Source organism: Trichosurus vulpecula, chromosome 7 (genome assembly GCF_011100635.1).
Source record: "Trichosurus vulpecula isolate mTriVul1 chromosome 7, mTriVul1.pri, whole genome shotgun sequence".
Taxonomy (NCBI): Eukaryota; Metazoa; Chordata; class Mammalia; order Diprotodontia; family Phalangeridae; genus Trichosurus; species Trichosurus vulpecula.
In genome coordinates, this window is record NC_050579.1 from 53257675 (window position 1) to 53318622 (window position 60948).

The 60948-nt window shown below is 41.2% G+C and overlaps 1 protein-coding gene across 1 annotated transcript; it reads right to left on the reverse strand.

The window, feature by feature from the left end:
• Positions 1–5135: 5135 nt before the first annotated feature.
• On the reverse strand, positions 5136–47838 carry MAB21L3 (mab-21 like 3). The gene is made up of 8 exons (XM_036769418.1): positions 47716–47838; positions 43902–44078; positions 41251–41635; positions 30477–30617; positions 21495–21786; positions 9517–9698; positions 8463–8657; positions 5136–5973 (listed from the first exon to the last, which is right to left on the reverse strand). The coding sequence occupies exons 3-8, from the start codon at positions 41296–41298 to the stop codon at positions 5740–5742; spliced, it is 1092 nt and encodes a 363-aa protein (XP_036625313.1). The 5' UTR covers positions 41299–41635; positions 43902–44078; positions 47716–47838; the 3' UTR covers positions 5136–5739.
• Positions 47839–60948: the final 13110 nt, after the last annotated feature.

A 60948-nucleotide genomic window follows, 5' to 3' on the forward strand; every position in this document is an offset into this window, starting at 1 on the left:
TCTGTCAAATCTAATCACTTCATTTTACCTATGAGGAAACTGAAGATGAGGCAGGGTAGAAGTGACTTGCCCAGGTTCATATAGCTAGGAAATGGCCAAGGCAGGATTCGAATTCATGTTGTCCTGATTCCAAGCCCACTGTGCCACCTACCTGATAAGGCAGATGTACTAGATGTAGTCCAGCCCATACCTGAGCCAGACACTGCCCTTTGCTTGAAGGCATCCAGTGAGGGGGGCGGGGCCTGGATTTTCTTCTTTGCAATATCTATCCATCATGGCTTGTTTTGCCCTCCAGTGCCAAGCAGAGCACCTCTCTCCAACTAAGGCCAGCTACAGAGTGAGCTCCTGAAGGGCAAAGAGCTCAGTGACCTGACTCATAAAGCTGAAGACTGTGCCTTCCGTGCACAGGGTAACTGTAATCGATGGTGATATCTGACCATGAAGTGCTACCAGTATCTTAATAGTAAGAAGATATTACATGAACGTAGCTCTTTATACTTACAAGCCTTAGAGCTGAAAGAGATCTTGCAAATCAGACAAAGAGAGCTGCATTTGTATGGCACTTTACAAAGCACTTTAAAGATATTATCTCATTATATCTCCACAATAGTTCTAGGAAGTAGGTGCTATTACTGTTTCCATTTTACAGAGGAGAAACCTGAGGCTAAAACGGATTAAGTGACTTGGCCAGAGTCACATAGCATTCTATCCACTGTGCTGTCTAACCACCTAACTTATCCCTAGCTCCTCCAGTTAATCATTAGGATGTCATGGTTTCCAGTCTTCTCTCCATCTTGGTTGTCTTTTTTGAACGTTCCTCCTCCTTGCCAATATCTTTTCTCACACCAACTCTTGTCTGTCCATGGCTATTCCATTTGTCCAGACCTGGCACCTTTTGTTCATTTAGCCTGGAGTGTGCCTTCAATAATTCCTTCTGAAGCCTGGAAAGGGGAAATGGTGCAGGGAGACGGTGTAGTGGATAGAGTGTCGGCCCTGGAGTTAGGAGGACCTGAGTTCAGATCTGACCTCAGACACTTACTGTGTGACCCTCAGCAAGTCGCCTAACTCTGATTGCCTATAAAAAAGGGGGCTGGGGGAGAAAAGGGAAATGACTAGCTTAAGGTTATACAAATCTATCAGCATCATGGCAAGAACCTGTGTACCTCAACCCCTCTTCCTTATGGCAGCTCTGTGGTCATCTCTCCATTCCTAAGTGACTCATCCCACTTTATCCAGACTTCTTTCATATGCTGAACCCAGAGATTCATAGAATTTAGAGATGAAAGCGATCTTTGAGATCTGGTACAATTCCTTCATTTTTTAGATGAGGAAACAGATCCACAAAAGGGAACTAACTTGAACAAGGTTTGCACAGGTGAGAAAGGATTTCAGCTGAGATCCTCTGACCCCAAACACAGGATTTTCCCCAGTACATCTCAAGTTCATCTCAAGTACAGTCACAGTTGACTAGGGTAAACTTTCCCCTCAATTTTTATCTTGTGAAGATGAAAACTGGACCTGTGATTTCATTGATATAGGAACTCCCAGTGAGGATCTTTTTTCTTCCTTCCTTCCTTCCCTCCTCCCTTTCTCCCTCCCTCCCTTCTTTCCCCCCTTCCTCCCTCCCTCCCTCCCTGCCTTCCTTCCTTCTTTCCCTCCTTCCTTCCTTCCTTCCTTCCTTCCTTCCTTCCTTCCTTCCATGGGGCTTTCTTGGCAAAGATACTGGAGTGGTTTTTTTATTTTCTTCTTCAGTTGTGCTCAGGGTCACACAGTCAGTAAGTATCTAAGGTCAGATTTGCACTCTAGTCTTTCTGGTCTTTCTGACTCCAGGCCCAGTGCTCTATCCACTGTACTACCTGGTTGCCCCTCTCTACAACTTAGAGCCTTGGAAATTTTCCTAGCACACTAAGATTATCTGAGAAGAGATAGCCAGTGTGTGTTGAAGACAGGATTTGAACCCAGGCCTTCATGATTTCAAGACCAGCTGTCTACTATGCTGAGATAAATAGTCAAATCCACTTTCTATTTTCTCTGCTCAGGTGCCTAAGTATGCTTTCCTATTGGCTCACAATTCCTGCTAATCTACAGTTGTGGGATCTTAGTGTGACTGTATTAGCTCCTTGCTCTGTACTTATTTGGGTTTTTCTCTGACCCACGTCTTTGTGATATAAGCACAGGTATAACCACAGCTGTCCAGGGAGACACCCTAGTAGTACAATGTAAGGGGCCCTTGTGGAAAGAACACTGCTTCTATGATCCAAACAAGTCACTTCCTTCCTCTGGGTTTTAGTTTTCTTATTTATATAATGATTTATATAATATATAATTTATGTAATGTATAATACAATATATAATTTACCTAATGAGATGATCTCTAAGGTCCCTTGCTGATCCTATGATCCTATGTTGAAGTCATTGTATGTCTTAGTGACCACTATTGACAAAAAAGACTTCTTTTCCCTTTCATCTACTTTTCCCTCCCCCATGCTAAGGTGACCCATTTATTCTTAGGATTTATTCCTCTTTAATGTAGCCCTTGATATTAAATTTTGACAATATTTCACTAGCAAAAAAAAAGTTTTTCAGTGGGAGGAGGTGATCATTGTATGATTAATTCTGGGACCTGTTCCCCTCCCAGAGATGGCCCTTAGCTCTGAACTACTCTAAAGGCCACCATAGGCCAATGAATGCCCCCCTATTGCATAGGTAGGGCAGCAGAAATAGGTGCTTTACCCTATTCAAATGCCCCTGACAGAGGCTGCTGTCCAAAATAGTGAGTGCTGATTTAATTTGTAGGTGCTTTGTTCCCTCCTGCCAGGTTCTTACTATCAAGGCTCAACATTATAACCTTTTAAGTGCTGATAATGCCACAATAGAAACACCATTATGACATTGGACTAACTAGCACCTACTACCCCCTTACATGAATTCTCTCGCCTAGCCACTGCTCCCCTGAGTGCCTCCAAGGACATTCAATGCCTACAGGACAAAGCCCAAGTTCTTTGGCTTGTTTACAGTTTGCTCCCAACTTATACCTTCAGTTTTGTCATCTATTACTCTCTTAGATGAACCCTCTACTCTTGACAAACTACTTTACACACTAAGCCCTAAATATAGCTTTCATTTTCCCATCTCCAAGTCTTTGCTCATGCTTTCCTCCCTTTTCAGAATGCCCTCCCTTTCTTCTATGACCTCTCCTTCCAAACTCAGCCAAATTCCTCCTCTTCTAAGAAGGTTTCCCTGACTTCTACAGCTATAAGTGATATCGTCGTCCTCTGATCCCTATTCATTGGCATTTGATGTATGGTGCCTTAACTTTTCAGTTATATTTTCATGTGTACATATCTTATTTTCAGAACTGGATTATACATTCCTTGCTATCAAAGTCCATTTTATATTTCTGTGTATCTCCTTGAATGTTTATCATCATATCATGTACAAAATAGGTACTCGAATATTGTGTTGCTTGTGGCAATGAGGGAAACACAGGTTTAGCCTAGAATAGAGAAGCCTAGGGGCAGGGTATGATGACATTTTTCAAATATTTAAGATTTATATATTTTTATATATTTTAAATATATTAAGATTTTCATGTGGAAAAAGGATTAGGCTTATTGTAACGGGTTAAAGATGAAATAACTAAGGAAGCAATCATTTAAGCTTCTGAGCATTATCTATTTATTAAGCAATGCATGCCAATTACACAGCTTGGACCTTGAATATAGGGGGAGACAGATTTTTATGCACTAAAAGAAAACAATTAATAGGATATAAACTAGGATACAAAAATAAGTCATCTGATTTCTAATTGGAAGAAAGATTAGGGACTTTCCAAGTTGGAAGGAGGAGAGTGAATAGGTACAATTCTCTGAAATCAGAAAAAGAGATGTCCCACTCCCCCAATGGTCTATATTAAATCAAGGGAACATGGAAACAATAACTGATTGACCAGTATGGAGCCAGTGTTCAAATAAGACATACGGGTTGTTTGAAATGTATAATTGTGGGATGAATAAAACCTCCTTGCATCAAACTTTGGATCTGATTGGGTTTCTGGTCAGCACAATCCAGGTTCTTGGTTAAGGGTCTCTCAGCAACAGGTAGAGATGGTCCAGGCTCCCAACCAGTCAGGGCTAGGTTAAAATGCACTGAAGTTTTCTCACAATTCCCATAATTGAATAAAGTTTTCTCACAAGACAGAGATTGGACTAGACTCATAATTGAATAGAAAGGGAACTGAGCTGGAACCAGAATTGAGTCTCAAGATAGAGTCAGTGTGGTCCACTCAGTTCCCAACAACTATCTCATTATTTACTTGCTCCCAGTGGGCAGAACTAGAAGCATTGAGTGACTATTTCAAGGAGATAGATTTCAACTTAATGTAGGGGAAAAGCTTCCTCACAGTTAGTTATGCTCAAAATTGGAATGGGTTGTCTTAGAAGTAGTAAATTCCTTTGAATCTAGAGGAAGTTGAATGACTCACTAGGGATATTGGAGATGGGATTCATGATTGGGGAAGAGGTTGGATGTCATTGCTTTTGGTTGAAAATTTGGGAATTTCTGCTCAATCATTGTAGTTTTAGGATGCTTGGTTTTCTGTTGATTCTAATGACATTTAAAATCAGAACTGCTTTTTGGCCTTCAGCCAAGTTTCCAATCTATCAACAAACATTTACAACTAAATGACAAGAAGGGATTGAGAGGCATCTACTCCAAACTCCCCGGTTTACGGATATAGACCCTGAAGTCGATGGAGGTTAAATTAGTTTCCCAAAGTTGCACATGTGATAAGTGACTTTCCCAAGGTCCCGCATGTGATCAAACCCAAAATTTTTGAATCTAGTTAATGCTCTTTGCTTTATACCAAGCCCTCTAAGTCAGCTCTGAGCAGTGGTGGTCTCTACAGCAGTAGAAGGTGTCTGTGTGTACAGTTCGTGAATAAGAAGTTAGATCGTCCGTGAATCACATCAGAGGCAATGGCCTTAAGTAGTAGTAACCAGTGCCCACACCCAGCCATCCCATTGATCTTCTATTGACCTACCCTCAGGCCATCAACTAGCCAAACCAACCAGCCAAACCAATCAACCAGCCAAATGTGAAACACAGTAATTAGGAGAATAATGAGAACAGCCAGTGAAATATTAATACAGTTAGCTATTAAACCTATTCTTTTAATCAATGATATAGGGAAGCTCTCTATCCTAGATGCATGAGTCACTCCTAATAATACTTTGTGTTGATCAAGTGCCTTTCATCAGAAAGGGTATCGCAGTAGTCTCATAATGTCTTGGTGAAGCAGGCATTAATACTCCCATTTTACAAATGGAAAAAAAAATGGTATTCTCTGGTCAGTGATGTGGGAGTACACCAGGTCATCATAATCATTTCCAGTACTAGGAGCTCCAGTCTCCTCTCTCCTCTCCAATAGACAGTAAGGAGTCTGATCAGAGGAAAATAAACATGAAACTATCAACAATTCACAATCTGTGGCTTGGACAGGCTCAGCTCCCAAGTGAGGTAGTTTAGAAGTGAAATAATTCACCCAAACCACATAGGATATGGGTGAGGCATTTGGAGGATATAGTTTGAAATGCTCTTGGTTCATGTCTCCTTTGTCTTGTCAGAACCATGGCAGGTGGTCAGAGTCCCAACTTCCACTAGCGTGGTGGTCATCAAAGGAGAAGTCAGGCAAGGCCAAGGGGGATTGCCCCTGGAAGCCTTGGAGACCATTTCCAGCTCTCAGTCTTCTTGGAGCACAGGTTTCTTTAGGAAATAGGTCAGCTTTTGGGCCACTATATCCAACTCACTTCTGCTGGCATACTGAAGCATGTTGGTGTCCTTGATGAAAAAGTGTTTCAGGTAGTGCTGGTTCACACACTTGTGTAGTTTACGGACCAGGCGCAAGAAGGCTTTTTTGAAGATACGCCAGTCTTTGGAACGTGGGTACTTTTCACAAGTCCAAAACAGTATAGTCTGTAGAAAGGAGAAGGGATCAAACACACTTATTAATTGTAGAATTGAAGATGCATATTTGAAAGTTCTGAAGACACAAGGTCCAGAGGCCATAGTTGGCACATTCATGAATTCATTCAGCAAGTATTTTAAAGCATCTACTATGAGCAAGGCACTAGAGATACAGAGATGAAATGAAACTGCTCCTGTTTCAAAGAGACTACATTCTAATGGAGATTCACCATGTTCACAAGTAAATACAAAGTATGTACACCATAGTAAGAGAAGGTAATTTCAAGAGAGACATGATGCTAATTACAGGGGAAGATCCCCAGTGGCCTTCGGTAAGTTAGGAGGTAGTACCTGAACTGGGTTTTGAAGGAAGCTCGAAGTAAGGCATTCTAAATACAGGGAATGCTCCTTGTAATTGAAGATGGAATGTTATGTGTGGGCAACAGTTGACTGGAACACAGAATGGGGAGCAATATGAAATGAAACTGAAAAGGAGGGTGGGAATCTGATTGTTTAAGATGACCTTAAATGACACGGTGGATTTTTTTCAATTTAAAATTCTTAGGGACTCAAGATTGAAAAAGCTTGATTAATAGAAAGGCAACAGAGAGTGAGAGAGTAAAGGCCTAACCTGAACCCATAAAACCATTTCAGGTTATCTTTTGAAGGACCTGGTCTGTGGGCTAGGAAAGTAAGTTGAGTAATCGTGGGGGACCTTGTTATGATAGTTATCATTAGAATAGAGAAGGGGCCTAAAATGTACAAAGGTGATTCTTGATCAAGGAAAGGAGGAAAACATGATGGAGGAAAGGAAGTCTGCTGGAAGGATGCTGTGGTTATAAACACAATATATGCCCTAAAAGCTTCTGGAACATTTACATTATGGACCAAGAACTTTTGTAGACATGAAACCACCAAACAGAGATGGAATCTAGGTTCAATAGACTCTAAGTTCCTTAATTCTCAGCCCCCAGGACAACACAGCAAATTAACAAGTGCTCGTAAATTGATTGATTTGTTTTCTGTCTATGGGTCTATAAATAAATGCCACCTTTCTCCTAAACCACTGGACCTTCTGTGGTCAAGAATAAAAACCAAAACGAATGAAGAGACAATTGACTCCCCTGGGATGGTAGAGTCCACTAGGACTTTGAGGTCTGTTAAACTTATGGGGATTCACTAAATGTTGGACCAGAAATTGGACAGAGGGATATGAAAAAGATACAGTCAAATGAGATTTTGAGCTGGGGTAGGTGGTGAGGTAGGTGGCACAGCCAGTAAAAAACCATATAAATGAATTGGAATCAGAATGTGCTGATGGAATTATATGGGTGTGGGCAATATTTCAGATGATAACATCAGCACCTTCTAGGGTCCCCTATGCCCCCAGTTGTCTATGTGATGCATATATGCAATAATTCAGAAATTTCTGACCACTATACATAGGAAAGGGTGGAGTGTGGGAATATGGTAAAGCTGTAGGGATCATTCCAAGTGAAATCCTAGCAAGGCTGCTGTGCTTCCTTGGTAGGGGGCTGAGGTGAATCTCAGAATCTCAACATTGGAAAAGATGCCAGGGGCCATCTCGTTCAATTCATTTCTGATTGACAATCATTCTACAGTAATGACAACAAGTGGTTATCCAGATTCACTTGAAGACCTCCAATGAGGGGAAACTCACTACTCATTATGCTCTTGGACAATTGTAATTTTCAAGAAAATTTTCCTTGGAGTTAACTAATATTTGCCTCTGCAATTTCCTCCACACATTGTTTCTAGTTCTACCTTCTGCGACCAAGCAGAACAAGATTAATTCATCTAATTTTCTTTTTCGGGGGCGGGAAGGAAATGAATTAATTCAATTCATATCTCAGAGTCATCTGCCTGAGGAAACAAAAGGGTAAAGTAACTTGTTCTTGCTCATTCAGCCAGTATGTGTCCCAGGTGGGATTTGAACCTGAGTCTTCCTGGCTCTCTCTCCATTTCACAGCATTGCTTCTTTCTCATTGTAACCCTGTAAATATTTGAAGAGAGCTAACATGTCTTCTTAATTCTTTCCTTTTCTAGGCCCCAAATCCCTACTTCAGTTGTCCTGTGGAGGCCATGATGTCCCCTTTTTCGAATTCATTACCATAGGTTTTCTGTGTAATTTTTACAGTATCATAGATTTAAAGCTGATCTGAAAGAGCTCTGAAAGGCCTCCTAGTCCTACCACCTTCATTTTACTGATGAAAACATTGAGGCTTAGAAGTTCCTACAGCTAGGAAGTATCTGAGATAGTCTTTGAACCTCTATCTTCCTGACTCCAAGTACAGCATTTCATCTACTATACCAAGCTATTCATTCTTGAGTGGTGATGGGTCTTCATAGGGAACAAATTAGAAAATTTCTGAGAAGAGGGATCATTGAATTTTAGTTAAACAATCACAACTAATAGATAAAAGAGTGTCGCCCCCACTCCCTCTGACTTCTGCCAAATCCCTGTCTGGCACATATACCTGAAGATGCTGGGATGTGATGACGGGTCTGTTTCCAGGACACCAAACGTCCTCTTTCATCTGTCTCAGGACCCGGTAACATATCTTTCGGCAGCCGCCATCGTCATCTATCCCCTCCATCAGCATATTCTCAGCTCGGTCGAAGCTCACTTGCCAGTGGTAACTAGAGCGAGCCATCAGGTTAAACCCGAATGACTGCAGGGTGACAGAAATGGTAAAAAGGCAGTTAGCTGAATGAGAAATCCATCTCTAGGATGGTAAGGAAGTCTCAGGATGGGAAAGGAGAACTAAGAGGGATTTTCCCAGCTTGTCTAAGACATCAAAGTGCAAGGAATGTGAACGTCAGGGCATGTTACTGTACATTGAAGGGCTAGGAATAGGGATTGTGATTTCATTGACATAGGAAACTCAGATAAGGGAACTCCCTTTACCAATGCATGTAGAGGCACCTTCTCTATAATTTGTTATCTGACACTGAGACTCAAAGTGATTTGCCCAACAGCACACAGCAAATCTGTATCAGGGGATAGACCTGTACCTGCATCCTGGCTCCAAGGCCAATTTTCTAATCATTATGTTATTCTGACTCTCCTGTATTAAAGGAACCTTCAGAATTGTCCCTTCCTGGAAGGGAAGCTACCAGGAGAAAACTGAGGTTCACAGGATACTGATCATTTTCCTCTCAGTTGTGTGCATTCAGTCCTATGGTACTCCTTCACATGGCAAATCAGAACTCAGTCCTTCAGGTGATCAGGTGGTCTTTTAATAGTAACCCATTGTCTATTGAGCTCTATAGAGGCCCTTCCCACCCTAGCCCTTGGTACTTTTAAATTTTGGTAGTTATTTTATTTATTTATTTATTTGCATTCAGTTCCAAATTCTCTTCCTGCCTTTATTAGCTTCTTCATCCATTGAGAAAGCAAGAACTATGATACCCACTATTCATATGAAGTCATGCAAAATATTTTCTCACATTAACTATGCTGTGGGGGAAAAAGCAAGAAAAGTAAAGTAAAAAAAAATGCTTCAATCTGCACTCATAAGTCCCTGGTACCTTAACACACTGTACTTTCTCCCGAGAAGGCCATCGGGAGAAACATCGAGGCCAGTGAGCTTTCTCGCACCAACGGTTGAGGATCTCCACCACCGGAATCAGCTCTACCTCCACCTGAAATTCTGATGTCTCCACCGTCAATCGAACAACAGGGCCAAAACTGTCTAATATGCTGACTTCATCTGTTGAGAAATCCCCGAGCAATTTGTTAAAAAAGGAAAACCTTGCTCAAGGCCAGTTACCGGAGAGAGATGGAACTGGCATCGATATTCCTGACATTAGGTGGAGTAGTTTTCATAGTATTAGCAACAGGGAAGGGCATTTAGAGGTTAGACACAAATGACAAGAGAAATGCCAGGTAAATATTGCCCTAAGCATTACCCAAAGAGCTTTGCTTTTTGCAAGCCCGTAGAACAGTGATTCTTAACTTGGGGGCCAAGGACTTGCTTTGTTATTTTTTAAAATATGTTTTGATAACTGTATTTCAATAAAATTGATCCCTTTGCAATTTCTATGTATTCTATTTTATGCATTTAAAAACATTATTCTGTGCACAGCAGAGTATGAAAGAAAACCAACAAGGAAGCCAAGAAAAGCTGGGCAGTTTTGAAAATAATATGTACTATTTATTATATAATAGACATTGAATGGAAATTTATTGTTTCATATTGAATCCTCTCTTATGTTCTACTACATGCATGGCAATTTTTTTCTTTATTCATTTTGTATTTAAGTTTCAAATAAAAAAATTTACAAAAATACCCCCATTATTTTGAGAACGAGTGTTTATAGGTTTCACCAGACTGCCAAAGGGCTCCATGACATAAAAAAAGGGTTATGAATCTTTGCTTGAGTGGTACTTTGTAGTAATTGCAAGAAAGTGGAGTCAAAAGATCTGGCTCTGATGTTTAATTTTGTTATTTGTGGCAAATTACTTCATCTTCTCAGAGCCTCAGTTTCCATGATACATTAACATTTGTGCTACCTGTATGCCAGGGTTGTTGTGAGGGAAGTGCTTTGTAAAACTTAAACCTTCATAAACCTATAGCAACATAAGCTATCATCAACAGTACTAATTTGTGGGTAATTCCACATGCCCCCGTCCTTTCTACACTATGTTTATTAGTTATGCTATCTGCTTTCTGATGTTCAAAGTCCTCCATAACCTTTTCCCCATCCCCTAGCTTTTCTGTCTCCTTACACCTTGCTCCCCACCACATACTCTTTGATCCAGTGACACTAGCCTCCTGACTAGTCTATGAACAAGACCCTCCATCTTTTGGATCTGAGCATTTTCCCTGACTGTCCCCCATGCCTGGAACACTCTCACTCCTCATCTCTGTCTCCTGTTACGTTGAAATGTTTATTTTTTTAAAAAAAGGAAAAAAAATAAAAAGAGAGAGCTGGAAGTAACCCAGAAAGCTTAACCTGTATCTTAACAGAAATTTCACTTACAGCATCTCTGTCTCCTATTCTTTGTTTTATGTTGAAATGTTTTTTTAAAAAAAAAGGGAAAAAAGAGCTTTTAGCTTAATAAGGAGCCAAGATGGCAACATGAAAGCAGGGACTTGTTTGAGCTCTCCCCCAAATCCTTCCAAACACCTGTAAAAAATGACTCTAAACAAATTCTAGAGCCACAGAACCCACGAAGTGACAGAGTGAAACAAGTCTCCAGCCCAAAATGGCCTGGATGGTTGCTGGGAAGGGTCTATTGGTCTATTGCACCATGCTGGGAGCAGAGTGTAGCTCAGCTTGGGCCATGCCAGGACATACCAGGATGGAGCAGACTGGGTAGAGCAGGCCTCAAGGCCCCAAATCACTGAGCTGTGGCGGTTTCTAGACTTTTCAACCCACAAACACCAAAGACAATTTAGCAGATCAGTGGGAAAACTGTTGGACCTGGGTGAGAGAAGGGCATGGTCTGGCCCCAGCCCCGGGGTGGCAGTGGTGGCAGTGGAGGAGGCAACAGTGGTGGCGGCTGCTTCCAGAGCTCCAGGCCCACAGACAGTGGGAGGAATCAATTAGCTGCTCTGAGTGGGAGTGCAGAGATCTCTTTGCTGGTGCTGAGGCAGGATTCTCTTGCTTTGCCCTGCTTGGATCTGGGTTGTAGTCCTGGTTGGTAGTCCTGGGGTGAGGAGGAGTGCTGGTGTGGCAGAGACTGTGGTGGCTAAAGAGAGGGATTCCTCCTGGCAGTTGCAAGGCAGAAAAAAGTGCTTGAGATCACTCACAGACCAGAGCACAGGCCAAGAGAGGAGTAAACACCTCTCATTGGATCATACCACCTCAGAAGAACTGAAAATTTACCGGTGCCTAGAAGAAGCTCTGAAAACAGCAGTGCAAAACTCCTGAAGTTTGAGACAGAGCTCTCTCTACTCTGGAAGGAGTCATACCTTGACAAAGAGCTCAAAAGTCAAGTAATTGTCTGGGAACATGAGCAGACAGCATAAAAAGACTCAGACTACAGAATCTTACTTTGGTGACAAAGAAGATCAAAACATACAGCCAGAAGAAGTCAACAAAGTCAAAGATCCTACATCAAAGGCCTCCAAGAAAAATATGAATTGGTCTCAGGCCATGGAAGAGCTCAAAAAGAATTTGGAAAATCAAATAAGAGAAGTAGAGGAAAAATTGGGAAATGAAAATGATGCAAGAAAATCATGAAAAATGAGTCAACAGCTTGCTAAAGGAGACCCCAAAAACACTGAAGAAAATAACACCTTAAAAATAGACTAACTCAAATGGCAAAAGAGGATCAAAAAACCAATGGGGAGAAGAATGCCTTAAAAAGCAGAATTAGCCAAATGGAAAAGGAGCTCCAAAACATCAGTGAAGAAAATAATGCCCTAAAAATTAGAATGAAGCAAATGGAAGCTAGTGACTTTATGAGAAATCAAAAAAGAAAAAAAAAACAAAAAGAGAGAGCTGGGAATAACCTAGAAAGCTCAACCTGTATCTTAACAGAAATTTCCCCTACAACATACCCTACCATGGTCATCCTGCATTTGCCTAAAGATATCAAGTAAGAGGAAACTCTTTGCCTCACTCCTCACCCCCAGACAGCCCATTCCACTTTTGGATGGCTCTCATTATTAGGAATTTTCCCTTACGTTGTACTTGAAATCTGTCTCCCTATAAATTCTACTCATCATTCCTTGCTCTTCCCTCTTTTTTTTATAGTGGAAAACTTTTTATTGTAGGTGGAGTGGGATAACTGGACACAGTTTAGATGATTCCCATTTTGTTGGCAACATCTAAAGCATCCTAGTCTGGAGCAAGTCAGACATAGGCCTTCTTCTCTCCATCAGGCTGGATCAGTGTGTTGACCTTGGCCACATGGATGTCATGCAGTTTCTTTACCACCTGCTTGATTTGATGCTTGTTGGCCTTGACGTCCACAATGAAGACTAGGGTGGTGTTGTCCTCAATTTTCTTCACAGCAGACTCAGTGGTCAAGGGGAACTTAATGATGGCATACTGATCAAGCTTATTTCTCCAAGGGGCACTTTTCCAAGGGTATTTGGGCTGCCTTCAAAGTCTTAATGTCTTGGATTGCCGGAAGGTGGGGGATGTTCAGATCTTCTTCTTTTTGTGGTTATGGATACCTTTCAACACCACCTTCTTGGCCTTCAGTGCCTTGGACTTTGCTTCTCTCTTGGGGGGAGCGGGGGGGGGACAACAATGGCTTCCTTCTTTGCCTTTGGCGCCATCTTGGGGGAAAGGCTGCTCTGAGGCCAAGCATCTTCTAGATGGTGCAGTGTATAGAGTACTGGACTTGGAGTTAGGAAGACTCAAGTTTGAATCTTACCTCAGACATTTAGGGGTGGTTTGACCCTGGACAAATCATTTAATTCCTCTGTGCCTCAGTTTCCTCATCTGTAAAATGGGTGTAATAGCATTTCTACCTCCAAGGGTTGTAGTGAGGATTAAATGAAATCACTTATATAAAATATTTTGCAAACTTTAAAGCACTAAAAAACACGCTAGCTAGCTAGTAAGTGACAACTTGAGAGTCTACCATGGCCAGCCTCATTGATGTCATACTTCCTCATGGCCACCCTTAGGACCCTAAAGCTAGTGGAGATAGCAGTAACAAGATGAGATAGAACAGTGCTTTCTTGCCTTAGCAATGTAAATTTCTCCTTCTTTGGAGAAAGGGGTGGCCCAGAAGGGAGGATGGAGGACTGATGGCGAATACTTCATCCTTCCCTTCCTCCCCAGAGAGGCCATAGGGCATTGGGAGGACCAAACGCCATTCCGAGTGGAGCCAATTCTCTAGTGCTTTCACCCTCCTGACTGCTGGGATTTAGTCTTCTATCTTAGAATTTTATAAAATAATTATTACAACATCTAGTGCCTATGTAGCATCTCTGTCACATTTACAGCCATTACCTTATTTATCCGGATTATAGCAATGTGAAATACGCATGGGCCATGGTGGAAGGAAAGGAATGATGACTAGAGAAGTTATTGCCTCATTTTCCGGGTAAGCAAAAAGGCAGAGCAATCATAATTCAATTGAGACCTAGAAGTGACTCAAAGGCCATCTAGTTAAATCCCTTAGTTTTATATAAGAGCAAACTAAGGATGTGAGGGAGCTTGTCCATAGCTTGCCACATAGCTATCAAATGAATGCGCTGAGATTCGAATAAAGCTCATCTGACTCCAAATCTTTTCAGCCCTTCTAACTCTCCATCTGCCATCTCTGCACAGGCTATTTCTGGAATCTTCCTTCCTTATGCCCTTTAGAATCTGTGGTTTCCTTCAATGCTCAACTCAAGCATCACCTCACACATGCAGCCTTTCTTTCTTTTTTTAGTAAAAGATATTGATTTACTAGAAAAGAAAGCTTTTGAGAATATAAATCAAAGAAGTTTATACAATCAGCTCATTTCTTCTTAAATCAGAGCACTGTTAGAAAGCAATTAAAAAAAATGATATTTATAATTATCTATTTTTTAAAGACAGCATATTAAAATTCTTTTCCTTCAGGTATCACTTCTTCCATGATAATAATAAAAACATTTATATATTTCACTATATAACATTAAATAGGTGTTAGGCAATGTGCTAATTACTTGACAATTATTATTTCATTTGATCCTCACAATAACCCTGCAAGGTAAATGCTATTATTATCCCCTTTTTACAGATGAGGGAACTGAGGCAAACAGAGGTTAAGCGACTTGCCTAGGATTGCATAGTTAGTAGGTGTCTGAGGCCTGATTTTAACTCAGGTGTTTCTGACTCCAGCCCCTAGCTGCCATGAGGTCTTCCCTAATCATCTTAGCTGCAAAGAATAATATGCAGGCTTTCTTGATCATCCCTACCTACTAGTGCCTCCCTCCTCCAAATTGCCTTGTATATTATTTCATATATACTTCATTATGTGCATGTTGTCTCTCCTGATAGAATATAAACCCCTTCAGGATTAGGGATGCTGTTTTTGTGTTTATATCCCCAGCAACCAGCATGGTGGCTAACATGTCAAGTCAACTATACTATGCTTTGGTGATACAAAGAAATGCAAAACAAAACAAAAAGCAAACAAAGAAAAAACCCCATCAAAAACAAAATAAAACAAAGGAAAAAAACCAATGCCTGCTTTGAAAGAATTCACAAGCTAATGGGGGACACAGCATGCTGACAGCTATGTACAGACAAGCAATAGAGGAGATAAATTGGAGATAATTAACAGAGGGTAGGAACTAACATTAAAGGGGATCAGGAAAGGCTTCTCGAAGATGAGATTTTTAACTGAAACTTAAAGGAAGCCAGGGAAGTCAGGAAATGTAGATGAGGAGGTAAAGCATTCCAGGCAGTGAGGGTAGCCAGTAAAAATTCATAGAGTCAGGAGATCAAATGTCTTGTGAAAGAAACAAGGAGGCCACTGTTGCTGGATTGCAAGGGTCAGAGCAGAAGGAAGAGTAAGGTCTGAGAAGACTGGAAAGGTAGGTCAGGTTATGAAAGTCTTAACAAGCCAAAGAGGATTTTATATTTGATCTTGGAGGTAATAGGGATTCTGTGGAGTTGATTGAATGGGGATGGAGTGGAGTGGAGAGGCAGTCTAACTTTTGCTTTAGAAAAAGCAATTTGACTGCTGAGTGGATTTAGAAGTGCTTAATAAATGTTTGTAGGTTGATGGATTTTCACTGTACATCGATAATCACAATGTACAATCATAAACAATTCTTATAAATAAGCTGACCCCAAACTCCTAAATCCTACTTTGTTTTCTTCTGTTTTTAAAGACATATATAAAATTTTTTTCTCTCACATGAAGATCACATTTTCTTGAATCAGTGTCTATCACTGTGCTTCACCTTCCTTGGAAAAGTAAAAATAACAAATTTAACAAATATTAGCATAACATTCATATAATACGATCATACCTAAGTACATGAGGAAGGCTGGCTGACTGGCTCAGTTTCTAATTTAGGTAATTCTCTGGGAAGTCCTAGATGAACTTTATCTTGTCCTGATGACAGGAGGATCACTTTTTTTACCCCCTATGTTCTTTATTGCAGAGTGTCTTGGGAGTAGTCAGCTGGACATACCAGCATCTGGCCATTTAGCTAAGACTAGGGGATTGGTGTTGATTTTTAAGGAGTAGATGGTTGGTGGGGGGGAGTTCCCATTTTGGACCCACGGAACCACGATCATCTATCCCTCAAATCAAAGGTCTCAAATTGACTTTCACATAATCATTATCTGCTGGCTTTGTTTCATCTCCCTGCAGAGCCCCAAACCAATTCAGTTTAAAGCAAACACTGATTAAATGCCTTCTAGATGTCAGGTACTGTTAGACACTGGATACACAAAGTCCAAAGGCCAGTTCTGGAACTCAAGGAGCCTACCTTTCTGCTGGGACAGGGGAGTGTGCACTCTATAAACAGCTGAAGTATAATACAAGGTAATTTGAGGAAGAGAGCACTAGCACCCAGTGGGATCAGGGAGGGCTCCACAAAGGAGTTAGCCCCTTGTAAAATGTGTCAACTGAAAATGAACTTAGAACAAAGACAAAAAGTTTTGAAAAGAAGAAATAAGGAGGGAACATGGGATCACAGGTCTAAAGCTAGAATAGACATCAGAGACTATCTGATTGTATATATACAACTGGTGTTTCAGAGGGTTGTAGCTATGAATTTGGGAACTTTAATTTATTTTGACCATTGGCTTCATTGTACAGATGGGGAAGCTGAGGCCCAGAAAGGTTACTTGGCTTGCCCCAAATCACAGAAGCAGGAAGTAGCAAAGGTCGGATTTGAACCCAGAGTCCTCTGAATCCCGAAGCAATGCTTTTCCCATTGTGCTAAGGGGCTCACTACAGACATAGGGAACCACCTGTATAAATACAGGGGGATGGAAGATGGGATGTTAAAATAAGGAAAGAGCTAATAGCCCAGTTTGGTTGTTACAGAGAGAGTTGGTGAATAGCATGAAATAAAGCTAGGAAGCTGAGTAAGAACCAGATTGGAGTAGGTCTCAACAATTTGCATTATATCTTAGAAATAATGGTAAACAAAGTTTCTTGAGAAAGGCACTAACATGAGATACATGCTTTGGAAGATTACTTTGGATTGGAAAGGAGAGAAACTGAAGAAGGGAAACCATTGAGGAAACTATTATAATAGTTTAGATAGAGGGAGGGGACATCCCTTAACTATTATGGTGGAATGTGAGTGGAGAAAAGGGGACAGACCCAAGAGATGTTATAGAAGTAGGAAACACATGACCTGATTGGGTAATTCATTGGATATTGTGACGGAGACGAAAGAGTCAAGGATTACTCCTATATTATAAACCTGGGTGACTAAAAGAACTGTGGCATCCTTAATAGAAAACCCAGGTCATGTCTTCTCCAGACAAAACATCCTTGTCTTCTTCAACAGTTCCTCATAGTACATGGTATTGGATTTAAGGCATTGGGTAGGGATTATGAGTTCTTTGGGACATACTGAGTTTGAATGTTCATCAGGCAGTTTATAGTTCAGACTGTAGTTCAGTAGAGAGAGCTAGACATAGAAACTTGGGAGTCATCTGCATTGAGGATTATTAAATCAGTGGAGATAATGACATTAGGGACAGGAGTGGAGAGAAGGAAGCATATTGGCCCCAGAACAGAGCACTCAGGGATACTCATGCTAAGAGGAAGGAGATTTAACTATCCCAGACACTTGACCCACCAAGCTCAATTCTTTTTGTAAGCTATAATGATAAATGTTTTCTAAGAAGGGCCCAAAACAATAATAGCTAATCTCACTTCTCACATTTTAAAATTCAACCACAAACACACATTTGAAAATTTCTTCAAAGCTTGCAAAGCACTTTTCTCACCTTAGACCTGTAAAGTTTACAAACAAAGACATGGAGATGTAGAGATATGAAATGCTTTGTGGATCAAGTGGCTAGCAAGAGTTAGAGTTGGGATTTGAGCCAGGTCTTCTGGAGTCCAAATCCTATGCTCTTTTCACCAAGGTAAGCTAATTAATCAACTCCCTTCTGAAGACTTACTCTATGAATAGTCACTCAGAACTCGAGTTAAGTACTTCTCCACTTGGTGAGTTTCACCTAAACAGTAATAAATCAAGCTTTAGTGTAGATAATAAGACTTTTGTTTTTTGCTAAACAGTGGGGAGCTACTGGGTTGGAAGGATGACTTGGAGGAGGTATGATAATACAATATTCACGAGGCCTTCCTTTGAGGGTCAGATATCACTGTGGGAGGGCAGCTAGGGTGCACAGTGATGGGTTTGAAGTCAGGAAGACTCATCTTCCTGAGTTCAAATCTGGCCTCAGACTTTTTCTAGCTGTGTGCCCCTGGGCAAGTCACTTAACCTTGTTTGCCTCAGTTTCCTCATCTGTAAAATGAGCTGGAAAAGGAAATGGCAAACCACTCCAGTATCTTTGCAAAAAGAAAAAAACCAAATTGGGTCACAAAGAGATGCACACTACTGAAAAACAACATTTCTGTGGGAATCTCTGAATGTTTGAGGCTCTGTGAGCTTAATTCAGTTTTTTATAATGAAGCAAATAATTGTTGAGTTTTCATGAACCAAAAAGTCAAAGTGCTAGTGACTTGCCCCTTCACATTAGACTCATGGTCACAGCACCCTAGATTTGGAAGAGAACTTGAAGATCCAGCTTCTGCTTGAATACTTCTGTTGATGGGGGACTTACTATTTACAAAGGTATTCCATGACAGCTTTTTAATAGCTCCAATTATTAGGGAGATCTTCCTTATAACAAACCTAAATCTACGTCCCAGTAACTTCTACCCATTGGTCCTAGTTCTGTGCTCTGAAGTCCTGAAAAACACGCTTAATATGTCTTACCCAGTAGAGTGCTTCAGATATTTGAAAACATTGTCCCATTTCTCCTTCATTACCCCCAAGGCCAGATCATCTCTTCTCCAGACTAAATATCTTTAGCTGCTTCACCACTTCCTCACAGGACATTCCAATTTGCTACAGCTTTTCTTGAAATGTGGCTCCCCAGTCTGATCTATTCACTTCCCAATCTCTGAAAGATTTGTCTTTGAAAAGAGTAGTCCTTATCTTTCTATAAGTAGGATAAGAGACTGGACCTCCAAAAGACAATGGGAGGGATTGTGTAAAGAGGAAACATTCCTTTATCAATCTGGGCATTAAAAGAGACATTCTTTATCCTTATCGCACAATTAACTTGGTAGGAATGGCACACAATACTAAGTTATTGAATAATACCACCTAACACTTTTGATTCCTGTTAAATGCCTAGGCAGAGATTTGCTATTTTATTATATATACATCACACACAGACACACACACACAACTATATACAGATATAGACATTAAGCTTCTGAGTTTTTCTTATCATCCCTAATGCAGTATAGAATAATGCAAAGGCCACCAGGTTTGGAGAAGGAGAGTATGTGATCCTATTGAAAACTGCAACTTATCTGGGCCTCAGTTTCCTTGTCTGTAAAGTAAGTTTAATGCTCTAAGTCCTGGGGGTAAACTCATCCATTCATCTGTGGAATCTTTGAAACTCCCACCCTGAGTTTCAGTGACTAAATGAGAAAAAAAAATCCTCTTTAGCCCATTATATCAAGCTGGACCAAACTACATTTCATCTTCATATCTCATCCAGTCATCTCCACCTGGAACAGGGGTGGGGACCCTGAGGCCTCGAGGCCACATGTGACCCTCTAGGTCCTCCAAACATGAAGTTTGGATTCAGTCAAAGGGCCACACTTGAGGACCTAGACCATCCTGCTGATGAGGGCACAGTCTCTGGGAACCCCTTGAACCCTTGAACTCTCCTTGAATCTTGCCACTCGACCTGGCCTTGGCCTGAGTCTATAACCATTAAGCCCAAATGCCTACCTTGCCCAGTCCTCTACTGTCCAGCTGTTTCCCACCCTTAATCTTGTCTTCCCAAGACCTCCCACCCTTAATCCTGTTTCCCATCCTTAATCCTGATCAAAATATCTATACCCTAGCTCCGTTACCCTAGCCCTTTATGGGTTGTCATTTCCATATAGCCTTCAGCTATTTCCCCCACCTGGGAATCTGACCTCAGCCCAGTCCCTTCAAGCTCCTCCTTAGACCCCTCCTCTGGTCACCCCAGACCACCCCTCAATCCCTCCCACAACCTTTGTGTATATAATCTCCATCTTGCCTCCATGAGGTTGGTCAGAACCAATCTAGCTCAGATTGGTCTGGCCCGCTTTCCTTACAGGTGCCGCAAGGGGTGGGATCTCTCGGGGCAGGCTTATTTGGCTAACTCTTAATGAATTTGATCTTTTCCCTTGGCTGAGAAGGCTTGAGTCGAATTCTTTCGGCAGGACCTGGTGTGTCGGTACTTTGGGGTATCGAGCACCTCTCACCCCAAACCCTCATCACTGCCATGTGCCTTCACTAGCGCGTTCTCCATTCTCCACTCACTTCCTATCTCTTGCTTTGGGCACAGTAATCAGTTCATAGTACTTTTGCTTTCAAGAAAGAACTGATCAATTGACTACCCTATGGATCAGCTCTCCATCTCTGTGACTCCCCAGACCAAGACTCCCTTCTCTAGATACTGTTTCTCTATTTGTGATAATGATTTACCTGATTAAAACCTAAGTTCCATAAGTGCAGAGCCTGTCCTTTTTTTATTCGTATTTTTGGCACACTCAGCACAGTGACTGGCACAAAGCAAATGCTTAATAAATATTTTTTCCTCCCTCCCTCTTTCCTTCCTTCCTTCCTCCCTCCTTCCTTCCTTCCTTCCTTCCTTCCTTCCTTCCTTCCTTCCTTCCTTCCTTTGTCCCTCCCTCCCTCCCTTCCTTCTTTCCTTCCTTCCTTCCTTTCTTCCCTTCTAGCTCTAACATGCCACATTTCTAAATAATCCTGTATAGACTACACCCTGTTTAGGGAGAAAGTTAAACTATTTCACAGCTGATTAGATTTAAGGAATGAAAAACTGTGGCTCTCTGCAGCTAATAAGGTGAACCTTTTAGAGCAAGAGAACTTAGTAAAAAGAGCACTAGATTAAGAGGCGGAGAGGAGCTGGATTCCAATCATGGCTCTATTACTGCTTCTTTGAGCTTGGACCCTAACTAATAGCCCACTTTTTTTTTGCATATTATTGTTTACAAAGCACTTCAAATTTATTATTTTATTTGAGCTTCACAACAACCCTGTGAGATTCTTGCTATTATTTTTCCCATTCTATAGATGGGGAAACTGGGACTGAGAAGAGTTAAGTGACTTACCCAGGGTCACCCAGCTCCTAAGTGTCAGAGGAGAGATCTAAACCGAGTCTTCTTTCTCAAAGTCTGGCTCTCTGCCCACTATGCTCCATTGATCTCTTCTTGTTAATTAAACCTCTCAGCCTCACTTTTCTCATCAATAAAGTGGATTGCACTCGATGACCTCTAAAGTTACCTGAAGCTCAAAAATCTCTAATTCCAAGATCAAATTCAATGAATTTCTTTTGTATGCTTCTAGACTCACCAGAGAGATTGCAGGCTGTAATTGAGTCTTCCACCAGTTTCTGGAACACTTCAACGACCTTAGCTGGCATGATGTCTCCATCCAATGTCACATCCGTTTCATGCCACTGCCGTAGAGTCTTCAAAAACTGATTTATCTCTAGCCATTGGTACATTTCTTCAGGATCCCGAATAGGAGAGAAGAGCTTAGAACCACTCACGGAATAATACCTCCATCGTCGGGACTGGCTCTTTCTATACCCAAGTAGTCCTTTTATTGGGACTGTGACGACAAACAGGGTGGGTGCCAAAACCTAGGCAAAGCCAGAGAGAAAAAGAGGAGACATAACAAGAGAGAGGGAATTTAAGTATTAACTTGATGTTTTTGTAATGATGATAGCTAGCATTTGCATAGTGCTTTCAGGTTTGCAAAGTGCTTTACAAATATTATACTATTATACCCTCCCAACTCCTCTGGGAGGGAGGGAAGTATATTATTATCCCCACTTTATGGATGTAAATTCTATAGATGTAGAAACCAAATCAGATGGATTAAGTGACTTGCTGAGGGTCACATTGTCAGGAAGTGTCTGAGGCAGTATAGGAATACAAGTGTTCCTGAGTCCAGGTCCAGCTGTCTATCTACTATGCCACTTAGCTGCTTATTGTGCTTAATTATGTATAGTATATGTGGTGTCCCCCTAAGAGATTGTTAGCTCCTTGAAGGTAGGGAAAATTTCACCATTGTGTTTGTTACTCAAGTGCCTAACACAGTGCCGAGCAAATAGCAGGTGCTTAAAAAATGTTTGTTGAATTTAGTTAAACTGAATTCACTGGCTTGGGATAGAAAAGAACTTTTCTAGTAAACAGCAAGAAGGGGGCAATTAATGTCCTGGTTAAACCAGTTAAGTTTAGAAGGAATTTGGTTCAGTGCCTTCCAATGATGATTCATGACTTCTCCCTCTGGTCTCCCATAGCAGTGTTTGTACCTCTCCAATGCATTTATTATGAATTATTTTGAATTATGGTTGCTTAGACTATAAGAGTCTTGAAGGCAGGGTTGGGTCATTTGCCTTTGCACTATTCTCAGGACCTAGGACAATGCTCTCATTAATAAATGTTGATTTAAGTTGGTATGTATTAGGAAGAATGGCCTGGAAGGTTTGAGAAAAGAGTGGCTAACAATGAGAATGAATGATGCCTTCCTCTCTCATCCCTTACTTTTCTCCCAGGATTTCATGATTAAATTTGTCTTGGAACACAGCTTGACTGAGTCAAAGGTTTCTACCGTAGTAGCCATAGGGTACACATTTTAGTTAAATGTTTTATAAGAAACATAGCATTGAGCTTCAATACAAACAATGTAACCTAATTACTTTGATATTAATTCATTTCAATGCATAATATTTCCTAAAAGAGGAAATGTGGCATAATAAATAGACAGTCAGATTAGAAGTCAGAAAGCCTGGGTTCAAGGTCTTTTGTACATTTACACATTCTGGCTGTTTGAACAAGGGAAAGTCATTAAAATTTTTTTGTGCCCCAAGCATTTCTATAAGTCTTAAAGAGGCATTCTTAAAGAGGTAACTTCTAGGACACTGGACTTGGGAATCAGGAAGACCTTTGTTCAAATACTACCTCAAATATTTAGTAGCTATCTAATCCTGGGCATACCACTGTGCTTCATTTCTTTAATCTGTAAAAAGAAAAGGTTGGCCCAAGGAAATCTTTGATAAGAAAATTTCCGTAGACACCAAAATATTTAATGTAGAAATTTTTTGTGGTGATAAAGAAGTTGAAACAAAGTAGATGCCCATCAGTTGGGGGAGTGGCTAGACTAATTATGGTACATGAATGGAATATTACTGTGCTAAAAGAAATGATATGTGTGATTAATACAGAGAAGTACAGAAAGACCTAGATGAACTGATATGGAGTGAAGTAAGAGAACCAAGAAAACAATAGACACAGTAAATACAACATTGTCGATGGAAAGAATGACACATCGAAAGTGTATGGAGTAAAGTTATAAAGATCAAGCAGGACTTGAATGAACAGATATGAGAGGACACTCTGATGCACCCCAACCTGCTGCTTTGGGGAGGTGGGAGGTCCATAGGTGTTACAAATTACACATATTTTTGGACTATTTCACTGTATTGATCAGTGGGTCTGAGTTTTCCCCCCTCTAAAAACTATAGTTTGTTAAATGAGGAGGAGGAAGGGTAAGGATACTTGAGATGACTATGGTGATGGAAAAAAAACACAAGATATCAATAAAAACTTATTTTAAAAAGGGGATTGACTTCTAAGATCCCTTCTAGGTCTAAATTTGTGTTCCTATTATCCTTTAATTGGTACAATAGTTGCTTCTCTACATTGAAAGGGAAGTGTCCTCATGAAGAGCTCCATCAAGACAAAACAAAGTGTCCTAACATTTCTTCAGTCTCTCCCTCTAAATCTGAATGGATTCTATGCTCATTCATTCTCCTTCACTTTTCGTCATGTTATTGAAGTTAGTATATTCTCATCCTCTGTTTCTACCGTTTCCCCATTATTTCATAACGTTCTTTGCTATGTTTCTCTGCATCAATCATAGTTGTCCACGATGTTATCGAAAACAATTTTCCAAAGGCTACCTGTTGTATGTGATTGAAAAAAGGAATCTATTTAAATATCCAGCAAAAAAATGCACTTTCAAGAAATCTTCACTTATATCCCTAAGCCAACAGACAATGGGGTCCAGACAGGTCGAATCCAGAAAGCAGCATGAGAGTTTAATGGAGCCCATCATACCAAGTCATACCACTTGCACCTCTTCATCTTTCTTTTGCCTAAGCTTGCACTCTGCCCTTGGAACACCCTCCCATGATGGAAAGTTCAGTATGAGAGAAAATGAGACATCATGGCCAAGGTGTGTGCCTCCAAGAAAATAGCCCAATGTATGTTCCAAAAAGAATCTCCATTATTGAGGCAGCTAGGTGGCACAGTGAGTAGAGCACCGGCCCTGGAGTCAGAAGGACCTGACTTCAAATCTGACCTCAGACACTTGACACATGCACTAGCTGTGTGACGTTGGGCAAGTCACTTAACCCCAATTGCCCTGCCAAAAAAACAAAAAAAATATAAAAGGATATCCATTATAATACCCTCAACAAGTCAACATTCAGTGTCTGATTGAAGACCTCCAGTGAGGAAGAATCCACCACCTCCCGAGGCAGCCCTTATGGTTCTGACAAGCGACATAGTGAGCCAGAATAGGGCCTTCCGTTACCATATAAATAATAGGTCTTTTGCTGTGAGAACAGAAAGGAACTATACTTAGGAATGAATATATATATAGTCTAAACATATGTAGGATTTAGTGTTTGAAAAAGGGTAGGGATGGAATAATCATGGAAAAAAGTTACCAGAATTTCAATCTCCGTTTTATCTACAATGTTAATCAGATTAGCTCTTTTTTTTTTGAGGCAATCAGGGTTAAAAGACTTGCTTAGGGTCATACAGCTAGTAAGTGTCTGAGGCCAGATTTGAACTCAGGTCCTCTTGTCTCTAGGGCAGTACTGTGCCACCTACCTGCCCCCTAGCTCTTTTTCTTAAGCTAGCACTGATCCCAGGCCCCATATAGATGCTTGATCCTCAGAGGAACAGAGGGAAAATGGAGAGCTTTGTCTTGAGACAAAGAGTTTTGTATTTGTGAGGTTATTCTGAATTTAATGAGAAAAAACCCTACCAACCAGAAGTATTCATAATTTCCCATGCAAAGTGTTTGAGCAGCCAAAATGGTAGACTGGTGGTCTAAGTAAAAGAAGAAGTTAGTGGATAGAATAAGGTGTGACCAAAGGGAACATGAACTTGGACCCCATCACAATGAAGCCCTCACCACAATTCAGCCTGTGCTGTTGTCATCCAATGGGGCCCTGAAGGATCTGCCCTTGGTGTGAAGAGCAAAACCCTGTATAGAGGATTTGCCTATTCTTTCCTCTAGTTCTAAACTCTCCACCCTTTTTCTTCAAGTGAGGTGCTTGTTTAGAAAATGACAAATTTCATAGCAGCAGACCAGACCTCTCTTAAAGAATGGTGGGCTGATGTCAGGATAGATTGAAGCCAAATTCAAATGTGTGCTCCTAGAGCAAGATGACCCAATTGCTAAAAAAAAAAAAAGCTAAAACAGGAAAGTCACAATTACAATATAATTCATTTAGCTTTGAATGGGAAATCAAGAGGCCCTCTCTTGTACTACAATGCTAGACAGAGCATAGATGTTCAAGAGATACTTGAATTGATTGAAATCTGTGATGAAATAAGATGATTTTGTACAGCTGATTACCATTAATTTCAAATCATTTTTTTGCAGCAGGGGGCTAGGATAGGGTCTAGGCTGGTTATTATACTGATACAAGGAACTCTTAGGTAAGGAAACTCTTTCTACCAATGTAGGTCAGTGCTGTCTCTGCAATTTATAGTCTTAGAGTTTCCTAGGGCTCTGAGGGGTTAAGCAACTTGTCCAGGGTCAAACCCAGGTCTTCCTGGCTCTGATACTTGCAACATGTCACATTTATGGCATAACCTACTTAAATGCAAAAAAACCAAAACATTTAAACCATGGATGCTGAGGAAGACTAGATTCCAAATGGGAAAGTCCCATGAAAGGAAATTTTGTGGATCACCAACCTAGACAAATGTCACTTCATCTAGCCCCTGCCATGATGGGAAGACATCATGGGCAAGGTATATGCCTCCAAGAAGGTAGTCTTGTATCCCTGAGATGGGGGCAGGCCCATGATAAAATACAACTGTGCTGAGATTCAGAGAAGAAAGGAAGGCGAGTTTACAGGTCCTTAGCCCAAGTACACTGATTTTCAAGGTCTTTGAAGGACTTTTCTTGTTCCAGTAGAATTTTTTGTAGAGTTTTTGCTAAGCATATACTTCCAAAGATGGCTCCCCACTTCATGACAAGTATGGCCCTTATCATCATGAAATCATTTTTCATGATCTGGCCAAGCCAGAAAGCTGAGAACAGTGAAACTTGATACCAGAGTGATTACAAACTCAACAGGCTGGCAGACCATCATAATACACCCATTTCCTTTTCTGTATTTGGGTTCTTTTGCCTTGGGCTTAACTACCTTCAGAAGATTGAGAGATTTGCATATTAATTTGGAAGAGCTGATAATTGCTCATTTCATACTGATACTTCAAGAGTCTTTTCTTCGTTTTTCTCTTTTCTTTTCTTAATGAGCAAACCCTGAAACTGTTGCTATTCTCAACCCTCAGGAACATCACCTAGGAGGGCCCAGTCCCTGACCGCACCCCCCCCACACACAAAAGCTCTAATGAAGTAGGAGACCCCACATGCAAAGCTCCATCCATGATGGAGGCTTGGGCCTGCCCTCATGCAAAGGGCTCTGCAGAGATGAGACTCTCTCTCTACTGAATTCCCCTTGGCATGGGCCAACACAAAACAAAACAAAATAAGACTCCTCTCAAGAGTTATCTGGCAGAAATGAAAACAGAAATAAATGGAATCAGGAATAAAGGTTTTTGCTCCCACTCCACCCTCAGGACTCCTAGGTTTTTCCAACCACCCTGCTGTTACACTTTCTAATATGCGTTGTTTCCTCCAATGAGCTTGAGAGCTCCTAGATCGCTTTATAAAATTGTATACTCGGTGCTCAGCCAAGAGTGAGTGCTTACTAAATATTTTTTTTTATCCATCCGTCCATCCATTTGCTCATGGCCTAACCCTCCAAAAACGTGATCCTTAAGGGCAGTTCTCTTCTCTGGCTTTTGGACTAAATGGTCTCTAACATCTTCTTTCAACTCTCAGTCCCATGATTTTTTTAAATTCTGATCTTATAAAATATTCCAGTGTATGGTATAGAAAGAACATTGGACTCGAACTCAGAAGAGCTGATTTCAAATCCTACTGCTGCCATTTACTTGTTCAGTCCCTTTTCCTCACTGGGACAATTTCCTTTTCTGTAAAATGAGGGGAACTATATGACTTCTCAAGGAGCTTCCAATTCTAAACCTACAACCTTCTGGTATTCCACCCAGGTGAGACAGATGACTTAGAACAGGGCTGTCCAACCTTAGGTTTTGATTGAAACAATAGACAATATATTTTGATTTGCCATTTTAGTGAGAACTCTGCACAGCTTGGCTTCGTTTACTAAAGCATTCACATAAATTTCTATGCTTTTAAGCAGGCCCCATAAATCGCACTGCAGGCCTTAAGAAGGGTCGCATTTTGAACAGCCCTAACTTAGAACAATAAGACTACTTTAATAAGACTTAATAAAATTTTATCCACTGTCTTACACTGCAGTGAGAGAATAGTACATACAACCTTTTCCTTGACTCTACTTGGTTTACATAAATTTTCTCAAGGCTGGAAGTTGGGTTTTTAGTTAAATCCAATGGTTCTGCCCCTTACTCAAATAAGTGTGACTTAAGTAAGTGATTTTTTTTCTCTAGACTTCAGTTTCCTGATCCATACATTGGGATAATAATATTCAATATCACCTGCTTCAGGGTTGGTGGATTAAATGAGATAAGGCAAATAAAATGCTTTGCAATTGCAAATCCCCATACAAAAGTAAATTATTTATTATTACATATTATTATATTATATATAATATAATTGTACATGTCATAATTATATAGTATATTTGTAATAGATTTGCATTTATATATTACATGATATTATTATCATCATTACTATCATCAAACCAGCACAGACAAGAATCCTTTCTCATTGTCCAAATCCTGCCTATCTTTTAAGGTCAGGTCAAGTTCTACATTCCACATAGGGTCTTTGCTGACTGTCCCAACTTCCAGTATTTTTCTTTTGTCCAGACTCATATAACATATGGTAGTGTTTAATCAGATACCATTTTGCTTTACCATTTAACTTTCATTCACATGTATATATTTTACTTCTCCAACTAGACTATAAGCTCCAGGACATCAGGGAAGGTCTGTGCCTTACAGATATATCTCCCACAATACTTGATTTTAATAAAGCCGGGGTAGAGAAGTTAAGGAAGACAGGTTTAATGGCCCATTATATCCCAAACTCTGCTAAAATAGCCAAAATTAATTAATCAGCAATCCTACCTATGTGGCAGGCTCTGGGGATACAAAACCTGAAACAAAACCACCTCTGTCAGTGAGGAGCTTAAACTAGCTGGAGAGATGTAGGTATATATAAAGCAAATATAAGGAAATTTGGGAGAAGGGAATTTCACTGGGGGGTCAGAGAAAGCCTCATCTTAGAAGATGTTACTTGAGCTGAGCCTTGAAGGACACTACAGATTCTAAAAAGATAGTGAGGAGGGAGTGCATTCCAGACATGGGGGATGGCCAAAGAATAGCAAAAAGGATGGTATTTGCTGGATCCCAGAATATGTGAAGTGGAAATAATGTGTAACAAGACTAGAAAGGTAGTTTGGGACCAGATTGTAAAGGGTCTTATACGCCAGTTAGAAGAATTTATATTTGATCCTAGAGACAATAGGATGTTGCTGAACTCAATAAATACAAGCATATTGAAATCTGCCTATTGGAAAGTTCTGATCATTAGAAAGGTTTTCCTTACAGAAAGCCAAAATTTGACTCTTTGCAACTTGTACTCACCATTCCAAGTTCTCCCCTTCAGGGTCAAGTACATTAAGTCTAATGCCTCTTTCCTGTGACAATCCTTTGAATACTTGAAGATAGTTGTCCTGTTTTTGCCACTCCCCCAACTCCCCTTCTCCTTTCCTGGCTAAGCACAACCAATGCCTTTTACTGACCAACATGTAAAATTTTCCCCTTCTCTCTCAGCTAAAATTATTCCTCCAGCTTATTTTTACAGATGAGTAAACTGAGGCAAACAGGCTAGGGTCACACAACTAGTAAATGTCTGAGGTCTGATTTGAACTTAGGAAAGAGGAGTCTCCTCAATTCCAGGCCCAGCACACTATCGACTGTGTCACCTAGCTGCCCCAAAACAATTTAATTAAGGCAAACAGAAGTTAAGTGACTTGCTCAGGGTCACACAGCTAGTGAGTGTCTGAAGCCATATTTGAACTCGGGCCTTCCTGACTCCAAATCCTGTGCTCTATACACCAAGCCACCTAGCTTCAGGATAGACTGAGAATAACCATGAGAGAGATAGAAAACGCTAGAATTGAGGAGGATTGGAAAAGGCTTCCTGTCAAAGATGAGATTTTTAGATGGGATTTGTAGGAAGCCAAGAAAGACAGGAGACAGAGACAATGAGGGAGAACATTCCAGGCATGAGCAAATATTGGTAGTTGAGAGTTGGAATGTCTTCTTCAGAGAATAGTATGAAGGCCAGAGTCACTGGATCAAAGACTCTATGGCTGCAGTAAGGTATAAGAAGACTGGAAAGATGTGGGGTGGCCATCAGGTTAGGAAGGTCTTTGATTACCAAACAGAGGACTTTATATTTGATGCTGGAGGTAATAGAGAGCCACTAGATTTGAAAGGGACCTCCAGGATCCTCTACTCCAGTTGTGTCCAACTCAAATAGAAATGGATCCCTGTAGGCCATATACTGAGGTAGACAACCACAAATTAATATAATCTGTTGTATTGTACTTCTTATTTATTTCATTAAAATTTTCCAGTTACATTTTAATCTCATGTGGCTGTGTTTAGGAGCTTTGCCAGTCCCATGCTGGCCTGAGAATTGATACCTCTGCAATGCAGTACAGTGATTCTTTTTACCAGGTGCTCCTAAAGGTATCATCTAGACTGTACAGGAACTCCTCTGGAGACACGGACCTAAGGAGCTCTCCAAGGCAGCACCTTCTCCTGTTATACAGCTCTGATTCTCAGGATGTTTTTTTTTTCTTATGTGGAGCTAAAGTTTATTTTCCCTGAAATTTGTACCCATTTGTCCTTGTTCTATTCTCTGAGGTCAAGCAACAATATTTAGATTATAGCATTTCTGGAATAGAGATTAAATCTAAAAGCAGTCACCATCTCTTACCTTTAAGTTTTCATTGTGATAGACTGATTTAGAAACGGCTTGGAATCTAATGTCTTTGTAGCTGATTTCTTTGGTCAATCGATGAACGACGTCCTGTACCTCTTCCACAATCTTGGAGAGCAGACGTTGTCTTGGATCCACCTGCATTGGAGAGACAGGCAAAAACTGTCTTTGATTGCTTAAGGTCAGCTGTCCCATCCTTCCAAAATTTCTAATCTTAATCTTCCCACAGGGGAAAATATTCTTCATAAACTCTTGCCCTTAGGCTCTCAGGAGAGAAAATCATTGACTCTGGCTCACCATTGTGACCCTATTGGAAATAATGAGCGTAATAATTATATTGACTTATTATTTATATTTATATATTATATAATATATATTATATTATATAACATATACTAATATTATAATAGTAATAAACAGTTAACTCATTTGATTCTCACAACAACTCTGTGTGGCAAAAGCTATTATTCCCATTTTCAGATAAGAAAACTGAGATACGGATGGAGAAGCTAAGTGATTTATTCAGGATCACTCAGCTAGTGTCCAAGGTAAGATTTGAATTTAGGTCTCCTTGACTCCAAACCCTGTACTCTATCCATGATACCACCTTGCTACTCAAATAGCTCCCAAATGCTTCAGTTTCTACATCTATAAAGTGGGGCCCAAATATTTTATTTATAAATGAAAGTCTGTGAATTGCTGAAAGCAAAAATAGAGCCAACTGAAAATGATGTTTTGAAGATAAGGGAATCCCAGAGATCAAAGTCCATAAACAGCTATAGTCCATGAACAAAAAATAAATCAATAAGGGATCCTAAAGCCTAATTTTCCACACTTTTTTTCACATTTCCAACCAACCCTGGGTTCCTGAACCTTGGAGCAAGGCTTGCTCCAAGCCTTAACCAAGCCTCCAAGCCTCCAACCTCTTAGGGCAAATCTTTACATCTGTTAAAGTTTGATCATGGAACAATCTGTAAGCTGATATTTTATTGGCCCAGAAGCTCCTTCTGAAACAAGGATTACTGTTCTGCCTTTGGATGTTGCTGGGGAGAAGTAAGACATAGGAAAACAGGAATAGAGGCAGGGATGCTGTCATCTTAACACTTTCCAAGCAGACACTTGTGATAATGACTGAACATTGAGCTCCAGTGATAAGAAAAGTGGATTCACTCATAACAATGAATAGGAACATTTTCAAGAGATCATTTGCTACCAAATTAACTGACAATGACATCTTCATGAATCTTCTCTACCACATATAGTCTGACTCCTGGTATCTAAGACCCTCCAAAATTTTGCACCATCATGTCTTTTCTCCAACTACATGTTGTAGGCAACCTATCTTTTAGCCAACTTGGATAACGTCTGTGTGCTGTGTGGTTGTTTTCTCCTGCTACTAGACTGCAAGCACCTTGAAGTCAGGGACTTGTTTGCTCTGAGTCTAGACATATATCTCCCCCAGCACCCAACACAGTGCTCTATATTTTGGCAATGATAAATGATGATAAATGACAAATGAATAAATACTACTATGAAGACATCCCTAGATCTAAGATGCAAAGTACTATGGGTTCCAGACTACCAAACCAATAAATATTAGTGGTAAGCGCTAGGCATACAATTAATAGAAAGAAAGACAGAGAAAACCAACAGAGAATCAAATACCTAGACAGTCACAAACATGAAAGATATAAGAGGATGGTGCAGTCAGGTCAAGGGATAGGAAGCTTAATAAATTTTTTAGTAAATTGCAGTCAAAATAGAAAGATAAATGTTAACATGGTCAACCTCCTACATGTATTGACAAATTTAAGGAAATTAATCTAGGAGGTGGGAGTGACATACACATCCAATCCATTTCACAAAGGTTCCTGTGCCCCAACAAATGGCTTACTTCTGAATACCCAGAAGGCCAGTCTGGCCAAACCAAAAAATGTGTGAAAGGGAGTAATCCATAGTAAGGGTAGGTTGGAGACAGATGACAAAGGGCTTTAACAAACAGAGGTGGTGGTATTTGATACTGGAGATATAGGGAGCCACTGGAGTTTACTGAGTATTATAGAGATGTGATCAGACTTGTGCTTTAGGAATAACACTTTACCAGTTTTGATGAAATGGAAAGAGATTAGAAGCCACTGACACAGTCCAGCTGAGAGGTGATGAGGAACTAGGGTGGTGCCATGTAAGTTGTGAGAAGGGAACAGCCAGAGAGAGATTCTGTAGGTAAAACTGACAAGACTTAGTAGTTTGTTGAAATATATTGATTGGGGAAGAGTGAGAGGATTTGAGAATAATTCTGAAAGTAAAAGGATGGTGATAGTCTCAACAGAAACAGGGAAGTTCAGAAGAAAAATTGGCTTGAGGGAGAAATAGAATTATTTTTGTTTTGGAAATCTCGAGTTTGAGGTGTCCATGGGCATTCCGTTTGAAATTAGTGGTTGGTAATGAACATGAACAGCTAGGTAGTTCAATAGTTCATAAATGGCTAGGCCTTAAGTCAGGATGACTTATCTCTCCGAGTTCAAATCTAGCCTCTGGCACTTAGTAGCTGTGTGACTCTGAAGAAGTCACTTAACCTTGCTTGCCTCAGTTTTCTCATCCGTAAAATGAACTGGAGAAGGAAATGGCAACCCACTTCAGTATCTTTGTGAAGAAAACCTCAAATGGGGTCACAAAGAGTTGAACAAGACTGAAAACAATGGACAATGGAAATGAGAGAGGGAGAGAGAGAGAGAGGATAATTGAAGCCAGGAGAACTGATGAAATCATCAAGTCAGGGAATGTAGAAAAGTACTCAGTACAGAATCTTGGAGTGAACCCCTTAGGGTTCATATCCCACTCCCAGGAGTGGGATATGAATGATATTCAAATAGAAGACACTATGAAGGAGTGATCAGACAGGTAGGAGGAGAACCAAGACATTATCCAGGAGTGGATACAGTGGATGACAAGGTCAAATGCTACAGAGAAGTCAAGATGGAATAGAATTGAGATAGTGGGCGTAGTCTGAGGGCTTGGAGAAATTTAAGAGGGGAAGAAAGGGAAATCAGAGCAATTGGGGGTGGGGGGAGGTGGTGAGGCCCTGAGCACTGAAGGTACCAAAGGTCACAGTGAGAACAAAGAATATGATTGGAAGGAATTGAGGCCTAGGGAATGATAGGGGAAAGCAGTTGAGTAAAAATAACAGATTACAAGCATTGAAAAACACAAAGTAAGAGATAAGATTGAAAAGATAGCTTGTCTTCCAGCATGAATACAAACTGAAACCACCAAATAAGGACTTGAGGTGTTTCCTTTGGCTATTTCCCATGGGTCAGTGGTCCCAAAGTTCCTGTTCCTCCTCTGGCAAAGATTTTCTTTCTGCTCTAGCATGAAGTAAGATGACCCAACACCATCTACTCCAACCCTTGGAAGAAAAACAGAGACTTAGAGAAGCAAAATGACTTTTCTGAATATCATATAGAAAGAATCATGGAGCAGGACTAGAACTCATGTCTGTTGACCCCCTGGCTTTTTCTACTAAACAGAATCACAGAATCTTAAGGGTTAGAAGAGATCTTGGAGGCAAAGTCTTAATGGGACATTTTAGTTTGATGGGCATGGAAGACTTGCTCCATTGGGGTGGCAGTGGGGTAGGGGAGAGACACTTCCACAGTGGGAATGCAGAAGCCCTGGGATACCGGCCCCCATAAGGAAAGACCAGAGGCTGATTGTCTAATCCTGTTTAGCTTATAAAATCCTTCATTACCCAGCCTCTTCCTCCTTTTCTAGTACTATTATACCTTAGTTAATGTCTTCCCTCAGAGATTATCCAATTTCTCTTGTACATGCCTTGTGTGTGTGTGTGTATATATATATATATATACACATATATATATATATATGTATGTATATATATATATTTGTATGTGTGTGTGTGTGTGTGTGTGTGTATGTATATAAAATTTTACATGCCCTATTAGACTGGGAGCTCTTTGAGAGCAGGGACTGGTTTGGGTTTTATTTTGGTTTTGCCTTTCTTTGTATCCCCAGAGTTTAAGCACAATGCCTTGCAGACTGTGAGCATTTAACAAATGCTTAAGCATTTCCTAGAAGTTCTTGCTGATGGAGCTCCCTCTGAACATCACCATATTTCCTCCATATTCCACCATATTACCAGCACCACCTGATTCTTCATATTTCACTGGCCAGGGATGATTCCCCATCCTACATCAGAGAGCCAGAGGACCAGGGAGCCCCACCCTTGGTTTGGCTATACTCAGAAGTCTAGTCCAACCCATACTTGAAGAAGAATCCTTTCTATAACATCTCCTGTTGACCAATCAACAAGCATTTGTTAAGGATTGATGAGGTGGCAGCAACTGTATAAGGTGTTGAGGTCACAAAGACAAAAAGTGAAATCATTCTTACTGCCTTACCTTTTATGGGAGGGGGAGGGATAAAATAGGCACGTGTATGCAAAGCAAGTTCAAAGTTAGTTTAGGAAGGAAGTCAAACTGGAGGAGTGAGGGAAGGGAAGAGGAGGAAAGGCCCCTTGCACAAGGTGGACCTTGAGGGGAATTTTGAAGGACACCAGAGATTCCAAAAGGTTTCCATAAAGAAGAAATAGGGGATAGTCAATGCAAAGAAGATGAGAGACAGAATTGTGATGAATGTGAGGAACAAGAAGAAAGCCAATATGCATAAACCAGAGTGTGTGGAGGAGAGTACTGTGTCATAAAGCCAGAAAGGTAGGACAGGGCCAGGATGTGAAGGCTTTTTTTTTTTTTTTTTTAGTGCCAAGTAGTCAATGAACATTTACTAAGTCCTTAAGCTCTGGTGTTAAAAAGTAAGGCAAGAAATTACTTCTACCCTCCAGGAGCTTGTGATTTAGTGTTACAAAGGTCAAGTGGTCATTCAGCCTTTCCTCTAAGACCTTTAATCACAGGAACTCATTTGTTTTGGAAGCAACTTTCTAAGCCACTGCCTTAGTTTAGGGCTGCTACCCAAAGTATGATGCCTTCCATCTTCCCTCTTCCAATCTCTTTTTCCCCTCCCTCCCCAGGCATTTGGGCTTATTCCTTTATGTCTTTTCTATTCCCAGCCAACAGATCTAGGACCATAAGTCCTTTCACAAAACTTGGTCTTTTCAGTAATTTTCTATTGTATGTCCTTTGAGGTTCATAATAGTTTGCTAGTCACAGGATTTCTAGCGTGTCTTAAAAAAAAAAACCTGATTGTTCGGTTTTGTGTCACTTAACTGTCATGATGTAGATTTGCTTTCCCTATGTGACAGATCAAATAAATGGGCGATTTATTTAACTAACCACCACAAGTTCCTGGTTCAAGGTTGGCTTGTGTTTTGTGGCAATAGAGAGATGTGTGTGTGTGTGTGTGTGTGTGTGTACACACACACACACATGTATATATATACATAGGTATATAGCATATATGTATACATATATAATATATAGAGTATGTGTGTGGATGGGACATATACACATGTGTGTGTCATGTATGTTGCTGTTCAGTAGTTTTCAGTCATGTTTGACTCTTCACAATGCCATTTGGGGTTTTTTTGGCAAAGATACTGCAGTGGTTTGCCATTTCCTTCTCTAGCACATTTTACAGATGAGGAAACTGAGGCAAACAGGGTTAAGTGATTTGCCCAGGGTTACACAACTAGTCAGTGTCTAAGGCCAGATTTGAACTCATGAAGGTGCATCTTCCTGATTCCAGACCTGGCACTCTATCTGCTACACTACCTTGCTGCCCCATTATGTGTGTATGTATGTATGTATGTGTGTGTGTGTGTGTGTGTGTGTATAATGTACATAATTTAACTTCTAGGAAAGGGAAATTTCCTGGCCCTTCCAGGTCTAAATGTAGGCTCTTTTGAGCTCTCTTGGACCTCAGTTCCTTTCCAACTCCAAATCTATGATTCTGTGTTCGCTATATTTCTTCATCTGCATTTTATAGGTCTAGTCTTGTATTTTACCCACCTAGTCCAGTCCTCCTCATTTTGAGGGGGTTTGGACTAAAGGTGGTGGTCCTTGAAGCGCTCATATTCTGTGAGTCTATACTCCTGTTTAGGTTGAATTAGGGGTATGTTAAAATAATCTCCACTTCAGGATTGGAGGAGACAAACAGAAGTTAAGCCTGGTGTGAGGAGGGGGCGGGATGACTTATTCCACAGTTACTCATGGGGGAAGATTTGTTTTGAAGGAGCCAGATCATGTAGAGCTTTGTTCAAACAAGAAGGAGGTTCCACAAGTAGAAACCTGCCATCAATCTGGCCCCTACAACCTCAGCCTGGCCTTGCAAAACACAGGAAGAAATCATGTCCCGTCTTCTCTCGAGCCATTTCAGCAGATCTACCCTTTAATAAGACATTAAAAAAAAAAACCAACCCAAAATTGTGTCTGACCAGATAAGAAAGCTAGAATGAAACCATTTCAAATCCCTCTTGGATTTTGGGGCCCTGTCTAAACCAGAACACTTTTAGGGAGATGATTTCTCACATTCTGTGTTCACTAAGTTAATGAGTAAAGGAAGACTTGCTTCTCTTTAACAAGCTGCATGGATTCTGCATAAATAACCAAAAAAAAAAATTAAAAACTCTTCTTTAGAGAGGCAGTGGGCATTGTGGAAAGAGGTAGGAGAAAGGTCCAAATATTTTGTAGTTACAGGGAGCACAACTATAAAGGATTATGAACAAACTATTTGGCATTTCAATACTTTATATGTAAATATTCACATAATTAAACTATAACAAAGATAAACTTTTAAAGATATTATATGACAATTTATATTATATTTTATATTGTAATTGCATAATTATAAGATTTTAAAAGATTTTTAATTAAAAAAGATTTACAATTAAATTAAATTCAAAATCAAATTTAAAATTTACATTTAAAAGATTTTTAATTACAAGATTTAAAAAATATTATATTATCAGATCCACTTATAAAAATACATCAACCAAAGGATCTATGAAACAGAGGGCCTAAGCCTATATAAGGATCTTAATCTGTCCTTAACCAGAAAAGACTTGGGTTCAAATCCTGCCTCTAATATTCACTAGCTATGTGATCTGAGCCCTTTCACAACCTCTCTGGTGCCTCAGTTTTTCTCATCTGTAAGACTGGGATAATATTAAATATTACCTGTAGTACCCACTTCACAGGGTTGTAGGGAGGATCACATGAAATGTGTGAAATGTTTCTAATCTTGAATTTCAAATCATAATGCATTAAGCTCTACTCCACCTCTTCCTCTCCCTCATTATCATAATCATACTCTTGAAGTATCTGTGATTTCAATAGTAGGGTATTCTTTTCAGTGATACAGATTTCAGCTACTCTGAGTGTTGCCAAGATTGCAAACTCAGTTAGTCTGTTTTTTAGACAAATGACATATAAGCTATAATCACTAACCCTAACTCAAAACTTTTCCAGGTTGGTAGGAAGTGCCAGGCTTTGGGATCCACTGGCATAGAATCCCAAGGCACCTTCACACCATACCGAAAAATATACAGTTTTAAAAGAACTATCTATGTGGAGGGTCTACACACATAGACTAATGACAGACCAAAGGGAATCACAAATGTATAATAACACATTCATGTGGAGCATTTTTACCAAAACAGTAACAGCGACAATACTGATGCTGCTGATGTTGATGGCAGCCCACATTAATATAGCGCTTTAAGGTTTGCAAAAGCACATATGTAAATGATCTCATTTGACCCTCACAACAATAGGTTCTATTACTATTCCCACTTAACAGATGAGAGAAAGTTAAGTGAATTGCCCACAGCTACCTGTTCATTATGTGTCTGAAGTGGGATTCAAAACCAGGCCTTTCTGACTCCAAATCCAGGGCCCTGTAGATGACACTTTGCTGTCTCTCAGTTAACACAGAATGTGGTAAATGGGGCTTAGAAGTCATCTAGTTCAATTCCTTCTTTTTTTTCAGATAATGAAACCGAGACCCAAAGAGGCTACTATGCTAGATCAGTATTTTGACTGAAATTTATAAGAGATCATGTCAAAATAATAATTAAAGGTCACTTTAAAGAAAGACATTGCCAGGAGCCCCAGATTCTTGTGAGCTCCACCTGTTTCCAAGGCGACATGGTAATGTCCTGTGATATTATCCAGATCTTTACCTGCCCTCTTCTCCTTCTCCTCTTTATCTCTAAAGACAAATGTTCAATTAATATGTGCTGAGCATTACTTCCCTTGCCGGCATTGTTCTAAATCCTGCATAGAGCTAAAAATAATATGGTAGACGCAATTCTTGTTCTCTAGGAATATTATAACCTAAAGGAGGAGACCAGATAGTTCACTAGCAAGTGACAGATAAAGATTTGAAGGCAAATTCCTTGAAGACAGGAACCATGTCTGATGTGATGTTATCTATGTCTCCATTATTTCTATCTGCCCTCTTCTCCATCTCCTACTCTCTATCTCTAGAGAGAAATATTCGATTAATACTTACTGGGTATCATTTCCTTTGCTTGCATTGTCCTAAGTCCTACAGAGAGCTAAAAATAATAGGGAAGATATAAATCTTGTTCTTCTCCAGAAATATTATAATCTAAAGGAGGAGACAAGATAGTTTGATAGCTAGGGACAGATAAAGATTAAATTGTAAATTCCTAGAAGACAGGAAGCAAGTCTTTTTTTTAAATAAGCATTTCCCAAAGGTCTGAAAAAGAGCTGTAAGCCCAAATATTTATTAAATAACACTTCCTAGATAGGGACAGATAAAGCCATGAATAGAAGTGGAGACATTCACAGTGGTACATTCACAGAGGATTATGGAAAATCTGCCCAAGTGAGGCATAGAAGTATTTAGAGGAGCTGAGGGCGATTGTTCTAACCTTAGAAGCCTTCATGGAACAACTGAATCTTAAGCGTAGTTCTGAAGGAGTGTAGGAATATGGTTTAGTGAAATTTAATAGGGTGATGTTCTAAGTAAGAAGTATGAGACAAAAGACAAAATAAGAGGAAGGATAGGGACTCAATAAAATAGATGAATGACAGCAAGCAAATCTGTTGAATTGAAGTAGGTTGTCTAGTTGCAAAATCAATGTTCTGTTTGAGAGATTGAGGTCAATTGACTCCATATAATGGAGAGCCTTCAATGGAGTTTGGATTTTAGTCTGTGGATAACACAGATATTTCAAATGATTAATGCCTTTAAATTCATTACAGACCCAGCCTGCTTAGCTACTTAAAACAATGATTGGAAGAATGATAGAAATAATTTTGCTTACTTAGAACTTTAAAAATGATTCAAGTTTGAATATTGAAAAAAGGAAACTCAGTTGCATGGATTCCCTTCTAAAACATAAGTTTAAAAGTTCTGTTTACTTGATAGATTCCGTTTTCTTAGCAGGAGGTAAAGGCACGAAGTTTTAAAAATATCTACAAAGTACCTACAGTGAGCTTTGCACCTCTATAAGGCAAATATGCAAGAAATATTTACTGAACATTATTACTCTTAATAGCAGCGTCTTAAGTCCCCAAAAGAGTTCATAAGGTACAATTCTCATTATATGTACAGTGAGTAGCCATCTACCTCATTTTTCTTCTTACTCTGCCTAAGAAACCTCAGGTGGTAAAATATAAAAGTAATACTTATTAATTAATGAGAATGAATTTTTTTTCCCCAGAAGGTTTAATGAAAGTCCTTGAAAAGTCCTGAAACCACTCAAGGTCCTTATTGTTTTTATCAGACCTTGTTTCCTTTTCTTCTGAACTTCTCACTGGGATTCAGTTTTACTATCTGTTGAAGGAGGGGTTTGTATTATCTTAGTAGAACTCTAACTAGGTGATGAGTTAGCTCTTTGCCTGAGGGTACTGAATTTACCGGCAGGCACAGACATACTTTTCTTGGCCACCTAGAAACAAAAGAGCTCATCACCCAGGTAAGAGAGATAATTAGTTAAATACAAAAGCTACCAGGTGCCTGGACCAGATGTGCACACATTCTTCCTTTATAAAGGCAGGCAGTTCCATTCTGAGTTACCCTACTCCTAGGAGATAGCTTCCTTCCTTCTTCCCTCCTTCCCACACCTCCACAAGGGAAAATTGGCCACTTGCCCTGGGTTCATTTCTGGTACTAGCCGGGAGCACCACAATTCTTAGTCACTCACTGCTAAGGTCTGAGATCTCTTTCAATAAACTCTCATCTCCTTCTACTGGGCATTTAGTAAACATGGCCAAATGAAGCCGTCCTTGTACAGGACACACTGTACTAGGCACTCTGTAAGACACACAAAGAACAAAAGAAATTGTCTCAGTCTCCAGGGGAGCTCACCAGTCCAGTCAGGGAGACAAAATTGACTTGAGAAATGCCAGAAGAACAATTACAAAGCAGCTTTTGAATGAATCCAAGGAGATATAATGAAATAGAAAAACACAAAACAGGGGGAGCCATCAGCAAAGGAACCCTGAAAAAGGAACACTAAAAAGCGATAAAGGAACCCTAAAAAGGGAGAAGTAATAGACGTCTCTAGGTTATTTCCATTTTTCATGTTAACTTCCCCAATAAAACATGAATTTCATGAGGGCAAGGACCATGATTTTTTTTCCCTTTCTTTGTATCCTTAGTTCTTAGCACGGTGCCTGACACGTTGGAAATGCTTGTTGATTATCTTTAAGCCTAAAGGGGCTCCATAAGAATTCTCTCCTTAAATCCCACAGTATCTACACAGAGATGCTGAGTGAATGGCAAGAGAACAGCAGAGGGGTAGGGAGACAGAAACATTCACTCTTACCTTGTTCATAATATAAAACTTCACAGCTTCTTCTGTTAACGAGTCCATGGTTTCTTTTTTTCTTTCTTTCTTCCTTTCTTTCTTTCTTTCTTTCTTTCTTTCTTTCTTTCTTTCTTTCTTTCTTTCTTTCTTTCTTTCTTTCTTTCTTTCTTTCTTTCTTTCTTTCTTTTTTTTTGTTTCAGATTATGCCTTAGGTTCTTGGGCTGATTCTAACTGCACAGAGAAATGCTGGTGTGCTGTTTGTCTTGAAGCTGTTGTCCACTATCCACATGTTGCCCCTCCCAGTTTCTCTGGGAGTTAAACAAAAGGGCCGTTCCAGCAACACGGGAATCCTTCCTCCTCAGCTCTTGGCTCAAATCGTCTTTTGCAAGTCAGAAGAACATATCTGTCATTTTTCAAAAGAAAAATTACTTTGGGGGTGGGGAGGAAAGAGAGAAATGGAATTTCTCATTCACGCAAGTCTAGGACATTTTTCTAGATTATCCCTGAAGAGTTTGTAATTTTCTAAAACATATTTCCCACTCAAACATTTGAATTTTCTTTTAGAAGACAGTCTTCTAGCCAGCCATCCTTCCAAAACCTCTCCTGAGTTAATCTCTTCCCAACCTCCTTCATTGTATGCAATTTTACGAAGACTAGGAACACCCCCTTGCCTTTCTAGGTTTATATCTCCTCTGTTCCCTCTCATGTTGACAGTAAATACCTCTGCCTGACAGTCTAGAACACAAGCAGTTTGATTTACTTTCTTTACAATAAACAGATAAAAAATGGAGAGATAATCAGTCTCAGTCTGGCAACAAGCTTCAGGGAGGTAATGTGTGCTGTTTTAGAACAAGATGCCCATGTGTTCTCTCTCTCTCTCTCACATTCTCTCTCCCTTTCTCTCATATTCTCTCTCACATTCTCTCCTTTCTCTGTTGTATTCACACTCCTCTCCTCTCCCTCCTTCCTTTCCTCTCTCCCTTCCTCTCTCCTTTCTCTCCTCCCTCTTCCATTCTCTCTCCTTTCTCTCTCTCCTCTCTCTTACATTCTCTTTCACATTCTCTCTCTTATATTCTCTCTCTCCTTTCTCTCTGTAATATTCTCTTTCCTCTCCTCTTCTCTCTGTCTGTCTCCTTTCTCTGTCTATCTCTTGCATGGCTCACATACACAGGGAAATGACAGGACAGAGATCTTTCACCTGCTCACCTGCTTTCCTTTAAACATAACTTCCCTCTTCCTATTTGAAGGTCCTGTGTGGCTGGCAATAAAAACAAAGTCACTATAAACAGGCCTGTAATAAGTGGAGAAAATGCTCCCATCTGGTTTCATCAGCAAGAGTCATGTCTGAGATGATCATGGGCAGCAGATACCCAGCCAGGCCGGCTCAGGCTGGTTCTACTACAGGTGAAAAAAATTTCACAATGGCTCAGTCTCCCAGAAACCAGCAAACATTGCCTAGTAGTACCTAGTCAATCCGTCAAATTACAATACACGTGCAGTCTCAGCATGCTTCTACCAAGTATGCCAAAGGTGGGGAGTGTGTTTAAAGAAAACAACAACAACAAAACCCCTTAAGCCTGTTGCTCTCCCTTTTAATCTATACCTATTAAATTCAGTAACCTTGATGACATCCTTGATCTCAGAAGTCTAGGTTGGGTGCCTTCTATGTATACCTCTGCCTGTCTCTGCTTCTCCAGCAAGGTATGACACAAACCTGACTCCAACGATCTATCTTTAATGCCTTTGTGTGTCCCGCCATCTTGTGTTCAGGCTATTCCTTGCCACCAGTGGTGGCAAATAAAAAAAAAAATACATGCTTAACACCTTCTTCCCTCCCAAATAGTTTAGTGTTTTATTTGTTTCTAAAACCCTATAACCTTCTTAGTTCTTGTTTGATATGGTGTGATTTGTCATAGAAGGGCTGGAAGAATAATTGAAGAAAAGAAAGATCCCATTTCTCTGGGTATAGATGAAGATTGCTAGAGATATGCATTTAAAATCCTGAGTGAGGGTAATTATGTCAAAAGGGCGGGGAGGTGGAGGGAGGAGTTTACTCACAGTGACTGGGTTGTGAATTATTCTTTAAGGAAAAGGGCACTGAAATACATTTCTACATCTACAAGACATGTCACAGGCTGAAAGAGATATAGCCTCGATCTCAGACTACTATCTTTGTTGATACCCTTCAGCAATAAACTGAATCAAATAACTCAGTGTTAACTGAGTACTTACTACGTGTAATGCACTGTTGCATTCACTAATGCCTAGAGGACACATACCACTAGATGTGTGTGTGTGTGTGTGTGTCTATCTATCTAATCTGTCTTTCTATCTATCTATCTATCTATGTGTGTATGTATGTATTTGGTCTGGAGCTGTGATTTCATTGGTATGAGGAGCTCATGACGAGGAAATCCCTCTACCAACATAGGGTGGTAACTTAAACAATTTTGAAGGTGATCAGTTCAAAGCTGAAAGCGACTTCAGGGGTCAAGTCCAAATTCTATTTTATTGATAAGGAAACTGAGGTACAAAACTGTGTTGCTACAAGTTTGTGTTCCATAGTCTCAACTGGGTCCTTCCTGAGGCAAGGCAATCCTTTTACATATCTCTGATCCATCCACTATCCCGCTCCCCACAGAACCTTCCGCAGCTCCCCTCTCACTTGCCTTCTTCGTTGATAACCTTGCCTCATATTTCACTGAAATTACTGAGGCCATTTGTGGAGACTGCCTTCTTTCCCTGTCATCACTCAGATGCTTTCTGCCAGGATCCCCTTCTTCACTCCTACCTCACACAAAGAGGTGGCTTAGTGGTGTGTGGATAAGTATGTAACAAACAGCTTTCTGGAAAAGAAAATGTACATGTGACACACTTTTAAGTTTAATGTGCTGCTATTGACATTTTTCTCCATCACTTTCTTAAGTCTAGACAATTAACAAAACAATCAGTCAAGCTCTGATTTGTAGCAGTTGCTGGTTTCCAAGGTATAAATGCTCATTCTGAAAGTTTAATAATAGCCGGTCTGAAATGACTCCATAGAAATTGTCTTTCTCTTGTCCAAGGCAAACGTTCCACATGTTCAAGGGATCCCATTACATTCCATTTTCTGCAGGCTGGTACCTCTCTTCCCTCTACTCTCTCACTGCTCCCTCTCTACTGGCTGTTTTCCTGCTATCTACAAACATAACTATATTTCCTCCATGCTTGAAGATCCCTCACCTGATCTATCCATCCCCACCAGCTATCCCCCCATATCTTTTCTCCTTTCTGTGGCTAAACTCCTTGAGAAAGCTATCTACAATTGCTGCCCCCAATTACTCTCCTCTCACTCACTTAGCTCTTTGTAGTTTGGTTTCTCACCTCATCATGCAAGCAAAACTTTATTCTCCAAATTTATTAATTATCTTGTACTTGCCAAAACTAATGGCCTTTTCTGACTCCTCAGCCTTCTTGATCTCTCTGAAGGCTTTGACACTACTGATAGGCCCCTTCTCCTTGATCAGCAGCTGGGTGACACAGTGAAATAATACAAAGGGAGAAGAAGACTCAGGAGAGAGCCCTGTGGGACACCTAAAGTTAGTGGGCATGACATGGAAAAGGATCCAGGAAAGCAGACTGAGAAGGAGCAGTGTGATAGGTAGGAGAAGAACCAGGAGACAGTGATGTCCCAAAAACCTAGATAGAAGAGAGTATCAAGGAGAGGTTGTTGTTTAGTCATTTTTTTCCAGCCCAACACTTTGTGACTCCATTTGGGGTTTTCTTGGAAAAGATACTAGGAGTCGTTTGCCATTTCCTTTCCTAGCTCATTTGACAGATGAGGAAACAGAGGCAAAATGGGTTAAGTGACTTGCTGAGGATCACACAACTATTTTCTGAGGCCAGATTTGAACTCACAAACTCCATGCCCAGCACTCTGTCTGCTCTCCACCTCATCCCCCTCCACCTCCTCTCTGATCCAATGAGACTGACCTGCATGATCCGTATCTAGACCCTGGGCATTTTTACTGACTCTTCCACATACCTTTCCCTTCCCCTCTCTGCCTCCAGGCTTCCCTGGCTTCCTTCAGGTCTCAGCTAAAACCCCACTATCAGCAAGAAGCTTTTCCCATTCCTCCTTAACTTTAGCTTCTTTCTTCTGAGACGATGCCAATTCATCCTGTCCATATCTTGTTTGTACATATTTGTTTGCACATGCCTCCCCCATTAGATGTGAACTCCTTGAGAGTCCCCGGTGTCCCTGACACATTAGTCAGTGCTTAGTAAATAGTAGGAAGGAAGTGTTAAGTGACTTGCCCAAAGTCACACAGTCACCAAGTGTCAGAGACAGGATCTGAAGAGAGGTCTTCCTGACTTCCATGCTGATTCTGTTAGTTCCCCCAATGGGGTGCCATGCTTCATAACACTCATGCTACTTACCTACTTTTGCAAAGAGGTGCCTAAGAAATACTTGTTTTATTGGACTCAATAGGCATCATAGAAGAAAGGAAGAGATATGTCAGGTTCCCTTGCCCTCAAGAATGTGGGTACATGCCTGTAAGCTTAGCAGCAGAAGAGGCTAAAGCTGTTGGAGCTCATTAACTCCTAAGTTCAGAGCTTTGGTGGGCTATGTTAATGGGGTGTCTGCACTAAGTCTGGCTTTGTTATGGTGAGTCGCCAGGAGCTGGGACCAATCAGGTTGTCTGAGGGAAGAACTCACCCAGGTCAGAAACAAAACAGTTCAAAGTTCCTATGCCAATCAGTAGTGGGACCAAGCCCAAGAAGAGCTCCTGCATGTCCAGCCAGGGATAGATGGGGAAACCCAGTATTTAAAAAAAATCTATATCTATATATACATATGCATGTATATATGTATGCACATGTACATACATACATATACATGTAGATATATGTCTATACATGTTAATTTGTCTATGCATATAGACATATGAGGGGAGCTAGGTGGCACTCCTCTTCCTGGGTTCAAATCCACCCTCAGACACCTACCCATGTGATCCTGTACAAGCTGCTTAACCCTGTTTGCCTCTGTTTCTTCAACTGTAAAATGGATTGGAGAAGGAAATGGCAAACCACTCCAGGATCTTTACCAAGAAAACCCTAAATGGGTTCACAAAGAATTGGACACAACTGGACACAAAATGACTCAACAACAAAATGAAGAGATTTCCTAGCTGATCTCTAGGGTCCATCCCAACTCAGATTCTGTGGTGATATGATACTGCTCAACAAATACTTTATTTATAGCCCAATTTTTGTATGTAAGGCTAAAAGATAAAGTTTATAGAAGGAACTGCCTAGCTATCTAGCTTAGAAACTATCTGGCTCAACCCCTCATTTGACAGATGAAGAAACTAAGGTCCAGAGGGGTTAGGTGAAGTGCCCAAGGTTACACATGGATAGCGAGTGATAGGAAGATTTGAAGAGAGATCTTTTGATTTCAGAGTCAATACTCTCTCCCCTGTATCATGCTACATCTACTTGACTTCCTGTGCTTTCTGGGATCCCTACTTTCTTGTGGCTGAAATCATCTATATTCTTGAACTTTTCAACCAATCTTCCTTTCACTTCTTATCTCTCCTTTGAGGAAATGACCTCCCTTGCAAACCTCTCTGCTTGCAGTCAATCCTTCTCTTATCCCAACTCTCTGGCCAGGGTTAGAGATGAGTATATATTCCTTGTTCTTTATCATCATTTCTATTGTTTTCCACGCCCCCTGCCCCACCTCAGTGACCTTTGAGCAACCTTTCATTTTCGGTGGTCAATGTAACCCATGTCCAGCACTCACCCTCCCTCCTACCCTCAGTGCTCTTGTCTACTCATTTTCGGGTTGCTCTTCCAACGTTAACTAACTTCTTGGCCTTGGGTCTTCTTCTCCTCACTACCTTCTTCTAGGCACTTCAGTTTCATGTCCACTCTCATACCCCTTGAACAATCTTACCTCTCTATGGCCCTCTACTCCTTGTACCAATATGAACATCTCCATCTTGGATCTTCCATTGTCCACCCCAAACTAAAATGTCTAGAACCGAGCTTCTCCTTCCAACTTCTCTATCTCCATATGTGGCACCACATTCCCATTCCCTTTGTCCTAGCTTCAGGGTTCTCTCTGATCCTTCTTGTTCCCCCACCTCTCATATCCAAGCAGTTGCCAAGCTATAACAACAACAACAGTTAGCATTTGTATGGTACGTTAAGGCTCACAAAACACTTTACAAACATCATCTCGTTTCATCCTCACAACAACCCTAGGAAGTGAGAGCTATCATGCCCATTTCACAGATGAGACAGCTGAAGAAGGCAGAATAACCAGGGTCATATAGCTAGTGTCTGAAGTGGGATTTAAAGTCAGATTCTAAGCCCAGGGTTTCTTCTGTTCACTGAAACTATCAGACTGTCCCTCTAGTATCTAGAACATCTCTAGTATTCACTACTTTGCCCTATTTCCAAAGCCACTTTCATTTTAGTCTTCTGATCGTCACCCACCTAGAGTAATGTAGTGTCCAAAAAGTCCTCTGGTTTGAGTAATCTAGTCTTTCTTGACCCTGTGCAAGTGTGATCTAAGTCACCGCTTTCCTCCTGCTCGGCACTTCTTCCTTTTATGAAATCATTTGGTCTCAGAACTTTCTAAGATAAAAAGTTCCATGCTCCATGCAATCTTGATAATTGGTGCCTCCATGCCTGTGACATCAGAAGCAGAAAGCCAATCATATTGCCCGAGTAAAACCTTGCCCCTTCCTATAAAATTCCAAGGATTCCTGCTGCCCTGGTTTTCATGGTGTCAAAGGCTTTGGGGTAGTATTGGAACATCTTTGGCCCAGATGACAGAGGTGTTGGTTCCCAGCTCCAATAGGCTAGGGATAGGAGAGTGTGCTGCCCCAATCTTGACAGAGTCAGCTACTGCCCTGGTTGAAAGTTGATAACTGTAGCCCTAGTTTGAAAGGTTAGCTCCTGACCTGGTGGAAGAGATGGGAGACAAGTTGTCTTTCCTACTGATCATGAGAAGTGACTATCTAGCATGACTAAGACACCCTTTTCCCCCCTTCTCCTATGGCCCAAAGACTCTGGTACCCAAGGACTAGGAGCACTGTGGTTGTATCTTTACTTTACTGTCCTTGACTCTATCCTCCCATTTCTCAAGGCTTCTGTTCGTGTGGGTTAAAATACACTCATTTAAGACATGCCACCATTTTGTATCATTGGCTGATCCATCTCTTTGGAGAAAGAAGGAAGGAGGTAAAGGAAGAAGGAAGGAAGAAGGAAAAGAAGGAAGGAAAGAAAGAGAAGGAAGGGAGGAAAGGAGGAAGAAAGGAAAGAAGGAAGGAAAGAGGGAAGGAAGGGTGGAAAGAAAGAAGGAAGGGAGGAAAGAAAGAAGGAAGGAAGGAAAGAAAGAAGGAAAGAAAGAAGGAAGAAAGGAAAGAAAGATGGGAGGAAAGGGAAGGAAAGAAGAAAGGAAGGAGCATTTATTAAGGGCTTACTATGTGCTAGACCCTGAACTAAGAGCTAAGGATACAAATATAAGCAAAAATCAAAGACAGCCCCTGCCTTCAAGGAGCTTATGTTCTCACGGGTGAAGAAAACACTTGGGGAATGTCTGTGAGTCCTTCACACTGATTGCATAGTCTTCAGATACATCTTCCTTTCTCTTCTCACCCCTTTCCAACCCATCTTCCCTCCTGCTTCCAGAATATTCTTCCTTGCACAAATATTTGATCATATCAATCAGTCCTGTGTCCAAGGATGCAAAGGACTCTTTATTGCCACCAGAGGAAAATACAGACTCCTTAGTCTGGTACTCTGCTCTCTAAGCCCTCTATAACTTGGTGCCAAACTCTCTCTCCAGAGTGATTTCATAGCACTCTCCTCCAAATACAATAATGATACATTTTTATCTAGCCATGACCGCTTCCCACTCAACACTTAACAGCACGGGGGACACTCGCTGAAAAGTTTGTGAAGCCACTGTTTAAAAACATCACCTCCTCCATGAAGCCTCCTTTGGTCTCCTAGTAGAGCAGCACTTTAGTTTTCAACCCTAAAGGCAGCTAGGTGGTACAGTGGGTAGAATACTGGGCCTGGAGTCAAAGACCTGAGTTCAAATCCAGCCTCAGACATTTACTGGGTAAACTTAGGTGTCACTTAACTTCTGTCTGCCTCAGTTTCCTCAAGCATAAAACAGGGATAATAACAACAGGGTTGTTGCAAGGCTCAAATGAGATAGTATTTGTAAAGTGTACTTAGCACAATGCCTGGCACACAGTAGGAACTTAATAAGTGCTTGTTCTTGTTTCCCTCTAATGAATGTCATTATGTAATTTTGCATTAATTGTAGCCATCTATGTTTTGTGTCTCATCTCACTGCATTGGAAGCTTTGTGAGGACAGGGACTCAAACTGTATACTTTTGAAACTGTATCTTCCCCAGTGCCTGCCAACCACAATGTCCTCTGTCAGCCAGTCTATGAGTATTTATTAAGCACCTATGTGCCAGGCACTGTGCTAAGCACTGGGTATATAAGGAGAGGCAAAAGACCATCCCTGAACAAACAAATATGTACAAACCAGCTACATACAGGATAAACGGGGAAAATGTACAGAAGGAAGACACTGGAATTAAGAAGGATTGGGAAAGGCTCCCTGAAGAAGGCAGGATTTTAGTTGGGACTTAAAAGGGGTTTGGAAAGCCAGTAGGCAGAGATGAGGAGGGAAGGTATGGGAGACAGAGAAAATGCCAAGAGTAGAGAGATGGTGTATATTGTTCATGAGACAGCAAGGGAGGCCAGTGTCACTGGGTCAAAAAGTGTGTGTGTGGCTGGGGATGGGGTGGGGGTTAGGATGCATAAGATGTAAGAAAACTAGAAAGGTATATGTGGGGGTAGGCTATGAAGAATGCAAAGCAAGATTTTGTATTTGATCATGAAGGTGATAACAAGTCTTTGGAGTTTATTGGGAAGAGTGAGTAAGGTCTCCCAATTCATCCTGGACCATCTCCAGTTGTCCTGATCTGTATCTGGCCACTGGACCCAGATGGCTCTGGAGGAGAAAGTGAGGCTGGTGACTTTGCATAGCCCTCCCTCACTCAAATCAAAGTCAATTGCAAGTCACATCATCATCTCCTTGATGTCATGGTCTTCTTCGAGAAAGAAGGACAAACCAGAACAACAAGCAGATGAGGAAATAGAGGCTAATGGACTTGCCCAGGGTCACCCAGCTAGTAAGCATCTGAGGCTAGATTTGAGCTCAGGTCTTCCTGAGTCCAGGTCCAGTGTTTGTTCTATCCATTTTTGTGCCACCTAACTAACATGAATGACCTGGTCAGACCTGACCTTTAGGAAAATCATTTTGGCAGCTGAACAGGAGGATGGATCAGATCAGAGAGAGATTTTAGGGAGGCAAACCCACTAGGAGCCTATTGCCACAGCCCAGGAGTAAGGTGAAGAAGGTCAGCACCAGTGTGACAGCAGTGTTGGAAGAGAGAACGGGCGGTGTTGGAGAGATGTTGTGAAGGTAAAATCAACAGGTTTTGGCAACAGATTGGGTATGGGGAGGTGAGGATAGTAGGGAGTCAAAGGTACACCTGGGTGGTGAGCATGGGAAACTGAGAGGATAGTGGTACTGTTGCTTTTTCATGATGTGTTGTGGTGGAACTGTCTCGGAGAATTCAGAGTCAGACCACCTCTAATCTAAATATAGGCATTTACTGAGATTGATGCCTCTCGTGAAGAGGTCTAAGTTCCAAGAGGAACCAGCAACTTCAGAGAAAGCAAGGATTGATGGATTGATGGATTTTTATAGGGTAAAGATCCAATTTTATAGGGTAAAGATACAATTACATAACAGAAATTACGAATATTAAAGAGGCAGGAAGGGTTTGTTAAGAGATTAGGTCATGTGGGGCGGTCCCAGCTACAGTGGAACTGCACATGTGATTACCCACAATGCATATAGAAAAACCCATTGAGGGATATGTATGTATAATAATGATATTGTAATAAGCTTCTCTATATCATAAGTTCACTCAAGGTCAGTTCTTTACTATTATAGCACAGGTGCCTACTTAGGAAAAGTCCCTTCTATTGTTTGGGGTCCACATCTTGCTCAGGCATCCTGGCGGTGCTGCTTTCTGACTGGTGGAGTATTGTGGTTCTAAGGCTAGATGGATGTGGTTGTGGTTGAGTACATGGACCCATATGCTGTTTCTGTGGGAAATATGAGGAATGGGTCTGGGGACCATGGCTAGCTAGAGGCAGTGGCTGGGATCCCATCACATGGACAGGCTTCTAGTTCTGTGAGAAATATGAGTTCATGTATACACCTGTTGTTCTAGCAAGCAGTGAGGCATCTATGAAGAAGTTAGGATATTGAGTGGGCGGAAGCGGGGTGAGTGGCTTGGTAGGGGCAGTAAGCCTGCTGTTCAGAGGGGCCTATAAGGAAGTTAGACCATGGGGGCTGGGGGCAGCTTTATTAGGATTCCATCAGTACCTCATTTTACAGATGAAGAAATTGAGGAAGGGATTTGATAGTCATCATAGAACGACCTAGAATAAAGATGCAGAGTAATGGCAAAGTTGGACCTCCAGCCTCCGTTTCTTGACTCCCTGTCCAGGTTTCTGTCCAACAAACCTCACTGACACATCAATGTTTTTGGAATAAATGACTCCCCCATCTGTTAAGGTCTTCTCTTCTATGAGTGGCCCCTGGTTGAGCCCCAGACTACCTACTGTTCTGTGGAGGTAGCCCCTTTGTGCTTCCATTTCTCATGTCACCTGAATAGGTCAGATCACAGGGTGGATGTGAATTAGGCCCCTGTAACCTCCCTGCCCTGGTCCTGTCTTCAAGGGCTCCAGCTGGCCTCACGCTAGCCTGGAGCTTGGTCACATATGTCCAACTGTAACTGTTCTGACAGTGAGCTACAGGGCAAGAGATAAGGTTAAAGAAAATTAGAGAAGGGCTGAGGTTTGGGCGGGGGATGGGCGCTAGTTTTCCTTGCAGGTGAATTGGTTTGGAAACAGCTAAGTAATAATCAAGAAACTGATATTTATTCATGCATGGGAACTGCTCTTTATCTGCAGCACAAGGTCATCTGGATGGGTGTGCTCGGGACTTGACATGCAATACCTAGAATGCACAACAAACATTCCATCACCACTTGGGAAGAATTTTCTTTTCTTCCTTCCTTCTTCTTTCCTCCTTTCTCCCCTTCCCTCCTCCCCCCTTTCTCTATTCCTTTCTTTCTTTCTTTCTTTCTTTCTTTCTTTCTTTCTTTCTTTCTTTCTTTCTTTCTTTCTTCTTTTCTTTCTTTTTTCTTCCTTCCTTCTTTTCTTTCTTCTTTCCCTCCTTCCTCCCTTCCTTCCTTCCTTTCTTCCTTTCTTTCTCTTTCTTTCTTTCTTTCTTTCTTTCTTTCTTTCTTCCTTCCTTCCTTCCTTCCTTCCTTTCTTCCTTCCTTCCTTTCTTTCTTCCTTTCTTTCTTTCCTTCTTTTTCTTTCTTCCTTCCTTTTTTCTTTTTTCTTCTTTACTTCCTTCTTTTCTTCTTCTTTTCCCCTTTCTTCCCTTCCCTCTTCTCCCTTTCTTCTTCTTCTTCTTCTTCTTCTTCTTCTTCTTCTTCTTCTTCTTCTTCTTCTTCTTCTTCTTCTTCTTCTTCTTCTTCTTCCTTCCTTCCTTCCTTCCTTCCTTGCAACAACAATTATCTGAGCACCTTAAAAGGAGGAGCCATCTTTCAGCATGAGTAATCAGTGGGAGAAGTGAACAGCTTGTTCCTTCACACAGAGCTCAGGGTCTGCATTGAATCATGGGTGCTCAGGATAGTGAGTGAGACGAAGCCCTGCCTGGGTTCCAGGTTTCTGAGTAGAGCTGGTTGCTCTAACAGGGCCTGCTTTTCTTTGTATCCAGTTCCTGACTGGAAACATTTTCCTCAGAACTCTTCAGCATCCTCTGAAAATCAATAGAAACCCTTGCTGCAAGAAATCAATTAGGTCAGGAAAAACAACCTAATGACAGACCATCGAATAGTATCATGTTTCCAAGGCTCACTGTGAAGTTTTCTTCATTGAAAAAAAAAGTGTATATGTGTGTATATTCATATATACACACATATATGCATATAAAATTGTATATATATAACATACACATATAGATATAAATATACGTATATATGCATTCAAACATACATATATATTTACACAGAAGAAGACACAGGTTGCATAATGAGGTGAGAGGTAAAGGGAGAGAAATAATTTCAAGGTATGTGAATATCTTGTAGCTACATAATTTCAAGGACAAACTTTTTAGCATACTTAAAAGACACCCTAAGTAAATATTCAGATTCCTTACATGACAAAAATCAAAACAGTATTATAAAACAGCTCATATTAATATATATTGTAGTAATACAATTGATATATTTTTATCTACATATCTTTAAAGGAGTGAATAGAGCACTGGGCCTGGAGTCAGGAAGAACAGAGTTCAAATCCAGCCTCATACACTTACTAGTTGTGCGATCCTGGGCAAGTCACTTAACCCTGTTGGCCTCAGTTTCCTCATCTGTAAAATGAACTAGAGAAGGAAATAGCAAACCATTTCAGTATCTTTGCCAAGAAAACCCCAAATCGGGTCACGAAGAGTCACACACGACTGAACAACATCTTTAAAGAAGCTTACAAAGTGCTTTCTTCACAACAACCCTGGATTGTAGGTTGTACAAGCAAATATCGGTGCCAACTTTTCCAATGAGGTAACTGAATCTCAGAAAAGCTCAAGGTCATAAACTAGTAAATAGAAGAGCTAGAGTTTGAACCAGGTCTGGGATTAGGGAGATTTCTTCAATTTAGTAAGGACAAGATTATTTGTAGTTACCTTATTCTGCTATATTGTTTCTGATTTTATATATGTTCTTTTCCAATCCAATTTACTTAATAAGCATCTGCTATGTATGAGACACTGTGTGTGGTGCTAGAGATAAAAAAGATAAAACGGAAGAAAAAGTTTCTGCCCTCAAGATGCTTCCATTCTACTAGGGGAAATACCACAGGTTTAGTCCAACATGTCGATCATAATTCAAGGAGGGAGCCAGTACCAGGGGCAAGGAGACTCCCTAGTACTGAGCACCTTCCTCCCTGACCCCTTTCCCCAGCAGGCGCTGCCCAGAACCCATCGTGCTGCTTCACGGGCAATGCAGCTTGGATAGGATGGGAGTCATCAACTCTGTTCCTTCTGACGACGTGCAGGACCTTTGTCTTGCCACTGGATTCTGCTGACTCTGGAGGAGAGAGCCAGGTTGAAGACTTTGTGCAGCTCTGCCTCACTCAAATCCAATTCACACCCAAGTCAAGACATCACTCTCATGACGCCACTGGTCCTCTTCGAGAATGAACAACAACGAGGTCTCCCCACCTGCCCTGCCTCCATGCTCTGCACATCTGGCATTGTCGTCTGACCTACTGACTTAAGCATATCTGGGCTCTGCCATCTGCTTCACACATTTACTAGCTGTGTGGCCCTGGGCAAGTAATTTCCTCTCTCAGACTCACTTTGCACTGCTCTAAAATGGAAATAATGGCATGTACCTCATAGGTTTATTGTAAAGCCCAAATGAGATAATATATGTAAAGTGCCTTACAGACCTTAAAGTACTAAATAAATGCTAACACTTACGGTAGATGCTTAATATTTATGGGATTGAACCAATTGCAGATCTTGGAGTTAGAAGTAACTTTAGAGGCTTGTAAGGACCTGGTCCCTAAAGCGAGATGGGAAAAGAGAGCTCGTCTAGCCCAGGGAGGGAGGAGAGAGTAGCCCTTTACTCAGTGCGCACCACGTGGCAGCACTAACCTAAGGGGTTTACAAATATTCTCTCATTTGATCCCGACAACAATCCTGGGAGGTAGGTGTTACTATTAATTCCATTTTATAAATGAGAAAATGGAGGCATATAGAGTTCAGGTGGCTTGCCCAGGGTCACACAATTAGTATGTGTTCCAGGTAGGATTCGAACTCAGGTCTTCTTGATTCTAGACCCACTATTCTATCCACTGCACCACCCTGCTGTCCCATTGTTTTACACATGAGCAAACTGCTGCTCCAGAGAAGTAAAGCGACACTTAAATTAAGCAGAACTCCCCACTCAAAAGTATAAAACCCCAGACAGATCCATCCCATCGCTGTGCTCCCAGTTCTGTATTCCCTCTGATGAGGGTTTGGGGTGAGAGGTGCTCGACACTCCAAAGTACCGACACACCGGGTCCTGCCGAAAGAATTCGACTCAAGCCTTCTCAGCCAAGGGAAAAGATCAAGTTTATTAAGAGTTAGCCAAATAAGCCTGCCCCGAGAGATCCCACCCCTTGCGACGCCTGTAAGGAAAAAGGGCCAGACCCATCTGAGCTAGATTGGATCTGACCACCTTCATGGAGGCAAGATGGAGATTATATACACAAAGGTTGTGGGAGGGATTGAGGGGTGGTCTGGGGTGACCAGAAGAGGGGTCTAGGGAGGGACTTAAGGAGGAGTCTAAGGAGGAGCCTGAAAGGACTGGGATGAAGTCAGACTCCCGGGTGGGGGAAATAGCTGAAGGCTATATGGAAATGACAGACCATAAAGGGCTGGGGTAACAGAGCTAGGGTATAGATATTTTGATCAGGATTAAGGATGGGAAACATGATTAAAGGTGGGAGGTCTTGGGAAGACAAGATTAAGGGTGGGAAACAGCTGGACAATAGAGGACTGGGCAAGGTAGGCATTTGGGCTTAATGGTTATAGCCTCAGGCCAAGGCCAGGTCGAGTGGCAAGATTCAAGGAGAGTTCAAGGGTTCAAGGGGTTCCCAGAGACTGTGCCCTCATCACCTCCACTACACTATTCTATCTCCCCTAAATAAACTAGTCTAACCTCCCATCTGAGGAGGAAATCCCTTCTGCAGCAACCTTAGCAAACAATCCAGCCAGCTTCTGTTTGTTTGCAAATTCCAAGAGAGAGGGAACTCCCTCCTTACAAAGAAGCCCGTTCTATTGTGGGAATAACGGAATCACACAAGGTCACATAGGAAGGGACTTTGAGACCATCTGATCCAACCCCTATCTGAGGGAGAATCCCTCCTACAACGATCTAAGTAACCGTCAGCCTTTGGTTCCCCTCAGTGAAGGGAAAACCTGGGGTTTGCCTTGAAACTCCCTTCACTTCCCCTTGGAATGGCTGTTGTGGTAAGGAAGCTCTTTCTTAGGCTAAATCTGCCCCAGGCAACCTCCATTCACGCCCTCTGTTTAGCCCTCCAGAGCCAAAAAGTATAAATCAATTCCATCTTCCATGTGACAATTCTGAAAATACTTGAAGCCAAGCAGTAGCTCTCACGCCCCCAACTCATTTTACAGATGGGTCCCCTGAAAGCTGTCTCAAACCTAACGCATGCTCTAGTTGGCATCCTGCAGGCTTCTTGGTGATTTTACCAAAAAATAAATGGAGAAAAAAGTAGTACAAAGCAAAAAACTTAAGTGATACAGTGAAATGAAAGACGAAAAAGATACCTCTCCCCACAATATCCAAGAGGTGTATGTGCTCCCACATCTTACTATATACCTGTGAAAAAGAGGGTATACACAAGGAACATGTAGCCTGGGAACCCACGTGATGCAGTAGATAGACCTGGAATCAGAAAGTCCCAAGTTCAAATCCTACCTCAGATTCTTACTAGCTGTGTGACCCTGGGCAAGTCACTAAACCTCTCTCTGCCTTCGTTTTCTCATCTACAAAACGGGGATGATAATAGCACCTACCCCCTGGGGTCGTTGTGAGGCTCAAATGAGATAATATTTGTAAAGCTCTTTGAGAACCTTAAAGTGCTATAGAATTGCTGGCTATCTATCACTCTTAACTCACACTTTCCATCCTACTGCATATTTCCCAGAAAATCCTCCCAAGCCTTTTAGTTTGGTCATCAGGTTAGCTGCTCTTTTGTTGGCTTCTGCTGGTCAGTTCTCTTCACCATGCTGCCCTCTGCTGGTGACTTTGGGAGCTGCCCTCTCCTGGGCATCTTCCCTGTCACCGCTACCCTTTCCGACAGTGGCTGGATTCTGAATGCTACAGAGTGTCTTAGCCTACAGGAGGAAGTATCTGTCCACCCTGTCTCAGCTGTTCCATGAGTTATATAATCCAGCCAGCCACACTCAGCAAGCTAGCTAGGGAGAGAAACTGCTGGGTACATAAGGATGTCTTTGGAACCTACTCTCTGTCTTAGCTATTGGTCCCTAACCTAATCCCACTTGGGGATAGAAAATTTTTCTCAACTCTCTTGCACTCCCATGGTGCTATGTGTGGTCCACGCAAATTTTACCACGTAAACAAGACTGTGAGGGACTTGGTAGAGCTGGCATTTTGTCTTATTTTCCTGCCAGTAACAAAGCTACTGCTTTTCCAATACTATCCCCTTCAATTAAAAAAAAAAATTGTTCGACTAGCCCATCACACCCACTATGCTGGTACATTCATAGGTGCTCATCCTAAGAGTCATCCATCGACAAAGACACAGACCCAGGTAATCAGCCCAAGCACTCGGCACTCATGCAAGATTATACTATGTAACACTCACGTTAAATTTGTCTGCGGAGCCAGATGTGTAGGAGAGATACTGTGTAGAAAACACAGATCACAACAGCACATTAAAGATCTAACAGGTGAAATCCAAATACAAACATAGCCCAGTGGATAGAGTGCTGGGCCTGGAGTCAGCAAGACCAAAGGTGAAAGCCCGCTTACTAGCAGTGTGATCCTGGGCAAGTCGCTTAACCGGTTTCTGCCCCAGTTTCCTCGTCTGTAAAATGGGGAGAATCAGCATCACATATATAATGACGTCAACACCATCTCATCATTGCCTCAATGGACCAAAGAAATGGATCACATCCAGCTACAGTAGGCAACTAGGTGGATCAGTGGAGTCAGGAAGACCTGAGTGCAAGTCAGAATGCTTATTTACTTCCTAGCTGTGATGTGACCCTGGGCACATCTCTCAGCCCGTTTGCTTTAGTTCCCTCATCTGTAAGGTGGCGCTAATAACAGTACCTACTTTCCCTCCCGGGTTATTGTGAAAATCCAACGAGATGTTCATGAAGTGCTTAGCACAGTGTCTGGCCCACAGTAAGCGCTATATAAATGTTTATTCTGTTCTCTCTCCCACACAACAAATAAAATTACATGTTACAATTACATACAAAATATGCATTGTGTGCCCAGGGTCAGTGGGCATCAACTGATTGTATGTGTAACATTTCCTCTTTCATTTAGGGGAAGCATTGTAAGCCTGCATGCTCACTGGTTTTAGTCCCACTGTGCTTACAGTGGCCTTTCGTCAGCTTTGTACCCCTCATATTGTCAGTCCCACTGGCTTACTATCACATCCTAAAGTTTTGGTTGGCTCAGGCTGACTCTCAGCACCCTGAAATCCGTATCTTGAACTCATATCTAGCCCAGCCTGGGTATTGTTGTTTCTAGTCAATCAAGCTGTATATGTGACCTCCATTTCCTTGGACACCCCGCCCTCCCCACCCGTAGCTGTAGAATCAGGTCAAAAAATGATTGTCCAGATTTAGCCTCTCCGCTCTTCTCATCTGTCCGGCCTGAGATCCTCTTCGAGTGGGAGCTGTCATTTGACCTCCGTAACACTCCAGAAGAGATGAGCCAGATTTCTTCTTCATCCAAATTGTTACCCAGATCTTCAAATGCACTATTGCCTGGTTCTTAATAGTCCATTCCACTTGTCTTGGAGCTTGCTCATTCCACTTTCTTTTGCTTTTGCCTTTTTAATGACCAAGATGTTCTATGGGCAGCAGCTGGCTGTGATGGATTTATTGACTTTGCAGCGACCTTGCTATGGGGTGGTGCTCTGTTACTTGACTCTCTTGTGTTTTCCCTGGGCACCTTTATTCCCTTGCTGAAGTTCTTGGCAGTGAACCAGGGCATCATATGATTATATTCCAAACTACTCCCTTTTGAGCTGAGGCCACAAAGAAGCACCTTTTGAAAATACATTACACCTGGATTGTTGCAGTAGCCAGTTGGTTGGGTTTGCCTGCCTTGAGCCTGCCTTTAGTAAGGCTTACCTCTCAGCCAAGAGATGTTTTGAACACATCTTTTCCTCCAAAGCACAAATTAATAGTGTTGGGAATGCACAAAAATAAAACCAGTTCTCAAGGAGCTCTCTCTCTCTCTCTCTCTCTCTCTCTCTCTCTCTCTATATATATATATATATATATATATATATACATATATATATATATACATATATACACATATATACATATATATATATACATACACACACATGTTTATGTATATGTATACACACACACTGCAAGTATATACAAAACAAACTACAAGGCAATTTCTTGGAGAAGTGCTAGCAGCTAGAGGGATCATAGAAGGTTTCATGTCAGAGAGAGTGTTTGAGCTGAGCTTTGAAGGAACCTAGGGATTTCAAGAGACAGAACTGAGGAGAAATTGCTTTTTGGAAAAGGTGACAGTCAGTATAAAGATGGAATGTTCTATGTGAAGAATGTCAAAATGTCCAGTTGGGTTTGACCAAAGAGTGTGTGAAAAGGACCTCTAATCTTACATCTCCACTACCTTTCAGACACCTCAAAGTGGATGTCCAGTAGACATCTTAAACTCAACATGTCCAAAACACAACTCATTATCTTCCCGCCTAAATCTTACCCTCCCCTACCTTCTCTGTTACTGTAGATGGCAATACAATTTTGTGAGGGGGCTGCTCACAAACTAGAAGTCATCCTGGGCTCTTCACTCTCTCTCTCCCACATCCAAGCTGTTACCAAGGCCTATTAGCTTTACCTTTGCAGTATCTCTGGAACAAGCCCCTTCTCTCATCCATGAGACCCCTCTGGTACAGGCCCTCATCACTTCATGCCTGGACTATTGCAAAGGCCGCTGGCAGGACTGCCTTCCTCAAGTCTTTCCCTACTGCAATCTATCCTTCATTCAACCATCAAAGCAATTTCCTAAAGCACAGGTTGATCACCTCCTCACCTCCCCTCACCCACTAAGTAAATGCCAGTAGTTCCATTGCCACCAGCCAAAAGGCTAGTGTTTAAAGCCCTACATAACCTAGCCCCCTCCTACCTTTCCAATCTTCTCGCACCTTACTCTTCAACACTTACTCTTTGATCCAGTGACACTGGCCTCCTATGTTCCAGGAACAGTACACTCCATCCCTTGGTTCCTGCTATTTTCTCTGGTTGTCCCCCATGCCTGAAATGTTCTCCCTCCTTCACTCTGATTACTGACCTCCCTGGCTTCCTTTAGGTCCCAACTAAAATCTTGACTTCTACAGGAAGTCCTCCCCAGTCCCTCTTAATTGTAACATCTCTCTGTTACTTCTTATTTATTATGTACATAGCTTGATTTGCAAATATCTATTTGTATGTTGTCTCCCTCCACTAAATTATAAACTCCTTCAGGGCAGGGACTAATTTTTGCCTCTTTTTCTATTCTCAGCACTTATCACAGTGCCTGGGATGTAGTTCGTACTTAATAAATGTTTGTCAAAAATGGACCCACATGCACAAAAATATTTATAGCAGCCCTCTTTGTGGTAGCCAAGAACTGGAAACTGAGGGGACACCCATCAATTGGGGAATGGCTGAACAAGTTGTGGCATATGAATGTAATGGAATACTATTGTGCTATAAGAAATGATGAACAGGTGGACTTTAGAAAAAGTTG

Bases quoted from the DNA above. Each gene is read 5' to 3' on its own strand.
- MAB21L3 (XM_036769418.1), bottom strand. From the start codon at position 41,298: ATGGACTCGTTAACAGAAGAAGCTGTGAAGTTTTATATTATGAACAAG. The intron at 30,618-41,250 runs GTAAGAGTGAAT...TCTCCAATGCAG, and splicing joins AGTTTTATATTATGAACAAG to GTGGATCCAAGACAACGTCT. The intron at 21,787-30,476 runs GTAAGAGATGGT...GGCTTTGCCTAG, and splicing joins ATCACAATGAAAACTTAAAG to GTTTTGGCACCCACCCTGTT.